Genomic DNA, 70387 nt, shown 5'->3' on the forward strand with positions numbered 1-70387 from the left:
ACCCTGGCTGTCTACCAAATCCTCTTATGCCTCTGATTGGCTCATGTTAGTCAGAGGATCCAGACATTCTCACTGAGCCCTCCACTGAAATCGTTCAAGATCTGATTATCCAGATTAGTTTAATAATGCATTCAAATCAATGCATGCATAAAGCTGCCAGAATGACAACAGCTTATGCAGAGATGTGTTTTCTTTTGGCAGACAGTGCTGTCTGACAGTCCTTTAAATCTGCTACGCAATGCACACACCACATGCGGTCATGATGTCACGTCCACACAGGTATGGTGTCTGACCAAAGTAACACGCATGCAGCCCCACGATGACGGGCATTAACACACGACCAGATGTGCTGTGGAGCTGAATGAACCAAACAGATCCTTTAATCTCAATGTTTTCCTGCAAGCAGCAGATTGAAAGAGAGAGAGAGAGAGAGAGAGAGAGAGAGAGAGAGAGAGAGACGAGCGGGGAAGCGTCGTTTTACCTGCTCACCACCCCGTGTCATTAGCACGTCCTCCGCTACAAGGTGATCTGAGAGGCAGGAAACGCTGCACACCACTGACCTGAATCGTGCAGGTGTACTCCGAGTCGTCCAGCAGTCTCACAGTGCAGTTGCATTCCCTGTCCAGACTCCTGATGCTGCTGCTCATCAGTCGGCTCAGCATCTTCTCGATCGTCTGCGAACGGGACCAGAGAGAAGTGCAAACACAGCACACAGGCTGTGCATACAAGTTTGGCTTTTTAAACAAATTTCTCTGTCACGTTAACGACGTCCTTGCTCTTTGCTCCAACACCTGGTCAGCGGCGGCGACTGTGCGGAGACGCGGCGGTGGCGCATCGTTTGATCAGCTGTGGTGTGTGAAGCGCTGACTGGAGCCTCCCGCGTCTCTCCAGTCAGCGAGGAGTGAACCAGTGCTGCTGCCTCTGCTGCCTCTGCTGCTGCTGCTGCTGCTGCTCTCTGGTCCGGTTAAACTGTCACCCCTCACCACACCTTCTCCCCCCGTCTCCCCGCCGTTGCCATGCCGCTCTCGGTGCTGCTGGGCGGGCTGCTGCTTGAATGGCGAGTCAGTCAGCCAACGGAGCTCAGACTGAGGTGCTGCCTTCACTGATTTACCGACAGGAGCAGAAATTCCGATAGGCTGCTGAAGGTCGTGACTATCGCCACATGTTGGGAATGATAACAGAGCGAGGCCTGCACTTTTACAAGTCAGACGAGCATGCAGACGCGCTGTGCTGCTGCACACGTTGGAGAATGAATCGATCAATCAATAACTGTTATGAATTACCCAAATGTTCTTGAAATAAGCTCATAGGCTGCCCTCGACTCACGTCACATCTAAGAAGCCAATCACAAGTCAGACTTTCCAATTTACCACTTTCTCGATTTGTGCTCTGTAGTTAAGATCGATTTTTCCGACTGCACTTGAAGGCAGCAAGAGCTTTTAAAATTCCTGTATTTTAACCTTCATGTCTTATAATAATAACAAACTTTATTTATAGAGCACTTTTCAAAACAAAGTGCTTTCCAATAAAGAAAAGATTAAAAATGAAATAAAATAAAGCACACAGAATAAGATAAAAACAAAACAACAATAATAAAACACACAAATAGTAATTTAATTTTTGTTTTATGAACCAGCTTTGTGGATAAAACCAGTCAGAAGAACAAGAGGCTATAAAACATAAATAAAAATCAGGAAAAGTTCTCCGATAAAAATGTGTTTTAAGAAGTGACTTAAAAGAGAACACAGACTCTGCTGACCTGATTTCCTCAGGCAGGTCATTCATGTCCCATACATGTAATCTACTTAACTATGGTTTATATGAAGCCACATAAAACAAAGAGAAACATCTCATCACACTATTACCTTTCTTCGCTCCAAATCATTTGAATGTGACTTATCTTCACTTTGGTTGATGAATTACCTTTAAGTCATCCTATGACAGTAAAACTTGCTGAGACAAATTAACTTAAGAAAACATTTTTTAATAAACTTGATCAATTAAGCTGAATCAATTAGTCACATAGTTACAGGCAGACATACTTGTCCATCACGTTTTCTGAAATGTACCATGTTCGTTTTCCACATAGCCCTGACAGCTTACAGCCTCAGCAGAAGAAAGAAAAGAAACAAACCATTTTGACCAGATTCAGTACAAAGACCATCTGTGTAAGTGCTCCTGGACACGGTGAGCACAATAGTCAAACTGTGGACGTAGACACTAAATACAGTAATAACCTTTTTCATGCTTAGAATTTACTTATTTATTTTTAAATATTGTGAAAAGAAACAACCAGAATTTAATTTAACAAAGACATTGTTAGGATGACCGTTTTGTGGCTGGATAAAGCAGGAGGCTTGAGGCAAGAGAAGGAGCAGACCAATCTCACATTACAAAACAAAAACAACAACAACAACAACAACAAACAATTTAAAAACAAACACAGCAAGGCAGATACCTGGTGGCATGTTGAGGAACCCCCTGGCCTTGGTCTTGCGCAACTGCCAGCTTTTTATAGGCAGCCTCTAATCAGTCCCTCAGGCCTACCAACATAAGGGTTAACCTAAAATAATCAAACACAAGAAATACACAAAAATACAACACATATTTACCTTTGACTATAATAACAAACATTAAAACCGAATATTTATTTCCTAAAAATTACTACCAACATCCTCATCGAGCAATGCATTTATTTTATCACCTGAAGAAATTATTTTTCACCCTCTCCTCACCCACACTTGGTTTGTCCCAGAACCTTTTAAAAATGTGTTTCAGCCCATTGGGACTTTTGTGTTTGTACTGGAACACCTGAGGAGACAAACAAGATGTGAGTCAACTCAAACTTTTCAATTTATACATTCTTAAAATAATGCCACATACCCACTTCTATGGTCATTCAGTTTTAATTAAGTCCAGTCACTTAATCATGTTACTAAAACTGTTTTTTTGTCTTGTAGGCCTCACCAGGGTTTTCACCCAGTGCTGTAAGGAGAGGCCATCAAACAGCACATGGCAGCAATTGTTAGCCCCAAAGCTAAGCTCATTAAAGCTATCTAACAGTCATTGTCTTGTGTCTTATTATGTCTTTATCCCAGAATGTGAACTACCATATAGGTAATGAAACTGCCCTTCATTACAGACATATACCAAGTGTCCACCATGTTTTGTTTCCTCAAACTACAAAAAAAAGCACAAGCGAGTCCCTGGAGAGTTTTAACACTCTAACAAGGCACCCTGGGAAGTCTGCTTATATACTTGTTGTAGTGGCACTCTGTTCCGTCGTCTTCTGTATCGCTGTTTGAAGTCAGTCTAGCAACAAGTATTTGAAATGCGAGTGGGACGAATTCTTCATTTCAAGGGTTTAATAGGAAATAAAAATATACAAAATCAGATGGTCAAAAAAAACCTGTCGCTTCCAAGGTCTGTGGCTTCAATCTGATGAATTAAGCTTCATCAGCAGCATTACAATGACACTCTTGACTGGAAGCTCAAACTCAAATCTATTTTAAACTTAACATTACTAAATTATGCATTTTATTCAATACATTTTTCCAGAATCATGATAAAGTTATCGATCTTTAACATTACCACTTTACTTTCAACTGTAATATTATCAAATATAAAATAATGAATTTGGCTCTAACATGTGTTTTTGTTTTTATTTTTATTTTATTTATTTATTTTTTGTACAAGCTTCATAAGATAACTTGTGTAAACTCTTCGCTGTTTCATCATTTAACTCATGATTTAAAGTTAACAATGCAAAATGTTTTCACTTTTGTTTTTTCATTCCAAAGTGGTCTGAAAATGTAAAAAATAAAATAAAATAAATAAATAAATAAATAAATAAATAAGAAGAAGAATTGGAAAGCTGGAATCGTTTCCTACATCAGAGTAACAATCCATAGACACATCCTTTGCTTTAAAACAATAGAATAGAAATACTTTGGTATCCCCCAAGGGGAAATATGGTTGTTACAGCACAAAGATAAAGTTACTAGATAAATAAGCAAAAATAAACAATAAGAAATGTATAATGCAAAATGTACAATCAGTGTAATATGTCAAGTAGAAAAGTCCCGTGGGAAGTGTAGAGCAAATAATAATGTGCAACAAAACAAGAGTACAACACAAGTATGCAAAAGGCAGAGAGGGGTAATGTGTTGAACAGGATACATTTATTAAAGGACTTGTGTTTATTCTAGTTCCAGTATCTGTCATGTTCTTGAATTTAATCAGCTGGAGTTAAGTGCTTTGCTTATTTTTCTTAGTGCAGAGAAAGAGTTCTGCTGGATGAATTTGGTCCAAGTCTACAGTTTCTCCTACTATGTCGCCCTCTGGTGGTGCTTATCGGTAACGACGGGGAAGTGATAAAAAAAATAAATACATTAATAAATAACTTCATAGCCATCGTCTTCTTTGTATTTTGGCTTGAATTAAAAACTGAGTTGCTTTCAATGGTAGGCTGAACGATGTAGACCACCATAAAAAAGAGTGAGCTGGTGTTTTTCATGCAGCAGCAAAACGAGCTGTTGCTTAGTATAGTATAAAGGAAACGTTTAAACAACTAATTGCTAACTGCATGTGTCCACGATAAATATGAAGTACAGAAAATCAAAAGACAGCTCATCTGCCGTGACATTGTCCCACAATGCCGTGACCCGGATTCGAACCGGGGTTGCTGCGGCCACAACGCAGAGTACTAACCACTATACGATCACGGCGAGCTACGATGAGCTGGTGACTATTGAGAAGCAAAAACGTGGTGTCTTTAGCAAACTCCGCACATCGCCTCAAAACATTTTTTCGTATTTCACTCTGGTGACTTGCAGCTGAGTGATTTAGACTTTCCCACATGTCCTGGCTCCACAGACGTAGCAGAATGCAGCTTTTAACAGCTTTAAGCGACTCATTTTGTGACAATGTTTGACGTCCGTTACGTTCAGCGCAACATTGACATCTGGTGGACGGACCGTAAACTGCTGCCTCTGATTGGCTGACGCTGCTGCCCACGTGACGCTGTTTCCCGTTTTGTAACAGAGTCAGCGTGCACGTTACCAAACACCGAGTTTCTCAGTAAACACAGCAGAGAGGCAACAGAGAACAACTGTACGTTTTAAGTCGCGATTAAGGTAATATTTTTGCTTCTCCACTGTGCACCATTTTGTTTTTTTTTCAGTGTTTCACTGACGGTGTAGCACTTTTGTTATCACGATGTGTGTTTACTGTATTGGGCTTGTGGTGACAGCTCTACACAGTCTCCTGCAAATTGGTGTTTAATTCAGACACGAATTTGAAAACTTTCTAATGTGTCGTTTTCCCTGCAGTTCTGTTAACTACAGTAGAGTTGTTTTTTTTTTTTAATGACATTTATTTGAAATATAACTTCACGAGATAACCATTTGCAGAGCAACGTCTTTCTGATTTTATTGGCTTTTGTAGCTTCAAAATCACTTCTCTGAAAAAAAAAAGATAACTAAAAGACAACCAGTTCGTTTATATAGCACTTTATTATACACAGAGGCTATTTAAAGTGCTTTACAGGCAAAAGTGAAACATACTGAAGAATTAAATTACATTAATTACATTAAATAAATCAGAAACACCACAGAAAAGTTAAATAAATTGCACTTCCATTATGGAATCTGAATCTGAGTCAGAATCCTTTTTATTGTCATTATGCAGACACTTTCACACACATTTAATGTAATTGCAGTTGAAAGTCTTCCAGCAACAAGAAGAAAAATGGCACAAATAGACTTTGGAAGTCTGAACACAAATAAGAAAGTAAAGAATAATGAAAACTGGTTAACTAAAACATAAGGAGAAAAAAAGTTCAAATATCAGGAAAATGTAATCATGTAAGAAATGAATCACACCGTTAAACACAAAAAGGACTTAGAATTAAATAGGGAAGAATGTACAGACCAGTGTAGTAGAAGTACAGGCAGTTTAGGCCAGAGGTGAGCTGATTTAGCTTCCTGTGCAGGTTTCACAGGTTGTGTCTCTGTTAGAGAGACATTGCTTCAGACCACAGAGAGAGGCAGCTACATCAGACCTAAAGGAGTTAATTTATTCATATTTGGTTAGTAAAAATAACAGTACAGATATTCAGAAAATACTAAATATTAGCCCCAGTAATCAGCCAGGTTGATAATCAGTTTATTCTGAAATATAACTGATGAATTAAAAGCAGTAGGAAAAGGAGCTGTCTTGAGCTTACTTCTAAAAATCTCCACAGTTAGGAGAAAACTCCAGTGTTTAAAATGCACATTAGTTTATGTGAGACTCAAACTCTTTGAACTCTATTAGCTTTCACTCATCCTTTTATTTTTAGCATATCTGACACAAGAATTTACGTCAGGATTAATAAAGTTCTATCTCCTCATATTATCCCAACTTAACATCTGTGATGTATGCGTTCACAGGTTCGTAGGCATGGCTCAAACATGTATTCACTGGTTCCGCAAGGGACTTCGGTTGCATGATAACCCAGCACTGATGGCTGCTCTGAGGGACTGTAAGGAACTGTACCCCGTGTTCATCCTGGACCCTCACCTCCATAACAACACCTGCGTGGGCATCAACCGCTGGAGGTTCCTCATTGGAGCCCTCAAAGACCTGGACTGCAGCCTCAGGAAACTCAACTCTAGGTAGAAACACAGGCGACATTCAGAAATATTGAACATTGATATTTTACATATTGAATATTGATGTTGTTGCTTTTGTAATGTTGAATGGCTATTACCATACGGATCAACCAATACATATTTGCTGTAAAAATCTCAGTTTCAGCATTTTGAATGACTTAAATCCCAACACAAAACCTGGTTGAAATGCTTGGTTCATTTATGTTTTACAAATGTTTAATTAAAAGAGAACTTTGCAACATTCATCCTTCAGTGCTGATCGGAGTGGTGACTACAGATGTATGGAGGTAGCTGCATCACAGCCAAAGTAGCACATTTTAAAATAACTGTTTTTTAATCAAAAATCAGTCCAAAAAGAAAACTGAATAGCACTACTAGATCTTAATAAATATCTTGTCTGCATAAGATGTAAGCCAGACTGGTGTTACCAAACATGTATTGTGTTGTGTTTGATTCCTCAGGCTGTTCGTGATGAGGGGGAGGCCAGAGGATGTGCTCCCCAAGTTGTTTCAGAAGTGGAACGTGACAAAGCTGACCTATGAGTACGACACAGAGCCCTACAGTCTGAGCCGCGACAAAAAAGTGACCGAGCTCGCCAAAGAGCATGGAGTTGAAGTCATCTACAAAATCTCACACACTCTTTATGACATAGAGAGGTATTACTCATGCTGAGCGTGCAGACACAGTTGGAGTTTGACTCACAGTTTTCTCTCTGTTGCCTGTATTTTATTACAGTGTTTGTTGTATCCTAACAGAATAATTGAGGAAAACAATGGAAAGACTCCCCTTACATACAACCGTTTGCAGGCAATAGTGAAGGGTCTCGGTTCCCCTAAAAGGCCGATTCCTGCTCCAGCCATGGAAAACATGAAAGGTATGTCACTGCCAGAAACACGAGATAATGTCGCTGAATTAACTTTTGGAATAAAAGTTATATCTTGCATTGATATAAACACATTCCTCGAAACATACAGATGTGAAATTTTTGCAGCACTAGATTAAACATATCTCCTCTGTCAAAGATGTGAAGACGCCCTGTTCAGAAAAACACGAGGAGAAATATGGGATTCCTGCACTGGAGGAGCTCGGCCACGACACCACATCTCTTGGAGAGGATTTGTTCCCAGGAGGAGAACAGGAGGCCCTCAGGAGACTAGATGAACATATGAAAAGAACGGTATATGAGCTTCACACCCACAGCTCCTCTTTATCTGCAACACTGAAGGCTGTGAACTATCGACAAAACGAGATAATTTTAGACAGAAACCAAGAAAGTCACCTTGAATGAGAAAGAGACGAGAATATCAACCTCCAAGCCAGACATGTACAACGTTTGATTGAGTCATCTTGTTCTGACAGATAACATATATATTCTCTGTCTGATTCACTAGTTTCACCTCTTGTCTCCTTTATCCAGGGATGGGTGTGCAACTTTGAGAAGCCGCAGACTTCTCCAAACTCTTTGAGCCCCAGCACCACCGTTCTCAGTCCATATGTCACGTTTGGCTGCTTGTCAGTGAGAACCTTCTGGTGGAGGCTCACGGACGTCTATCAGGGGGTGAGTGGGGCGTCACAGTGTAGTTTCTGCCGGTAGAACAAGCCTGCACAGTTGATGGTCTCAAATGGAAGTTCTCTCTTGTGTGGCTGTAACTTGTGTGATTTGTTTCATCAGAAAAAGCACTCAGCTCCTCCAGTTTCTCTGCATGGCCAGTTACTGTGGAGAGAGTTCTTCTACACTGCCAGTGTGGGAATCCCGAACTTTAACAAGATGAAGGGCAACCATGTGTGCACGCAGGTGGACTGGGACACGAATCCTGAACATCTAGCTGCATGGAGAGAGGTACTAAGATTGACTCCATAAATGAAAGTGTCGCTGAGAGCACTGGAAGAAGAGTTGTAATAATGTGTATCTCATGTATCTAATTCAATCTATCTAATGTAATCTAACTTTTGGTATAAGTTATAATTCATGTTCTTTAAGGCTCGGACTGGGTTCCCCTTCATCGACGCCATCATGACCCAGCTGAGACAGGAGGGCTGGATCCACCACCTGGCCAGACACGCCGTCGCTTGTTTCCTCACCAGGGGAGACCTGTGGATCAACTGGGAAGAAGGACAGAAGGTGTCTAAATTATATCGCATGTATAATTTACATATGGTTAATTTCACCAAAGAACAAACACAAAACCCGGGAAGGCCCACAGCACATGGATGAATGTGTCTATATGACAGACAACTGAAAAATAACAAGTAATGATGGTGACGTATTGATGAAATGGTTCTGCAAATGGCGCTTTCAAATCTGAACAGCATCTCAGACTAACAGGACCGTCTTTTAATTAAAATCTTGAAGATTTTGATCTTTAGCTGTTTGGAACTACAAAATACTGCAAAGTACTGTTACAGACGACTAATATTCAAATTCATCAAATAAACTGAAGATAAGGTCTATTAGCTGCTACTTGCTTAATAGAGCAGAATCTCAACCTGAGCTTTAGTAATCTAGATGCATTGTGGGTCATGTGTAGGTTTTGAGAGAAAAGAAAAATGCATTGAATTAAAATTAAATTAAAAATTCCTGGTTTTATCCTTGTTTTAGTTTTTAACTGTCTAAGAGAAGTCCAGCAATGTTATAGAAATGAATGCAATGCTAAATCAGTGGAGATCTAGTTTATCTCATTCTCTTCTCTGCTCCTGAAGGTGTTTGAGGAGCTTTTATTGGATGGCGACTGGGCTCTGAATGCTGGAAACTGGCAGTGGCTGTCAGCCAGCACTTTCTTCCACCAGTTTTTCAGAGTTTACTCTCCTGTCGCCTTTGGCAAGAAGACAGACAAAAATGGAGACTACATCAAGTAAGATTGTAAACCTGTTAAGCTCAAATTCTGAGCACGTATTGTATCCAGTTATTTCAACTGTATTCTGTTTGCAGAAAGTACCTTCCTCTCCTAAAGAAGTTCCCAGCACAGTACATCTATGAACCTTGGAAAGCTCCACGCAGTATCCAGCAGGCAGCAGGATGCATTGTGGGTAAAGACTACCCGCGTCCCATTGTCGAGCATGAAGTGATCAGCAAGAAAAACATTCAGAGAATGAAGATGGCTTATGCAAAGAGATCCCCAGACACCACTGAGTCACCCAGCAAAAAGCAAGGTATTGCAAGAAACAGACACTCTCTCAAGAGCTTTGTCTCCTTTGACGTTAGTCGTGTTTGCAGTAAGTCCTCTTTTTAAAATATTTCTCCTTGTGTTTTTCTCTAAGGTGTAAAGCGCAAAGCTCCATCTGTTGTTGACATGCTGAAGAAGAAGAGCAAGACAAACTAATGGTACACAAATTACTACAAAGTAATGAAGTTACTGTGAAATCAGTGATTGTTCATTACAAAGTCAGCAGATATCCTCTTTTTTTTTTATTATGCCCTTTACTGGTTACCATTTTATATTTTAAATACTGTTATTTTATTTGTACTTTTTCTATTCTGTGTTTATAAGTTGGTAAAATGGTTTGGGTCAGAAGGGTATTTCTTGCATTGAGATTACGTTACATTTTCTAAAGACCTCAACTTGTCTAAAGACTACAATTTGTTACCATGTCAAATCCACACTACTATAAATACTGCAGCAGGTTGGAGTATCTGGTGTTCACACTGGACGAGAGACAAAGTGAAGTATAGTCTGTCCAGACTGTCTGCACCATTAACATGCATATTATTCACTTACAGTAGAGTGCACAATTGGGGAAAAAGTAATTCATTTAAATTTAATTGAAGAAACTGTTTCAAAAAATCTTGGGAAAAAGTATTTTTTTCAGAATTTTTATTTTTTTTTTTTACTTACCGGTGCATCACAGATATTTATCTCCTGTTAGTATAAAATGGTAAAATATGGTGACATGTTATTAAAGTAGCTGTAGAAAACAGAGTTAGTGCATCATCAGTACATGGGTCATACTGTGTAGGATTTTCATAGTAGTGTGGACTTGGGAGGCCGCTTCAGTCTGCGTAACAAGTAGGTCTGTGCTTGTTTGTTTGATTACAATAGTAAATATGTTGCATATGACTACTCAGGAGTTTGTGTCCAATTTAAATAAAAAATATGCTAAATATGAACCAGATTTACATGTGAAATCGTGTTTACAATACTCCTCTATCAGCTTAAATCACAAAATAAAATGGCATCATGTCCACTTTCAAATCATTTAAATTTTCTTCAGGATTTTCTGCTTTTGCGTGAAATATCCAAACATCTTGTAGAGCTCCAGCTGTTACCACTAGAGGACACTGCAATTCTAGCTGCTGAATTCATTCAGTAAGACGCTCAAGTGAACCAAGGAAATACTAGAAATATGTCTGGAGGATTTGATCTGCTGCTTGTAGTCAGTTTTAGATATTTATGAATAAATGTGTACATTTGCTATTAGGAACAAAAAGGAGAAAAATAAGTTCTCACAGCAGCTGTGCTCAGCGCTGAGTTGTTGATATTTTATACTTGAAATATGTGCTGCAAGACAAAAAATACTGAAAGTGATACTGTGTTGGGATTTAAATATTTAGTATTTAATTCTAATAGCCCTCACTTGAAGTTCATGTTTCACTTCATCTCCAAGTTTGCAGTAATTCTACTCGTAATGTCATTCATCTGCTTCTGGTAAGAAAATCAGTTTTCAGCTTCCTCAATCCTAAAACTTTGATTTATTATTCCATAATTATATATAATAGTGGCATTTAGATTCTGTCCAACAGGATTATGCTTCCCGTGCAGTATAACCTTAGACTCATTAGTCAGTATAGAAACCGCAAGCAGTGCATGTTTACTGTCTGTGCATGTGATTGGCAGCAGTCAGTGCGAGCAGTGCAGTGCTACATAAAGGCGAGATGTGTGTAAGAGTGTGTGCGACACACAGCTGTTCTTGGAGGTCAAGTCTTCTCCTGTTTCTGCTTCCTTGGAGCTGACACTGGTGTGAATATCCAGGGGATGATGTCACAACCTCAGCAGCAGGCCAGACGGCCGTACAAAGCCAAGCTCAGTTTCCACAGAGACCTGTCAAACATCAAAACAATCTGCTGTCCAACTGTGCGTGCATGCAGGATGGTGTTTTGGGGTGCACTTGGCACCAGGCCAGTCAACTGCCAGTAAACTCTCATGGCAGTGCTCAGCAGGTCTTTATGAAATTACATCGCTTAGGCCGATTACAGGTTTATTTGATGTTTTTCTTTCTTTTTATTATATGCTACGGGAATCAGGTATACCTGGATATATTCCACCAACTTCTGATCCTATAAATGCACGAATTTGGCCCAGGTCCCAGAGAGATTCATTATTCTATGATCAGAATCCCAATTATAACTGCCTCCTCCCCTGTTTGTCCACTGGTGTATCCCCTCTCCCCGTGCGTCTGTGTCGACACCTCACTACTCAAACCATCTTGGATCTGGGAACCGTAATATCCCGGTTGAATTAGAACAGCGTGTTCCCATGCAGCTGGTGTTTCATGTAGCTTTAAAAGTAGCGATTTGTCTCAGGAGTTTATCTGCTCCACAGCAACATCAAATAGTTAATTACAATTTTCTATATAACTTACATGAAGAATAAGAAAAAGCCAACCAGCATGTTGTAAGACAATACATGTAAATAAATCTCTGGCCATAATAACAGGGCAAATCTTCTGTACAGTTTATTCGGAGCACCATTTGTCAGAAATAGTTTTAATCAGCAGGCTTTCAAAATCACGTAAACTGTATGTCAGTACTGACCAGCACACATTCGCTCAAACCATGGTCTGACCACTTGGCCTCAAATGGGTCAGATGAAGTTTACATCACCATATTCTGAGGATTACTGCAACGCCTGTGAACATGTCCATTTTACCCATTCAAATTCTATGCTTCAGAGATGACAAATAACAGACTCTGTCATGCAACACAAAGGCACCAGTTGTGAGGCTACTTCACCTGGAGAGAAGCTACAAGCAGCATCCATCCTGTAACCCTGACAAAATGTTGTGACTGCACAGAAAAATGGAACGACACTGGCATTTATTTTGCCTGACTTCGTGCATGAAAGGGCATAATGGATGCTGAAGGCAGGTGTTCTCTGATGGCCAGCTACTCAGATAGCTGAAGCTTATTTTCGTGGAAAAAGGTACTTTCTCCTCTTGTCTTTTGAGTCTGTGTTAATGACATTATCGCAGGAAAAACAGTGAGCGACAAGAGGAAGTCGAGAGAAAAAAGGTTCATGACCACACGTTGAAAGGTCACTATTTATTGGATGTCCATGGAGCTGGTAAATAAATGCCACAGTGAAACTGAAGAGCTGACAGTTGTCCAACCTGCTTTGAACCTATCTGAGTCTATCCCTGTCTTCACCTGGCGCGCACACACACACACCTCTGCACACATCCTGGACAACAACAGTCCTGTAGACGTGGGTTTGTCCATTACCACTCAGGTTATAATGACTGATTATAACAATTTACATTTGCCCTGCATGACGAACCCTGTATTTCTGTTAGTGCACAATTATGTTTGCAAAGGACAGATAATGGTGTAAACAAGGGCAGAGGTAGTGATCTGAGAGAGCATCATCAGAAGCCCTGCTATAAATCTGTCACACCAAACCACAACAGGATTTTGTAAAGTGCTATACATAGCAAAACATGAGGCAATGGACGTGCAACGCTGAAATCAGGGAGAGGGGCTGTTGAAATGTGATTTCTTTTATACAAAGAGGGAATGATATGACACGAGCAGCAAGGAAATATATACATACATACTACTTGTCCTACTGTTACCTGTTATATACTATCACCTTTAACTATTACCTGTATATCAGCCCGAATGACATATACATATAGAAAATAGAAAATTCCTCCTCAACCAACAGCAGGTTACCCACACACTTAAGGGGGATACACAGTCAAGTGCAGTGACGTGACGGAGTCGCCCAGCTTATGCAGCGCTTCCACACCCTGTTGTGCTTTGATCTCCCTGTACACACCCCATCCAGAATATCCAGATCATGCTGAGGCAACTGTGTTTTCCAGCCCGTCCACAGGGGCTGCATGGCAGACAGTCCAGTACAAGGCCCTGCAGCCCATAAATGTCTATCAGCCCAGTGTGTGCGTGTGTGTAGGGTGTGTAGGGTGTGTAGGGTGTGTAGGGCGTGCTGTAACTTAAGGAATTCTGAATTCTGATATGCAATGCCAATGCTATGTATGAGTCTGTTTTGAGGGTTAAAGGACCCTCATAGTTTGTAAAATTGTTTACATATTGCATTTACTGAAATGTTCCCTTTATTTTGAAATTAAATTCTTTGTTTATTTCTGGTCGTTAAGTTAAGTCAGTATATCAACTATCTGGCAAGAAAAATGGAAAATGTGGTAGTTAAAAAGGGCCGTGATGGATGGATGGACCAAAAAAAAAAAAAAGAAATAGCTGGCAGGAAGGCTCAAAGGCATGTGCAATATGAGGAGCATATGAGGTAACATGAGAGATAATTCTGATTGATATCTCTGAACTCGATTTAGGGATAACACACTCAGGAAGCTGTAACTCATAGTAGTGCCAGTGCCAGTCAGTTCAAAGACAAGTTGGAGGGTTTGAAGTTTGTTTACCATGGAAGAAGGACATGGTGGGGGAAAATAAAGCATTCTTTGAGGCCATTTTAACACCTCGTTCTCAGAACTATGGGTTCATTGAATTTTTACTTAATAATTTGTTGAAAGAAAAAGAAAACGGCAACCAGGTGTCTTCGCAGACTGAGTTTGTATGAATCATATTGAACAGAAAGCAGGACATCTTGTAAAATATCCTCCAGGTTCACCATAAATACATAAAACTACTGACCACTGGTGTGTGAGCAACAGCGTGTGTGTACATGTGTGCGTGCATGCTTGTGTAAAGATAAGAGGCCGTAGCCCTTTAGCAGTCGGTGGGATCTGCCTATATAAGGCTGTTCTATTCCTACTGTGTTTTCTCGGGGGACCCAATGCAATTGTCAGCCACTGGACAATGCATGCCAGAGAACTTGGTAGGCTTCACCATGTAGTATTTTATATTATCAAAACGTACTTTTAACTTTTTAAAAAAAGAGATAATTTGCATTAATGATGGAATGAATGTAACACAGTTTTTTGTTGTTTTTAAGTTTTTAAGTTTTCCTAATCTTGTGTCAACAAGGCCTTAACGCCACTCTTTTATGATAGGAAAGTAATCCTGTATGACTGGAAGAATGCGTTGCGCATATTAATGGAGCTAAAACTAAAGGCGTCATCCTCCTGACTGACAGGCTCATATGATTCTTTACAACAGTCTGTGCACGGAGCTAAAAAGTTTGAGAAGGGCAGCCTGCCACTGACCACACAAGTGCTTCCTCTCTGAGCACATGCAACCCACTGGTCGTGGTTTAGAAAAAAAACCTTTGCCCTGTTTTTTAAATCCTCTTCTCCTATTTGAGGAACTACCAACTTTGTGCGACCTTGTGTTTGACATGGGATAACTGTGGAATCTCCTTTTTTCTTTTCTTTTTTTTTTGAAAGGATTGCTCTTGTTTTCTTACAGAACTTTTATTGCAGGGTTTTCCTTTTTTTGTGAGGTGGTATATTGTTTTTTTTTTGTTTATAAAATGGTCCAAAGGAGGGTTTTGGAAAGAGTGATGTGCTCTTGTGCCTATTTGCAGGCCAACTATAAATAGTCCCGGAGCCTACGCATGCTCATGTTTGATTGGAAATTGCAGTGCCTGAAGTCAGTGCTGTGGGGTATCTGTTAAAGGAGGGAATGAAGCTTCTGAATGGTGAGTTAACTGTATAAAATAGACCGCTAAATGCCGTTTGTGTAAATACTGCATAGGACAGCATGTACAAGAAGAACCGTATACGTTAACAGAGCATCTCTTGTTGTGATGTTTGTGTTTTTAAGCTATAGATGAACTCAAATTAGGAGTTTTTGATGTTAAATATCAAATCTATTCTGCTTTCTTCTCATTTTTTCCACTCTTTGTTTTTTTCTTTTAGCTTGTATTCATCTCTCATCTCAAAAGTCCAAAAGTAACTGACAACAAAACTTCATAACTTTTTCTCCTGGACAACTTTTTTATTTTTCTTGCGTATATCTTTATTTGGAGCAAAATGGGTTCCCGGAGGATGACAACTCGCTCCTCTTTTGGGAATGGAAGGTCCAGCAATGGCAATGATGTCAGTGGGAGTAGCCGGCCTGGTGGCTACAGCTACCTCTCCAACATCAGGCCAGAAAACAGGTACAGATCCCAGACTAACTCAGAGTGCTGTCCACTTCTATAGAGACCACGCTGACCAGCATTTGCTCTATAATACAGCAACAATTAAGGACTTTCCGAACAACGGATAAACTTGTGTCGCATGTTATTTCTTTGTTTGTTGCCATGGTCACTGCAGTTTAAATAAACTGCTGATTAAGAACAGAATCCCAGTTATGCACCATGGGCCCCATTTCACATCAAGTATACAAAACAGCTTCTGCATGGAAAGATCAGTTCGTGGCACAAGTGGTCTTGTCCTTCAAATCTGCTTCTTTAGTGATACTGTAGATTAAGAATAGAAGGATCTGCTGAGATAACAGCAGTTTCTCTTTTCAAGCCACAGCCGCAGGTCAACCTGACCTCCATTCAACAGTGCCGCTTTAGAGAAATTAAAAGAAGTTTTTTAATTTTGTCAGCCTTCGTTGGATGTTAACAGGACAACTGCTCATGTCACTTGCTTTCAAAGTGTTGAGTGTATCATCAAAATGCAAAATGAGGATCAGGATTCAGTGGATTATTTTGCAGCAAGATGTAGACATTATAATTTGTAGCTTGATTAAAAGTATTTTCAGCAAACACTATTAAACAAAAAAAACATCCTGCAAAACAACTAACAAGAGGTTACAGGTTCAGCTACTTATAGGTACATTTCTAGTGTTTTTCAAGCTTCAGACTATCGTTAAATTCCACGAACTTAAGCAGCAGTGCCATGTGCACATATCATAAGCCATACATAATGTGAATATAAATGAAAAGCCAGGCTGTCCTTAGCATAGTGTCTTGTTTTTTGTTTACTTAATCACAAGTAATACTCGCTGAAGCGTGGCAGTATCCTTTAACTGTGCACTGACCCAACACTGAAATGAGTGTCAACACCAGACATGGATCAACCGCATGTAATATGTACAAGCACGACGATAATGCCCCTTTAATTGACACGCGAGCCATCTTCGTTATTATTATACTGCATGTGTGTGACGTTTCTTACACATTTCCACATGCTATAACGGTTCATCGTTCTTGAACCACTACATTTTTAATTCCTGTAATTAATGTCATGTGGACGAATGAAGCTGCTTGAAGAAATAGCAGCTATTTACACCGAACTGCTGGAATGAAGGTTCAAAAATAACACTTGATGTAGTTTTTTAAGCTTTAAGAGAAGAATGTCTTCTTTATGTTGCCTCCAGTTATATGCAAATATTTAGTTCACATTGTTTTTGTTAAACTACAGGTGATTTCACAGCTATTCTAAATGTGCTTTCCACAGTCGTTACAAAAAATGTTTTAATTGGACATTGTCTCTGAGCTGCATTAGCTTCCGTCATGATGTAAAGAATGTCATCCAGCGTTAACGTGGGCGAGATCTCAAGATAAATAACACATTTTGTGTTTCTATTTCAGTTTTTATGTCCATCCTGTTTGATAGTATTGAGCTGAAAATGTGCAAATTGGCTTCATAATTAATTTAAATTACCATCTTGTGATTGTGTGCTGTTGCTAACCAGTGAAGTTGCATCCATGTCTGTCCACATTTGTATTCAATATGTACTAAAACTGGGGGAATTTAATGGGTTGGTACAAAAGATCAGTGTCAAAAATGCAGAATCTGACCAAATGTAAGGATACAGTCACAGTCTCCCGTCTGCTCCTGAGCTGTGGTGCTGAATAACAGCCAGAAAAGCATTTTTGCTGTGTATTGTGATGTCACAGTGAAGCTGACCTTTTGGATATAAAATGCCATCACTTCACTGCTTTATTCTGTTGGACATTTGTGTGAAATGTTGCCATAATTAGCATATGAATTCTTAGTTCATCCTTGATTCTAAGTAAATGTTTGTGCCTTATTTGAACAAAATTCCATGAAGCGTTCCCGACATGCTGCGTTCACAGGAAGGGCAGAGATATAATATCACACTGACCTTGACCTTTGACCAGCAAAATCTTATCAGTTCAACATTGAGTCCAAGAGAATGTCTGTGCCAAAATTAAAGAAATTTCCCCCAAGGCATTTAAAAGATCTCTTGTTCACAAGAATGGACGGATAACTTGACAACCTGAAAACGTAATGCCTCCGACCACAGCTGCTGCTGACACGTAGGCCGGAAAAACACAACATATAATCCTGTCAGCTCTTGTTCTTGAGTCAATAAACTGCCAAATAATCCAGTTTGTATGGAATATTATAAATTAATATAGAAACATCATGATTTACCTTTCTCATCGACAGGAGTACACTTTGCAGCGTGATGGCTCAGCTAACTGAAGAAACACAGCCCTTCTTTGAAACGACCCTGAAGTCAAAAGCTGTGTCCGAAAATTGCAACGTGAAGTTCTCCTGTGTGGTCACAGGTAAACACTGCATCACAGGTTACATCCTGTAAAAAAAACACTTTGCAAGAGGTTTGTGACCGAACTGAAATACACTGCAGGAGCATACAATGATATGCTGTATTGTCTAAGCCGGTGGTTCTCAAACTTTTTGAGCCACGACTGTGTTCGTGTGTTCGTGACCCCCCAATTTACATTTTTAATATGGCATGAGTAATAACTTTGTTGTTCATGCATTAATGCGTTAAAAATTAACGTGTTATATCCACAGATTAATCTCTTTATATTAACACATTCATTTTCTTTTGAATGAATTGAATTGAATTCGAACAAATGAAAGGGAAAAAAATATAAAAACAAGAAAATGTGGGAAGTGTACACTTTTAATTTGACAGCCCGAATACACATTTATTTGAAAAATGTAGGCTTTATTTAATTTTTTATTTTTAACAATGATCTGGAGACCCACTGAAATTATCTTGGGCCCCCTGGTTTGAGAACCACCAGTCAATGCATGTGTAATGCTCTGGCTGTGATATTTCAGGGGAAGTGAAAACCACAAACAACTCATATCAAATACTCTGTACTGACACGATTAAAACAGTAAACCTTTCTTAATACTGAATTGTTTTAATAATACCCTGATGTTCTGTTTTTCATTTGGGTTTTTTTTTCCAGGACACCCTGCTCCTCAAGTTACATGGTATAAGGATGACATGCAGTTGGACAGATTCTGTGGACTGCCTAAATATGAAATATTCCGCAATGGACAAAATCATTCCCTGCACATTTACAAGTATGTATATTTTGAACCACTGTTATTACATCAAACTGAATTGTGTTTTTGATGCTAATCGCTAATTGCTTGATATCATTTTATTCAATTTGCAGTTGCAGTGTGGAGGATGCAGCTATTTACCAGGCCTCAGCCATCAACACTAAAGGCATTGTGTCCTGCTCTGGGGTTCTGGAGGTGGGTGAAATGAACGAGTTCAAAATCCACCAGCGATACTTTGGCAAGCTCAAACAGAAGGCCGAGAACAGACGCAGGGAAGCAGAAGGGAAAGAAAACCAGGAGCCGCTGCGAACCATCAGTCCAGACCGCACGCAGAGAAAACGCCGTTCGACAATGGAGGCGTTTCTCAGCACACCGAGCTCCACGGAGGACGAGAGCAACGAGGAGAACCATCAGGCTGTGGCTCTAGAGACTGAGTCCAGGTTACAGGAGGCCACTGTGGAGGAAGCTGAAGAAAAACCAGTCTCAGTCACTAATGGAGCAGTGTCTGCTTTAACTAATGGACAAGCCATCAGTGACAGTGGCAGTAAAGGAGGAACATACGTTTATGATTCTGCCCAGAAGATTTTCACCGCACACCAACCGAAAACTCCTTTCATCAAGAAGAAGATTAAAATTTCCAACAGTGCAAAAGTTGCAAAAGCAGAAACTCTGGGAGAGAGGCTGTCTGGGGAGAGAAGGACAAAGGATGAGACTTCACCCTCTGTAGCTCCAGCCTGCACAGAGGCAGTACAGTCTCAGGGCAATTCAGAAGAGGTGATGGAAGTAGAGAACACTGCTCATTCATCCATCGTGGAATCAGAGGTTAGAAATGTTGTAGAGCATCAGAAATCAGCAACAGAGGAATTAAGACTTTCTGAAAGGCCTTCTAAAGATGTCAACATATGCACTGAGGTAACTGTGTCTTCACAGAAAAAAACTCTTACTTCTTCTGCATCTACAAGTTCTACTGTGTCAGCGGCCGAAGACAAAAAAGCTGCAAAACATGAGAAAGGAACTGGAAGCAAAGGCACAGAGGAAACTTTAGAGATGCAGAAACAAAATCCTCAAGTTTCCTCAACACAACCACCGTCAAGTGTTGCATCAATACTCCGAAGAATGTTAAAGGAGGACGTTCATACAACAGAACACGTTGTAGCTATGGATGTTGATGTGAAGTCAAAACCTTCCTCTGAGGGATCTTTAGCACTCAAACACAGTGAGTCAGTTGATTCACCGTGTCACAGTCGGACTGCTTTGCCTCAACGTCCATGTGAACCAGCCAGAGATCAGCTGTCTGTGAAGGAAACAAGGCCCAGCCAAAAAAATGTGTCTGTGTCTCAGCCAACCCTGCCAAGTGAGGTGAGCGAACCTTTTCGTATGAGCTCATGAGTGCTTTGTGCTGCCAACACAGTCCCATCAGTAACACAAGCATCCTGGGGATATTTATAGCTTTTACAAGCATGCCCCACTGGGTGACAAGAATTAAATGACGCACATGTTGACAGTCGCAACAGGTATATTGATATAGTGCATTTAAAAGTGGAAGTTCCAAGGTCTGAAAGTAGGCCTTTGCGGCATTTTTTAAGATATGCATTAGATATTGTACTGTATGTAATACTGCATGAATGAAGCAGACTACCTTTAAGTTAAAGTAATGATTTGAGATTACGTTTATGAGATATACCATGTGATTTAGTAAGGGAGAGGTCCTGGTAGGCTGATTTTGTGAACTCTGGGGAAAGACAAGCTTCCTGTCAGCTACCTGACTGCTGACATATCAATCTTCTTTCTGGCCTCTTCTCCAGAGAGCATAAAAAGCCTGTTCCCAAAAATGTCTAACTATTCTGTTGGAATTACAATTCAGTGAATGGGGTTATGATAAAGACCAGATTAAAAAAAAAGAAAAGAAAGAAAGAATTTCGTAAATTGCTTTGTAGGAGGGCAAAGGTCTTACAGATGGACATTTGACAACATCCTCAATTAGCGTTCATACATTCTGCTACTCTATGTTGTCGGTCAGTCTTTCTACACTGCTTATGCAATCACTCTGTCGTCAGCTGCATGGCTGAACACTGACAGCACTGAGTGCTGAGACAAAACACTGCATGGCTGGAGCACCACTTAAAATTATTTGCATTCCTTTCTGGTCAGCCTTACATGTAAAATAGCAACCTTCCTTTCCAATAGGTTGCCCCATGTCAGATAGAGGAAAACAGGAATAGAAGCAAAATGCAATTTGATATGCAGAGACTGTGTAAGATTTTTTTTTTAATTAAATTTTTAAAATGAGCTCTAGTGTTGCTTCATGAAGCACAATAGAGGCCAAGATAATGGCCCTTGGACTGTATTATGGCTCATCTCATCCATGATGCAATGGCATGTGACACAGGGAGACTCTTGTGCTAATTTAGGGATTCAGCTCAACAACAAACTTTATGGGATTGCTTGTGCTTCTATTTTTTTATATGATAAACTTAATACCACGTTACTGTGGAGTTCTGCATCATGGCAATGAGGTGACATTGAGCTATACTACTCACACAATACTTGCTGACGGATGTGTTATTTGGAGTCTTAACCATGTTGTAGTACATTTGCACCATTTGGATTCGAAATGAATGAACTGATATATGTGAGAAGTAGATTTCCCTTTAATCTAGAAGAGAATTATCAGGAATAGAGCAGGTTCACATACTAACTATACCTTTTCTCTGATTCATACATATGTTTTGCTCCAAGGTCTTTACATTCCTTTATCTGTTTGTTGCTGGTTACGCTGTTGCTGTTTTTAAAATTGCATGTGTTTATCCATGTCCAGCATAGCCAGGGATAAGGGAATAAGTATTTACAGCATGGAAACCTCTGCTTGTATTATGTCCCAAGGTTACACAGGCCCATACAAAGATGAACAGGAATGATGCACCTGTCAGCCTTGAGCTACCACCCGACCGGTGTGTGATCGGCTCGCAGCCACCACAAAAGACTTCAATAAAAAGCCAGACCACGACGGATGACATCCAGACCTCTTCTTTGCACGGTGGTCGTCGAGCAGCAATTGGCAAAATGACGCAGGACACATATGATCATTCCAGGGAATCAAATGAAAGTCATACGGCCCTTTTTACACACCTACAGAAGTCACCCCTCGAAAGCCCCGGTGGTGGTGGCGACGACACCCAAAGGTGTAACGTTTCATCCACCTCCCTGCAAAGCCAAGTTGATACAGCTATAAAAACTGTTGAAGGGACAGAAACACAATATGATGAGAAGGTGGAGGGTAATGGGGTAGGTAAGTTATTGATACAGGCTCAAAATGTGGCCTCAAAAGAGAAGGTAGTTGAGATGGAGACTGAAGCCGTTGCTCTACATATGACCGAGCAAACAAAAATAGAAAAGACCAAAGATGCAGAGAGGAAAGACACTGGTGTAACCATTGTAAATGGATCTTTTAAAGAAACTGAGAAGAAAGAACTCATATCAAAAGTAGAGGAGAAAACCCATTCAGAATTACAGGGTCAGAGGTCAGACAAATTCACTACTCCCCCACTTCATACAAAAAGTTCAGAAAAGACTAATTCTTTGGAACACACGTTAAGCTTCCAAGAAATTCCACAACCTGTTACAAAAGTTATATCTATTGCTGAACTTTTGAGGTCACAAATAAAGGCTCTCGGGTCCACACTAGCAAATTCAGTGTCCATCATACCGACCCATGCTAATTTAGTACAAGATCTTACTACAACAGCTAAAGAGATGTGTCAGGAATTAAGAGATGATAACAGAAAACATAAACTGGAAACAAAGAAGTCAATGCCTGACAGGGAAACTGAGAAGAGCACTGACATTACTCCTCCTACAAACACAAAGGCAACACTTGTGGAGGTTTATCATCAAGTAAACAAAACTGATCAGGAACAAATTCAGTGCCAGGATGAAGCTTCACCACCTGCTAAGGCTTTGCAAGAACCTGTTGTGATCCCCCCTAGCTCTGTCATAGACACTGGCACCACTGTGGGCATAACGGGACTTCATGGAAGTGGCACCAAATACAATGAAGGTGCCATGGACATTGGTCAGGACACTGAAGCATCAACTCCAGGTCCTCCAAATGATTCCTCTGTTGCTGTTTCCCTTTTTGGGAGTAAACATGTAAAAGACAGTTTTCCTCCTTTGAAGTCTGAGGACAAACTGACAAATAGACCCCCAGCGGTTTCCAATCTGTCTGGAACTGTCACTCAGGAATCTGGGTCTGCACTTACAATGACACACATGGAGGAGCCAAATGTTACAGTTTTGGAATACGCCAAAGACGCACCTATTCAAGGCAAAGACAGTGGATTCATACAAAAGTTAACTCCTGAAATTAAACTCAACAGCAAAACAGAGAAGGGAATTACAGACATAAATTTGACACTTTCTGGTCAGGACAAAATAGAAGAGCACAATTCAAAAACTTCTTTGCAGGACATACCAAAGTTCCCTACTAACAGTGTATTCAGCACTGGGCCACAACAGAACAATCTGCAGCCTATTCAGCAGGAGAGCTCTATGGTTCAGGAGTGTTTGCGGTCTGACTCCTTTACCAATCCAACCCCTGAACCTAGTCCATCGTTAAAGAAAAGAAACTGTGTTTCTCCCATCCCTTCTGCTACTCCACAAGAGCTAGCTTCTGGGGCGCGTCGCAAAATCCTAACATCCAAGGCCAAACCTGAGGACGGCACAGAGGCCACATCGCCAGTAGATAACCACACTTTGAAAGGTGAAGTACCTACACAGAGCAGCAAGCTTCCCACAAGTCCTGTGACCCTTTCTGTGTCTCCAAGCTTGTCTCGACGGTCACCTCTACTTCAGCCTGCTGGCGAACAACTCTCTCCTGTAGAAAGGCGGTCTCCTCTCGTAAGCAGAAGGAAGATGGCCTCAGAAACTCAAACCCAAAGTCAGCTGCCCACTGAGGAGATCCACCCTGAGGGGAAACCTGCAGAGAAGGACAAGTATAACCCATTCAAAGGTAAAAGAAAAACAAAAAACAAAACCTTAAAGTCTTTAAATATTGCTTTAAGAATAGCTGCTTTATTAGAAAAGATGACTATGTGACGCCCCCTGGTGGTGGTGTAAAAAAAAAAACTGTGTGGCAGAAAAATGTAGGCTGGAACATTCATCTGAGGGACATAATTCAAAACCTCTTTAAAATAAAAGTAAAACCAGCTTCTCAGAGTAGAAATGGATCTGTAGAGAAAGACAGATGAGTTTTTTGATATTTGTAAAAGCAGTGGCGTATTTTTTGCATGACAACATCTTAAGGCTAAGATGTAGCCAGTACAGTTGGTAACAGTGTACAGATGGGTGGTACTGAAGGCGTGCAGAGATGTCATATGTTTGACTGTTCACCCTGCACCAGCTGCAGCAGTGAAACAGGTTGCAGTTTTGGTCACAAACCCATCTTAATAGCAGTGTTTAGATTCTCACTAACTCATTCAATCTACTGTAAATTCAAATGAAATTGATGTTGGCATCTGTTCACAAGCATGTCATGTGCTGTGTCTCAGTCAAACAGTAAGCAGTGGGAAATACACATCTAAGTGCATTTAAAATGCCCACAATCATGTAAAAATCACTGTGGTGTTAACTGGCACTCTTATCCCAATCTACTAGTGCAGTATGTAAAGTATTCACATACAAAATTAGCGTTTAAGTTTTACTTTAAAGTTAACATTTTTATGCTCTTTTAAAGTACTTTCCTATCAGTAAAAATGTCACGTGTTGTCATCATTTGAGTTCATGTATACTTAAAGTAAATTTATATATACTTAATATTTACAGTCATGCACAAATGTATTCATACCCTCCCATTCAAGAAGGAAAAAAGCAGCTGTCGCTGAAACAAGCTGAAATTGACAAAAGTAATAAGAAATAAAAAAGGTCATGAAAATTATGATGTTGCTTTTGAACTGTGGTTCAACAGAAATATTTATTTATTTTAAAAAAACAAGCAAACAAGCATGATGGGACCCATGAACTAATATTTTGTTGAACAATCCTTTGAGCCAATCACTGCTATCAAGTGTTTTCTGTAACTCTCAGTCAGACTTCTGCTCCTGTTGACAGCTATTTGGATTTTGACCCACTGCTCATCAGCAAAGTGCTCTAATTTGTCTGGGACAGTTTGATTTTTTATTTTTTAAAAATTATTCTTCAAATTCATAAGCAATGTCTTATTTCACTAAAATATAATTTAGCAAATTTTTATTTATTATTGCTTTTTTCAGTTTCTAGTTATTTTAATGACTATTGTGAATTTTGCCTTTTTTTTAAATGGAAGGATATGAATTGAAATGAAATTTGAGGATGACTGTAAATGATAGTATTAAACTGATTTGGCTTGCAGCTATATTTGCTATGTACAGGCTCCATCATATAGCAAAGCAGCCTTTGCTATGTACTTTATATATAGCTAACATATAAAACTGGATCCGTCAAGGTTACGTTGTGTTGTCTGTGTTGGTTGTGTTTCTCTCCAGCTCCTCAAGTTATCCGTAAGATCAGGGGTGAGACTTTTGCGGACGCCTTAGGACACTTGAAACTGTGGTGTCAGTTCTTCAACGTTCTCAGTGACTCTACCATCAAATGGTACAAAGATGAGGCGGAGATTATCCAGGTTAAACGAAAGTAAGTTCTCAAAGTAAAAGTACATCCACAATAAGACACTTTTAAAGATGTATAAAGTTCTTATAAAACGATGTGTGTGTTCTTAAAGTTGCTGCATCATTTCTTATTTGTGTGTCCTCCAGTTCAGGGGATGAAACTCAGGTCAATCTTGCCATTGTTCAGGCTTCAAGCAAAGACTCTGGTGTTTACAAATGTTCCATTACAAATGAATATGGGACAGACTACACAGACATTCTACTTAGTGCGGAGAGTATGTACCATTTTAAAGAAAATTTAACATGAAAGAAACATAATAGTGACTTTTCTCGTGTTATTTGGCTGATTGATTTTGTCTTCTGTGTTGCAGTTATGGCTGGAATGTCTCTACGTGAAGACCTTGGCGGTAAGATGAGGTGTTACATGTTTAGATCACTGCTGTTTTCCCTGTGCTTCTCTCAATGCACTGTTTATGTTGTCGTGTATGCAGTTGGAGAGGAAATTGAAATGACACCGCTGATATTCAGCAAGGGTGTCGCTGATTCTGGTGTCTGGGGCAACAAGTTCTTTGGCCGTATAATGATGAAGGAATCTCAGATCGGAGATGGTTGTGCTCATAAAGTCTGGAGGGCGAAAGTCATCTACGGTCTGGAGCCTGTGTTCGAGTCTGGTAACACATGTATCATTAAAGTATGCAACCCCATCGCCTACGGAGGCAAAGAAGAAAGCTGTCTCGTAGACAGGAACCTGGAAGTCATGAAGCAGGTGTGTAGGAAATGTTTAGTTTTGTGCGTTATCCATGCCCTCTTACATTTAAATATGTTGCTCAGTAAACCAGCAGTTTCAGCATTTAAGTGGATTGGTTTGTGGATTGTTGATGCTGACACCCCCGCAGGATTAGTGCTGTGCTAATCAAATTAAGATTGCTTAAATAAACAGGTGTAGGTTGAGCTGATCTTTACTGGCTGCTCTCCAACATTCTGCATACAGGAGTGTAAAATTCAGAACTTGGCTCGCGAATACTGCAAAATCTTCTCAGCAGAGGCGAGAGGTATAGAAAACTTTGGGTCGTCTCTTGAGTGAGTACAATCAAATTACTCAGAATAAAAAGCCGATATCATTTTGACTGTTATCTACAGGACATGGACTATCAAGCATCTCTGACAGTCATTCACGTTACGACCATCTTTGTGATGCAGGGTGATTCCAGTCTACCTGATGTACCGACCAGCAAACACTGTCCCCTACGCCACAGTGGAGACTGATCTGACAGGAGTGTTTCAGAAATACTCCGTCCTGGATGATACAGGAAGAATTGAGATGAGAACTGGCTCTGAGGTGGAGCAGAAATGCTGTACTCTGCAGCACTGGATCTTTCAGTGGACCAATGGCAATCTGCTACTCACTCGGCTAGAAGGTAGGCTGATGCTAGAATTCAACAGAACAATGTTAGGTTTACACATATAACTAAGAATTTAACAGTGGTTTCAGCACAGGTTGCTTCTACTCAGATAATATTCATCCCACAGAACAGCACAGACATTCATCAAGTTTGTGTTTAAATTGTTTGCATGTTAAAGAAGCGGTGAACATATGAAGCTCAAAATTGGTTGACAGATCACAAACTGTACCATACATACTAAAGCACAACGCTGTTTGCAGTAATTATAAATGTGAGAGCAAGCATTTTGAGCTGAGCTACTTCAAACTTGACCATCATAACATTTCTTTTTAGAGGGATACATACCTACTTTAAAAACTTTCTGGTCCATTATGCTCTATTTTATATGTGCTGATGTAATTTTATGCTGTGTTTTACATGTATGATTTATCTCATTTTTAATGCAGTTTCAGAGTTAATGTGTTGGTAATTTACAGTGCATGTCTTTCAAATTTGAATATATTACCAGAACAACAGAAAGATAAAGTAATTGCAATGGTGTTGTTTTGCAGGTGTTGAAACTAAGATCACCAATGTTGGAATTTCAGTCAAATCAACAGGGTTAGTATATTTGCATTGTGTTGTTTCTGTAAATTACACAGCGAAAATCTCATTTTACAGGTAATTTGCATTTATACTGATTACCCCTCTGACATTTAGTTTTTTGCTATGTGCTGCTGCAGGCATCAAGGTTTATCTGTCGAAGGGAATCCCAAAGTTTTTGAGCAGTTTGTCTCGCAGCACAAATGTAACTACTTCTGTGGTCTGCTCGGCCTGAAGTCGCTGAAGGTGATGGATTCTTTAATGACGCCAACGAAGCCCAAAGGTTCCAAGAGCCCTTTGCTTCAACGCAAGATGACTGCTGGCTCCTCCAGCCCTCAGACTGGCAGGAAAGCCGCCAGTAGCCCCAGGATGCCCAGGAAAGCTGAGCAAGACGGCAGGAAGACTCCCACTAAACAAAAAGCTGCTGATGCTCCCAAAGTGGGTAAAACGGCATAAAAGGAATATCGCTTACTGAGACTGGAGAGGTCACAAATATTCACAGAAATCTCAGGAGGAGACAGAGGAAAGATGGAAGACTATTGGCACCTCAGAAGCATAAAACCCTACAGGGGCAAGAGCTTTATTATTAATAATAATATGACTTAACAGTATCATTTTAACAGCCACCATTCCTTGCTATGATGCCACTCATTGTGGACTGATGGCCTTACATGCTGAGGTCTCATGCTCTATTGTTTCCTGCATTTAAATCATAGGACTAAAGCTGTTGTGCAATAAGAAGTGGTGTTTTTCCTGGATTTGTGTTCTATCAATCTAGTCCCATGGTTCACAGATTGTGGACGCTACATCAGGTCAGTGTATCTGTACTGAATGAATATAAGATGTTTTGAACTGAAGTAGCATCATGTGTTGTCGACTGTAGGCAGCATTTTTAACACTACTCTTTTGTAGCTGCCCATGCCAATGCAAGGAAAAACATAACCTGGATATCGTGTAAGTCCTACGGTCATAGAGCACGTGTTTAAGGCTGGGAGTAATTAGCCAGTTTTTTTCTTTCAGGAATGACTCAAGCCAAATGTAGCTTCACGTGACACTGTTGTACGGTGGCTAATGGTGCTGTGCTTTTGTATTGCAACCTGACATGTTTACTTGCTGTTCTACATTGCACTGCATTTTTAGAGACTGCACTTTTGAATGCAACTGGCTGTACAATAAAAGATAAGACAACACCTCATATGCGTGGAGACGCTGTCAAAGTGCATGACATGTGCTTTAAATAGAAATTTGCACATTATGAAGTGGGCTGAGTAATGAAAGTCATCCCACTCAGTCTCTTTGACATCAGCGTATACTCATTATCATATATATCATCTGGAAAGATAAGTAGGATGGTATTTATCTCAGTGACCCCTCTTATCTGAGGGGAAATGTCGCATTTCAGCATTTATGCAACATGACAGCACTTACCTGCGATTTGGGCAGAACTTTGAGACAATTGAAAACATTTTCAACCAGTTTATCTTTATTTTTTCTCACTACGTAAAATATATAAAGCTGACCGACCTTACAATAGTGTTCTCTATCCGTCTGGTCACATATGAGTGGGGCACTAATGTAGAACACATCTTGAAAAAGACAAAAATACACTCAATAGCAAAAAAAATGCACAAATAAAGGAAGAGTCGCTACTGAGATGGCAGCTGTGTTGTAATGGCAATGGATGGATTTTTTTTAGTATTATTGACTGCTGTAAAAGAAGAGACTGTTCAGTTTGGCCATTGCGTGATTAATAACACCACCACTGAGGGGCAAATCAGTTTCCTTCACAGATATGAGAGAATGACGTGTTGCACACAACCAGTGTGTGTTTACAGGGTGAAAGGCTAACTACATCACCATAATCATATGTGATTCCCAGTCATTAATGACTCATCGCTTATGTAAGCAGTGGCTGCACACAAACACACACACACACACACACAAGTGTGAACAGTGCTGGAAAGCTAAATCTACACACACACAAAAAAAGTTCACCTATATTAGCGTCACATCTGATGCTGTGCAGGAGCAAGAGAGGAACAACCGAGGACAGAGGCTGCACACTTTGGTGTGAAATAGCTGAAGCTTTTGTTTTATAACCCATATTTGCATGCTACCACATATCTACTGTAAACATTTATTGAACAGTGAACAGACCAAAAGTGAGTGACATCTGGCCCATGAGTCTTATGAGTTAATGTACAGCATTTGTCCACATGACACTGAAGCTAGTCTTGCCCATTCACTACTTTACTCATTAGACATGACTGAAATGTGACTGAGGTGGGGTGGCAACATGGAGAAGATCATGAAGCACAACACTCCTGCCACCTACTGTTAGTTCAATCACTGTGCCATTGATGACAAGTAAAAAGTATGCTCACTTGTATGATGACATGATGTCTCTTTTTAAACATTAAAGTAAATGTTTAGGTTATACGAGAAAGAGTCTGTGATGACAGAAATAATCCATCCATCCATTATCTACACACCGCTTACTCCTCACTAGGGTCGCAGGGGGGCTGGAGTCTATCCCAGCTAACTCAGGGTGAGTGAAGGCAGGGGACACCCTGGACAGGTCGCCAGACAGACAACAGATATAATGCAGACTGACAAAAATATCTCAAATTAATATTGTTTTTTGGAAATGAACTAAATTATCTCAAATCTTGCTTCATAAGATTTCTTACTCTTTTGCATTTTTCTCTTTGCATCTGTTTAAGAGGAGCAACGTCAGAAGATGAGGCGTACCTTAATCCAACTGTTTCTTACAAGACATTGAAGAAAAAATTATGAGTGAAGTGGGGAAAATTACAGGGAAAAGATGCAATGGCACAGCTCTTCATGCTGCACTGAGTAGCTCTGACAAAATGCATTGCAAAGCACTGGATCACTCAGAGTGATCCCAGCATTAATACTTGTAATAAGGCACAGCAAATGAGAGAATTGTTAGTCCCCAACTGTAGAAATTTTGCGTGTACGCTTAAGCCAAAGTAATTCCCATTTCATTTAATAAGACATAATGTTGAGTTAATGTGAAGACTTTGCACTCAGCTGCTAGGTCTACAGCACATTAAACGGATTTGCAGTATTAAGTCTCACATTCTGGCTCAAGATGTGGCAACATGTAAAAATATTCTCTACACAAAAGACGATATTTGCATTTTGTTTTGATAGTTTTGACAGATAAGAAAAAGGAGAAAAATGGGTCTAAACAAGCTGTCCAAAGTTAAATCGGGATGCACGTTATTATATTTAAGCACAATGAGAATGCACAGTCAATAGGATAGCATTACCTCAAATTTTAAAGAGGAAAAACAGAAACAGAGGATGGAAGGTGTTTTATCTAACAATCATTTTCTCACAATGCAAGCTGTCATTCTGACCTCACATTGTTGTGCCTGACTGACCTCAATTACCATTGGCGAGCCAGGATGGTTGTGACCATTTAGGCAGATTATATGAAAAGGATCACACGTCGCTAAATGCCACAGACTTGTTGGCATTTGAAAAAAAGTTTTATCTCCAGTCCTCCAAAAGTCGCAGACTGCCACTGGTCTCTGTGTCATCGCTAAGTTGACAATCAGAACTGAGTTAATCCACCATATCACAGCAAGCTTTTGCTTACTACAAAATAATGATGTGTAGATGCATATCTTGCATCATTTTATCTAAAAAGACTAAAGAGAAAGAAAATCAATGTTGTGTACATACTGTATATGGCAGAAGACAGAAAAATGACTCCTTAGATATAAACAATGTGCTGCTAAATGGGATTGTTTTTTCTCCAAAAAGACACGTTTTGCATAATACTCATCAAAGGCAATTCTTGTGATCACTGGGTGTCAATATCTTTACAAGACACTGACGCTATCACCTGGAATCACACTTAGCAGAGAAATTTAGATTCAAAACGTACAGGCTGTAAACAGCTTCAGTGGATGACCTAATTAAGGGGTTTTCACAATATCACTCAGTGCCCTTGCTGGGATAAGTCTTTAATATCCTAAGGAGAGCACATGGTGTCACCTCACAACTAGTGCCCTTTAATCACATGGGGAAGGAGGCAGCAGCAGCAGCAGCACTGATAAAGGACATGCAGAAGGTATAACATCCTCCGCTTCACAAATGCACCTCTGAATTGTTAAGAGACCACTGTAGAACAATACAACAATACAGCAACAACACAACACTTACACTCTGCTTTTGCATTTGAGGAGAATACATACAAAATAGAGGCCAGAAGCTGCCGAACACACATTAATGAATAACAGAACTCTGCAGTGTGTGAACTTGACAGCTGCTGCTCCTTCATACACTTAGATGCTTATGCACTGATTACACACATACTGTCACTGAAAAGTTTTGTTCAAAAGCAAATGTTCTCCATTTAAAAAAAAAACAAAAAACTGATAACACAAAAACTGTAAAGGATCTGAGAAAGACCAGTTGGCCAGTTGGTTTAACAGACATCAGTATTCCAGGGACAAAAACTAACAAACACAAAACGCTTTTAAACTTGGTACTGCTGCTGACTAATCTTGTATTCAACACCCACAGTTATTATCATAGAAATATGTGTTACCATAGGAAAAAAGCCTGCAAAAAAATGTAATCATGCTCTAAAATTAAATTTCTGCTGATAAATTAAACACCATATTATGTATGTCATCACTAAAGTACACACGTCCCTGTTGACACTGTATCACAGGAAAAGCAAACAGTGTTCATGCATCAAGGGGAGAACAAAACCCAACTCACAGGTCGGTTGTGAAATCAAAATGAAATATAAAACAGTCGGGGGAAAAAACACAATTAAATGAGTCACAGAAATGCCAACATAAAACCTGACTTTTTAATGATGGCTCAAACACGCGTGACATATGTGCTAATAACGATCCCGGCAGGCTGAATCAACAACCAGAGAGGGTTGGTAGGTTGCAGGAGTGTGTTCACTACATACGTTATCACCTACTCCGTCAGAAGCACTTCCTTAAGGAAATTAGATGTACTCTATGACAAAGAGACCTAATTAATAATTACTGGTCACTTGTCAACTGAGCTGTTTTTTTTTTATGTTAGATTATTATAATTTTGATTGAGAAGGGTGTTCAGTCAAGGTCGTAGGGGAAAGTAAACTCACCTTCAAACTGATTGCAGGATAAAGATTAGCCACCTTTAAGGGTAGCCATTAATATGTCATAAGTTATTCATTCAGTGATTTTTTACAAGTGGTTGTTTGGCTTATGTCACACAGTGGATAACAATAACTGCATCACAGATTCTAAACTTGACTTCATCTGGCTCACATATGGAAACAACAAAGCTGCAGTGTTTGTGTTTCAAGTCTTTAAAGCTGCGCTCAATAAGATGCTCAGTGACTGCATGTAATCTGAAAAGCACCGGTCAGCTAATTGTTTTGGTTTTACGCCACGACTACCATTTTGAACCAGTCTCTCTTCCCTCATCAACCTCATTTCTATCAGCAGCATCCAACCTCTACAACAAAAGAGACCTGATAAACTCAATGAAGGCTACCTGCTTCTGAAACCATATGTCAGGTAAATAACTGATAAAGAAAGCACAGCAGGAGACTTCAAATTAATGCAAAAATCTAAAGACACAAAATAAAATATGGAATACAGTACATTGTAGAAATTATTCCTCCAAAATGAAAACAAAACTGTCTTGCTTCCACTTAAAGATGCTGAATGTTGCTGACGCCCAAAAGTTCTGTGTTCACTAAATCAACAGAACATTTGACTAAAACAGTAAATAGCTTGATTTACGTAGGCAGACATAGAGGTGATTGAGGACTAAACGTACCTGGGAGATGTTGACCAGGGTTTTGCTCTAGAGCTGTGCTGATGCAGCAGGCTGAGAACAGCTGACTCTAACATAATCGACAAACTCCTCATAGAGGTCAGCGTGCTGGGTTTGAATCTCGATTCTCTGAAGTAACATCATGGACAAATCTTTCCTCCCAGGACCCTTCAGCCTGCAAAATTCTTCTCTAACTCCTGGACAAACACATTATTATTCATTATTAACCCTTGCACTTTTAACTGAGTATTTATTTCATATTTTATTGCTATCTTATTATTTATATCACCTTTTAACTTTTTTTTTTTCTTAGACTGTGACCACATTAGCTGCTGCAAAGATCATGCCAAACGAAATTTTGTTGTATCTCTCAAACAATGACAATAAAGCTTCTGCTTCATCCAGGGCTGCCCCTCCACACTCCTCACTCCTTCCCCCGCTAATAATTTTCATACAGTTCCTAATATAAATCAATTTTCTCTGCTGGTACATGCTTAGAAATCCATATATGATTATAGCTTTATATTGCATCATGTAAAATGACTTGAACTCCTAAAGGTGAATTGACAGACAACTCTCTCAAATCTCCATCATCATGCGGGCTTCTTAGTGCACATATTCAGTTCATTCCCTTTTGGTTGGACATTCATAGCTGGCTCTCTTTGAAAATTAACAATGTTCCTTTGCTTACCTATAAGGACATCATTTATTATATGGATAACCTGGACACAAGCATCTCAGATGTTGCCAACCTGATTATCATGCTATTTAAACACCACATTCACACCTGTAAGTAGCAAGGTTGTATTCTATCATTCACTGGGTATATAAATAGCTTCACCAGCTACTTTAAATCCTAGCTTTTTTAATGTGCCTTGATTTGCTGCTGATTTGCTGGTTCTACATCCATTGTTTTAGATTTGCCTCTTGGAGGTTGTTGCTTTGTTTTCTTCCTTTTTTTGTCTTGATGTCATACTTGGCATTCTACCTACAGTAATACACTGCACTAATGTTGATTGATTGCACCCTGACTTTAATGTACAAACTGTATTAAGTTGAATCAATAATAAATAAGAAAAACACTCAGCTCATGTGTGTCATTTAAACTATCCCCTCCACGAACAACAACCTCTGCAGCGCTCCTGAGCCCGCACAGCACAGCACTGATCGTCAGCAGAGACCAGCAGCGCGGTGTGTTTTGGGTGAGGTGCTGCTGGAAACCCCCCTCGCGCCCCGCCCCGCCTCGTATCCTGAACTGACACCTCAACACAGCGCTCGCGGGTGGGCGGGACTTCCGGTTGAGCGCACCCGGAAGATTCGGATGCAAGTTTCAGTGGTCGACCGTGCATCCATATGCTCATTACTTTAGACGCTTTCATGTGATTTAGGTGCTTTTTCTACACTGTAGTAGTTGCCACAATGTTATCTTTAGACTTTCTTGACGATGTTCGTCGCATGAATAAGCGGCAGGTGGGTACCGGAGCTCTAGTTCCCTCTCATGTTCGGCGCCTCTTTGTATGTGAACAGAGCGCGGAGCTAACGACTACTAGCCGCCGACCGCTTTTTAACGTTACAGCCGGACTGTCACTTGTTAGCGACCTTAGAAGTGAACCGTTTTATGCATGCGTGTCTTTCAAATTGTCTTTTATATGCTGCAGTGCAAAATACACTCGTAAACCTGTTGTAAACATTAATCCTGACTTCAGTGCAGCTAGCTATTTCCCTCATTTTACCACTATTGTCATGGCACCGCTAGCTAGAGTCATCGCCAGATGTACTTACAAATGTACCAGCAGTCAGTTTGGTGCTATCTCAAGCACACAGTGGGATTTTGCTCTTGCAGAGTTGGTCTTGGGTCATTTTTATGCAAAAACATCTAACTAGTAATTATGCATCTAGTTTTAGGTTTTGAAGGATTATAATGTAAGTAAAATGTCCCTATTTTGTGTGCAGCTCTATTACCAGGTGCTGAACTTTGGTATGATTGTTTCCTCTGCGCTGATGATCTGGAAGGGACTGATGGTGGTCACCGGCAGCGAGAGCCCGATTGTTGTTGTTCTCAGGTAAGTTTCCTGTAATCTGTTGGGATTTTGATTCTGTTTAAATTTAGCATCTCCAGCCTCTGCTGCTGAGAGGTAGTGTTGTGAGAGCTGCAGTAAGTTCCCCTGGGTAGTAAAGAACTATCAAGAGTTCAGCATGGAAATAGACACAGCTTTTCAAAGAATAAAAATAGCTGCATTTACCAAGGACATGAGGTTGTTTGCAATCTAGTGTTTATACAATGGGCAAACCACTGTTTGCTTCATGCTGAAGATTTGTACCTCAGCATAAAGTACGGTTGCAGGTTTTGGGGTTCACACTTTGTAAATTATCATCAGTAGACACCAAAAAGTTAAGACGAAGTGCTGGTTGCTCAGTTACGTTGTTTCACTACACATATTATGCAGAAGTTGCATAATGGATAGTTCATTTTCCTTTTGTGTTTTCACATCTTCAGTCTCATGATCCAGTCAGCAGTTTGTCTTTATACTTATGATAGCATCTCTCTAAAAGTTTGAAGTAGTCATGGGGGTTGAACTTCACATTCTCAGTCAGAACCATCCATCTATCCATCTATCTGTCTATCCATCCATCCATCCATCCATTCATTATCTATACACCGCTTTATCCTCACTTGGGTCGCGGGGGGGCTGGAGCCTATCCCAGTTTGAAGTAAATTAATTAAACTAACTTGTGACCTCAATGAATCTGTCTACTTTTTTCTTCTAGCTGTAACATGATTCTTTGAATGTATTAAACACAGTATTTATGCAAGATGCAGCATTGTTTGGGTATGAGTATGATTAGACTTGACTGTTTTGATTATGTGTAACTCTCTGTAAGTTTGGTTAATTTTGGCAGATGATAGGTAGGGATGTCCTGATGCACTTTATTGGTTCTAATGTAAGCCAGGAAGTGTTGCTGTAGTAGTTGTTAATACATTCTTGTGGCTTTGCAGACGTTAGAGTTTAATAATAGATGCAGCACTTCCTGATTTCTAACTTGACACAATTACGAGTGCGGCAAACATTTAGTTGTCTTTCAGTTCTTAAATGACGTGTCTCTCTTCCACTAATGTGGATATATGTAAAGTGAATGTTGACATTTGCAACACATATTCTTCATTAAGGGGGGAAATGTTTAAATGACCTAAATAGAATGAGCTAATGTTGCTAATATGTATCTGCTCTCTTTCAGTGGGAGCATGGAGCCAGCTTTCCACAGAGGAGACCTCTTGTTTTTGACCAACCGGGTAGAGGACCCCATCAGAGTCGGAGAGATCGTTGTCTTCAGGATAGAAGGCAGAGAGATCCCCATAGTACACAGAGTACTAAAGATCCACGAAAAGTATGAATGTGTATTTTATTAGTGTCATTGTCCACAGTGAACTTTTAGTATCACTGAATTTCATTCCAGTCAAAAAACCTGAGAATGTCAAACATAGTATTGAATTCTATTGAAAAGCTATCTGAAATGTTTTTTTGAGAGGCTTCTGTGACATTTCACACTCATCATGAATCCTCACCCAGACTTAGAAAGTTGAAGAAGGGGAAACGATGTGCAGCGTGGTCTAAAAATCACACTGATACTTTGTTCGCAGGGAAAATGGAGACATTAAGTTCTTGACCAAAGGGGACAACAATGCAGTGGATGACAGAGGGCTGTACAAGCAGGGCCAGCACTGGCTGGAGAAAAAAGATGTGGTGGGACGAGCTAGGGGGTAAGTATTTTGGTTGGAGAAAATACATAATAGTATTGCTGAACTGTTAGTAGAATTAGCATTTTCAAAACAGAAAACTTGCTCTGCTCAAGATGTTTCTAAACCAGTGTGGCAGAACTGCAACATGTGAACGTTTGAAAATATTGGCAGAGAATATTTATTAAATGCAAAACGTCTTCATAAGATTAAACAGGATGTCTTGCCAACACATTAATGCTGGGAGATGACACAGTAAACGCAACACTTGCACAGGCTAATAGAATGAAATATAATAGCCCTGTTTGTCTTTGAGATGAACGAGGTCATATGCAAAAATCCACAACTTCACATCTTTGCTCTTTAAGATTTGGGGATTATGGTTGGTCTGTTATCTTTGCTAGTTAATTTCTACTGTATTAACAAGGTAGGGCTTACATCAGCTCATCCTCCCTGTCAGCGCTTGTCCTTGTGCATGAGAGGGAAGCGAAGGACACGGAATCGAATGCTTAGGTTCATGGGAGAACAGCTGTTTTTCAAGGAGATGTGTCTTTTAATTGTATTTCATCATAAGTGTGACCTCTGTTTTTCTCTAAACTTATGTTATTTTGATTTACCTTCATTTTTAAACCTGGATTTATAGTCAATATAGAAGGATAACAGGCATCCCACTGATGGTACCTATGCTGTAGATTTTAATTTATAGTTAAGTGTTCGAGTTCACCTTTGCAGTGCTTGTGTTCGTGATCAGGCCACGTGGTACTTTATTTTCCCCACAGTGACTGTATTTACATTGTTTAATTTACTTTGTGATACAGAGCAATGGTGAGCTACACATAAAGAGAAAAGTACTAGCGTGTGTCAAGATAATCTCTAATGTCAGAGATTATCATGTGACGTATACACCTTCATTTACTTTGCAGGTTTGCAGTGTAATCACCTTGTTAGCTTTTCTTTATTGTCTCTAATGCCGTCTTCATTCCCAACAAATTCTGCTGGCTTTAGTATAATGTAGAGGTAAACACAAGCAGCAAATCAGTCCCTGCAAACGATTGCTAACCACGATCATAATTTGGCATCACACAATTTAATGAACAATATCTGCTGTGTTATTGGGGTTTAAAATGAGTGCTCATCTTGCAGATAACTCCACACATAGCAAGTGGTTCATGTGGATAAAAACCCGAATATGAAACATCTTATTTCACTCGTCTAACTTTTTGTCACACACCTGTCTATTGTAGTAACTGAATGGGGAGACTAAAGGCTTCTCTGTGCACAACCACCTAGCCAGTGTCTACAGTAGCCTGTATATGAGGTATTTAGAACAGTGTGCACCTCTCAATGAGCAGATGTTCAACAAGTGAGGTGTTTTGGATACTATTGTAATTCTATTTTGTCCTAAGGAGATATGCAGTGTACACATTGAGGGATTTAGGTCTCTTCAAAAAGAAATGCCTGCACTTTTGTTATCTGTAAAGACCGTCAGTGGTGTTTGACCAACCCAGCTTGTTGACTTGTATCCCTAAGACCTTACAGGTGTTCACCTCCTCACTCCTATGATGACAGGCGTTGAGGGGCCTCTTGTTGTGCCAGAAGCCACCACAAGTGCTTTGGTTTCCTAATGTTGAGCTGAATTGGCTGCTTTATTACCATTTTATGAAGCTTTCAACTAGGTCTTTGTACGCCTCTTCCTTATTATCTATGATCCAGCTGACAGGAGAGTCACCCAAGAACTCCTGTAACTGTCAGATATGTAAAGGATGGAAAAAAAAGGGAATGTAATTACAGTTCCTTGGGGTGCACCAGTGTTGCTCGTCACCATGTTTAACAATCGGCTTTGAAGCTCAACATACTGCAAACTGTTGGCGAGGCAGTCTGTAATCCAGGCCACGAGGTCCTGGTCTACCTGCATCAGAGAGAGCTTCTCAACCAGTCGGCCGGTGTTGAAAACACTGGAGAAGTCTGTGATCTTCACAGTGTTGTATAGCTTCTCCAGGTTATGTAAGCCCTGTGAAGCAGAAGGATAATGACACCCTACACATCATGCCTAGTATGCAAACTACAGGGGCTCCATGCAGTCACCTAACAGAGGCCTGAGGCGTTTAGGTTATTTCATTCACTGGAGTTACAGACATTTTGTGTACTTTTAAGTTACAAGCTCACATGTATTATGCATCAATAGCATCCCTTGACAGTAAGAATCTATTTATCGTCTGCAGGTTTGTGCCATACATTGGAATTGTCACCATCCTCATGAATGATTACCCCAAGTTCAAAGTAAGTTGGTCGCTCCCATCAATTAGTCACACTTGAAAAGATTCCTGTAGTTTTAAATCTTTAAAAAACACCTCGTCTCTCTCAGCATTAAATTTCTTCATTCTGTGTTTTCGTCCGACAGTATGCTGTTCTCTTCATGCTGGGTCTCTTCGTGTTGGTCCATCGGGAGTGAGGAACCCAAGCTTCAGCGCTCAAAAAGGATAAACTACGTCCAGGAAACCTCAGTCATGCCTTTCAAAAACAGAATTAAGTTAGACTTTGTCAAACCCAACTGGCTTTTTTGTACCATTTGTTTGAACATTTTGTAGACATGTGGATAGGGTGTTTACATTTGAAAAATCCAAGCTTTAGAAATATTTTTGTGAGGGAACTAGGCTGGATTTGGTTCGAAGTCGATCTTTATTTGTAATCTTCAGAATGTGACGCGGCATTCTTAAAGATAAATTCAGTCTTGTTTCTCTCCTGTTGAATCATTGTCTTTGAGAAAGATATGTGAAGTATTTTATGACAACTGATTATAAATGATATTAAATATGAAATCTGGTTACCATCCACTATGGATTATTTTAACTCGTCTCATTTTGTTTTGGCCCGTATTCAACAGTATCCATTTTCTGAATGTACAGAACATAATTCATTGTCATAAAATAGAAGCTGTGTCCTCTGTTCAGTATTTATTTTGGTTAGAGATGAGCAATAACTTTTTTTTTGCAAATCTTTTTGAAAAGTTTCTGTATTTTCATTGCATTAAATTAACCTTTGAAAGCATTGTTAGTGACCCAATATGATGTTGAGCAATGTATTGTTTAACACAAAAGTTAGTAAAAAAAAAAAAAAAAGTGCATCAAATAAGTAAAATGTGATGAAGGTTTCTATATATATTTTGAAAATTATTTTTAATTTTAGATCCAGATATTCTGTGAAGCCAGCACCAAACACAGCTACAGTCAGTCAGGTGAGCTTTTGCACAGATAATTTGTTGCCCACACACTTTGTTGTAAATTAAATGGTAAATTTCTACATAAAGGTCACTGGTGTGGGAACTTTTTTATTTATTTATTTTTTATTTAAAGTGGGCTGAACTCTATAAATGCAGACTACCTTTGTGCATTAACCTTGTTGGTGTTCTCTTTCTGACATGAGCACACTTTAGTGTTCTTGCAATCAAGAGAAACTGTCCTGGCTGTCCAAAACCAACATGCAATCATACAGTGGTATGGATCAACATATAATCTTAATGTAGATCCACTTGAAATTCTGTTGAGGCACTTTGAATTTGATTGCATTTGGCAGCAGTCTGTTAGACCTGAACGACCTTGACCTTGATGCCAGTTAGGTGGTGCTTTTTTTTTTTACTGCTTTGATTTTCATCTGTAGCTCACGAAAACATAATTATACATCAGTGGTTAAACTATATCCTGTAATCAGTTAGGCATAAAATGTCACAATCGATTAGAAAATTGAACCGTCAAAAAAGGACGCCTCGCTTAAACCATGACTGGTGTTTAGATGAACTTTGGTAAATGATGTAGTGTCCTTTTGCTCAAAGTTTTACTTTTTGTGGCCCTTGAAAGAAAGCAATGCCAAGTAACCCGTGGCTAAAGTCTCATGGGTGCAGCTGAAAAACACACTGTAGCTCTTAATCAATAAATCAACTGTTTGGAGCAAGAGATGCAAAAATACCCACATATTTTAAAGAAACAGTGTTGCGGCTGTCTAAGTTAATTTAATCTGTGAAAACCGGGAGAGTGATGCAGTGATGGTCAAGACAGTCTTCTAATGAGACTGACATTCTGCTGTGCACAATTTTCTGAAATCACAAGTATGTGTGTTAATGTCAAAGGTTGCAAAAGAGCAAACTGAGAGCTGCAGCTCTTCCACTATATTTGAAATTTTTAGCACCCTGAAGTGACAAGAGGGGCCATCTGTCTTATCAGCTCTAAATTAGCAGTGAGCATCAGCAGGTTCTCCTGTCCTCAGAGGACTGATGGTGATCACAGTAGCATGCTGCAACTGGCCAAATGTCATGTTGCTCATTGTGAGGGGCCAGGCCTGGACCCTGGGAGCCGGAGGGGGGATGCAGGAAATTACTGTGTATTCTCTAGAGGGAAGCATTAGTAACCCTTGTGCCATCTAACCACACAATTTACAAATTTTACAGTGTTGACCACTTTATGAGGCTTTTAATAATTGTTATTGGATTAATATGAACTGTGAAATCACAATGAATGTATTTATAGAGAACCTTCATCCATTTCTAACCTTCTCCAAAAAACTTCAGCTCAATTAATTTCCGCACTGCTGTATTTCCTCTTGGCTGCCTAAGAAGACCGATTGTTGCAGCAAAACATTTATACCTTCCCCGAGTTAAAGATCAATCCTTAAATAAATTACGCACAGCCGGAGACGCGAAACCTTAACAATGAGTCGGCTGACTGCACTTCAATTTACGCACCAGGATAAATGAAAAGTCCACGCAACATAAGCAGAGCCCACCCCGGCGAGGAGAGCCTATAAAAGCAGGGTGCGTCTGAGCAACCTACGACCAACAGGACGCACTTGGAAATTTGCGCCCCGAAGGACAGTTCTTCAGTCCGCGTTGAGATGAGAGGTTTTACGCTGAACAGTGTCTGCCAGTGGGGCTTATTCACGTACCTGGTCTTATTTTCTGTCATGACTTTCACTTCTGCTGTTAGTTTCGACCTAACTGAGCTTAGGAATAAAGTCGCAAAAATCAAAGTGAATCCAAGAGGAAATCTTTGGGCTACGGGTAAGAATATTCTTTTCTTTTATCATCCTATGTTTTTAAAATTATGTTTTCCGTGGAATCAGTTTGTTTTTGTACTATAAGATGTTAACTGTGAGGGAGGAGAAGGGGTGTCGCCTCGTTAAATAAAGCGTTAATGAGCATTTTCTTTGGTTTGCCAGGACATTTCATGGGTAAGAAGAGTGTGATGGACACCCCCCTGCTGCCTTCAGCTGAGGACCAGGGTGTCGGCGCGCTGGAAGTCACTGTTCCGGCGGAGCAGAACGCGCTCGGGGAGCTTTTCCAAGAGTTTCTGCGGGTGGCGTTGCAAGCGCAGGTGGATACGCAAGAGAGTCGCTCGAAAAATCAGGTAAGAACCAAACTGTTTCGGCGTTTTCTTGACGTAAAAATGCAGAGGGGGGATGTTTTTTTTAAATTGATTTTAATTCTATGTTATGTCACTCTCTCTGTTTCAGGAGTCCGACTTGTTGATGAAGATTTTAGAAAACTACATCCAAAGCAGAAAGTGATGCAGGGGATGAAACTCTGGCACCTGTGATCCCAGGTCACCTGGCCTCATGGATTAAAATAAATAAATGAGAAAACAGTCTTCTGCTCATCTCGACTGTAATTTACTGTACCTGTCATACTTAGCCTATACAACTCATGTTCCATTTGCAATAGCTTACTGCTTTTTCCAGTTTCTTTTGATGACTATATTTCACATCATGGTGTCCTGTATTTAGTTATATTTATATTGAATAAAATAATTATTTGCACTGCTTTGACTTTGATGTGCTGCACATAAATTATACACAATGTCCTGGATTACTGGCATTCTAAATAATGGAACAGGAGAGCTATAAAGAAACACTGACTTCACTATGGCTACACCACCGGGTTCTTCTGATTTTGTCTAAAATGTCTTGTATGAAAACTGGAGAATGTAGAAAAGACTTTACTGAAAATGTTCAGTTCAGTGAGATCCGTTTGGGTCATCTGACTGGCGTAAAAGATTGCAGCTACAGCCAGAACAGCACTCGAAGGTCTAAAATAAACACAAAACAGCTCGTGTAGTAATCATATATGTCGATCTTGGCTTTACAGTAACTTTTTGGTGCACTTGACCTTCACAGATCTTATTTATAGGCCCGTCACTAACCTTTCATTGCTTAGCATGAGCAAGATTTCTCGTTTCGCTTATGTGTCATGTTGTCAAAGCATGTCCAAAATAACACTTACATAAAGACATATGTAGGCAGCTTACGTAAATCACATTTCTTACTTTCCTGAATATTTCGACACGGAATCAATAGTGTCTTTTGTACTTTTTCTGTCCTATGCATAAAGGGATGATCCATTCTCTCGATCAATAGTGGTGAAGTGAAGTGAAGTGAGATGGCCCATGCAGCTTCTTTGCCTTGGGCTAATCCGTTATACTATTAGAAACGGGCAGGCTATTTCAATATCTCTCCCACAATGTCCTGTCATTTGCTTTATGTAATTTTTAGGTGTGAAATGTGCACCGTGTTCAAAGCAGTAAGTGGTGTGAGCTGGGGAAGTGAATATGCTATTCAGGTGAGAGAGCTGAGAATTGTGTAGTCTGGATGTCTAGTTAACCCCACAACTTTGGCTCTGGAGGTGACACAGAAAAAATAATTACCAGAACGCTGTAAGTTACGATTTTACACCTTCTAAAAACAGCCCTGCAAAGTACCCTGCTTTTAGGAAGGGCTGTTGAAAACTGTTTTTAGAGACGTGGCCAATCAACTTTGGATGCTGTGGTTTGTTGTGCTGTTGAACTGATTGAGGTGTTTGTAATGATTTGTTTACTTTCATTTTTAGAAATGAGTTAACCAACATTCACCCTTCAGTTCGTAACTTTGCACTTTTGTAACAGGCTTTAGAATTCGCCGCACACAAATGTTCAGATCTTTTTAAAATAGACCCCCGTCTCAGTCAATTATTCACCAAAAAAGCACATTTTCACCTACTGTTATTTTGCTGCACAGCAGCCTTGAGATCCCCTGGTTTTCAGGTGCAGAACATTGAACACAAGTAGGTTAGTAGGCTAGAAAATTGGGTACAATTTAAACAAAAAAAAGCCTGCTCAAGAGGTTATAGCGAATTTAAGGCTCTAAGGAAACACTTTCAAGCTCACATTCAGGACTATGAAGAGGAAGGTGGATTAAAAAAAGGCATATATTTGATCATAACTGCTGGTTAAATGTTCTATTTGCTTGAAAGTGCATTTTGAGTCTTTGCAGTGATCGCCCTGACACACAACATGTGAGAGTCTGTATTTGGAGGCTGAAAAATGTAATCTTAAACCACAAATACAGTGTCTGTTTTTATTAATTTGACATGTCAGACAAGTGCGTATAGATTTACTGCAAAGAGCAATTTAATGTGTTGATAAGTTAATTATCAATTTGTGCGCACGTGTGTGGATGTGTGTGAATGAATAAATATAACTATCCTCTCATGGCTAAAAACTGCAGATCCAAACATGTTGCAGAGTGTTAACTGTTGATGAAAGCGATGTTTCCACACAGTCTGAACGGATGCTGCCTGATTCCTCAGGTAATGAGAGTTTCAGTTTCGCATCTCTGTGCTCTCTGTTTACTTTGAATATCCTCCTCTGCTCACTGAAATGCTCCGTTCCTTCATATGCTCAGATTTAATCCTTCTTTCTGTCGACCTACACAGAGTCTAAATCTCTAACAGAGCCCATGTTTGCCAAACAAAAATGTTATTTCTGCACAGATATGATTTTAATGAAAATCTTTTCACTTTATTTGGAGGTAATAAGACCGGAGGGGATGTAAATGTAGACACAGAGACTGATCTTTGAAGCAAATGAGTTGTGCATAAACTCATATCAGAAAGATAAGTTTGAAAATGGCTAGAATTCTTGACCTACTGTATAGATGGTCGTCTAAGAGGACACCAACTCTGTAACTAAAATAACTCACATGGGAAGTCTGTGTGCCCTGAAAGACTTGAAATCCTGCTTAAAAGTATGGACAGTGCAGCTCTGTGTTACATATAGTCACATGACTTATAAAGAGTTCCAGCCAGCACCAAACAATATAACAGAAAATCGTACATATTATGCTGGGTTGAAATTCACTTTGTGGAGTCATTTACAAGAAATGCTGAGGACGCATGAATGCAGACACAAACAATTAGCACCAATAAAAGATTTCTTCATCTTGAACGTTTTTAATCCCAGTATTTTTATTTTTGCATCAGAGCGACTAAAATTAGGTATCTGCCATCATAATGGGTGGAATGTCATTTAAATCGTGGCTTGTTATGCCAAGCTGCTGCTGTGACTTCCCCGCAGGGATGAGTAACTGTTGATTTCTGTTTCAATAAACAGCAATTGATTTACTGTAAGTCTTCTGTTTCTATGAGGGTGTTTATTGGATAGTTTTCTATAAAAAGGACGTTTAATTTGAACAAACAAACATCAGATGGTAGGACATCACTCGGTTCAACACACAAATGATGACATTCCCACTAAGCAACTAATCTGCATGTGAGCATGGGTGTTGGGGTGTTATTTATCTTTACGAATTTTGATCTCAAGTTCTCAGTTTGGAACCAGCCCTGCCTGGAAACTTGCACTCACTCATATAAAATAAATGTAATGTTTTCAATGTAAAAAGGAGCAAAATGTGTAAACTCAACCAAGCCTTTGTTTTGTTCTGTGTACTGAGCTCTAAACCTAACGAAGATACTGAGACACATGCTATCAGTTTTCATGTTGTATGACGCAAAAATCAGTAATTTTCATTTGCTTTGTATAAACTTTAATACATCTCCTGACATTTTCACAAGGAGTCGATGAGCTGCTACCATACGAGCCACTGTTATTGCCACGTGTATGTGCCTTAGGGACTTATAGGATCTTGTTTTTGTAATGCCAAACGTCTGCTTGTCTTTTTTTCTGTTAGTTTGTTTTATCTTGTCCTGTTTTAACAATGAATCAAATGATAGCCAAGAGGTAAAAGTGATGCATAATTCACACTGTGGATGTATGTTATGTCAGCAGAGGTCTCCTCAGCCTATTCTGCAATTTGTAAATTTTCTTCTTGTTCAGTTTGAACACCAAAAGCTGACAAAGACAAATGTGGCAAGCTTTCACTCAATAAAAAACCAAGGCTGTGGGCACCAGTCCAAGTCATTATTGATTGAGTGTCACAACTAATTTTCAATTGAATAATCTATCTCGCTCTTATAGAAAACACACAAGTCTCATAGGTTTAAATGAAGAAAGAGTTGCCATAATGCATGCATTTCTTACATTCATTCATTTAAGCCAAGGGTCTGTGTGGGTGCATTTTGTATATTATTATTTATTCAAGGCATAAACTGAACATCTGAAAAATTAATGCAGTTGAAACACTGATTATTATATGGTTGTGGGGTGACAAATGCTCCTCTCCCTACTTGTGTGATTGTGTAAAACCAGCGGTGGTACACTGCCACCCTCTGGCACTAAAACCCTCACTGTACATCAATGGCATCTCAGTGTTTTTAAGAGCTTCAAAAATAGGATGTTGCAGAAAAATTACAAACCATTTCATGAGCATCAGCTCAAGCTGTACGCTTTTTATAAGTCTACGGTCTAAACTAATGTCCTCCCACTGACAGGTCCAAGACCAAATGTTAAGGTAAATCAATCTTTTCAATCTTTTCACAGAAACATTGTAGTTGACCTCCTGATTTTTCATCTAGCGGCATCATCAGGTCAAAACTTTTCTATATTTTTATGACCAAATACCTAAAAAATATGACATTCCCGCAAGCCTCAGCCTATGTTAGTTGTAATTTGTTTTAGTGGATGTTTGTGTGCCAACCGATTAACCATTTGAGTGATCATGAGGCTGGCAACATGTTACATGCAGCCACATGTTGCATACTTTGCTTTATGCTTTTTAGTTAGTTGCAAAATCAATATATTGTAGTGTCATGTGTCAGACATGCCATATTGTTATTATTGCAGCAGAAAATGGCTTCAGGTCATTTCTAAAATAAGAAATAAGCTTACAGCTGATGAAAATTTGCTGTAAACAATACAAATATTAAACTCTCCACTTTTTCATAAGTGGCTCAAGAGCAAAGTTACGCAGACATGATCATTCGATAACTTAGCCACAGCTTGTTCAGTTAACTTCTTTATTTTTGATCAATGTTTGGCATGATTTATCATGAGAATCTTGCCAGCAGCAGCCTGAGCAGCACAGACAAAGTGAGTCTGGTGAGCTGCAGCCTCTCAAGTGAGCTCTGACAGACAACTACCTAACCATAAATTCAATCTTTTAAATTTTAAATTTAAAAACAATATAAGTTTTGTCATAGTTAAAACAAAGGCCGTGGTATTGTGGCTATGTCATACAACTCTTGGGTTGTGTTGAGTGTATCAACAAACTGAAAGAAGAAAAGTGAAGTTTGAAAGTAGCTTACAGCTGTCCACTTGTTTAATAGTTAATTCCATGTATTCTAAACAACAGACATGTACAATTAGAATGATAAACCTTATTTCTACAGCACCTTTTAAAACTGGGAACAATAATACATTGAAAAAGCCATAAAACATTAAGAACTACAACAACAAAGCATTAGAAAAGTCATTCTAAAAATATAACACAACTTCCTTCCTATACAGGTGGGTATTTAAAAGCTTTTAAAACTGAGGAACTGACTCAGCTGTTCTGATAGTAAGGAGGAACTTGTTTCACAGTGTGGCCCTTCTTTGTTCTGAAGACTTGCTGCTGTAAGCTGCTCATCAAGCAGCATGGGACGTACTACAGAACCAAACACTGCTGATTTGGGTGAAATCCACCCGTAAGAGTGGTGATAATGCATCTTGAAAACATTGATTTACAGGAAGTTTACAGTTTTTTGTTTTTTGTTTGCTAATGCCTCTATGCTTTTATATTTCTCATCACTATTAAAGTTGACTAATGTGGAAATACTCCGGTAAAGTGGCAGCTGCACATAGTGGGATGAGAGAATCGTTGAGCAGTGTTAAGGCAGACACTGATGCATGTCATGGTTGTAGTACACTGGAAACAGCAGTCATTGAGCCAAAATGTGAACTGAATAGTACTCTATAGGTTTACGGTTGGTATGCACGATATATACATAAATTAGCCGATTTGAAAAACCGATGAACACCTTCGTCTCTACATTTAATATTGCTGCTATTTCAGAGATGTTTTTACTTAAATCATCCTGGACTCGAACGTTACATCTGTTAAAATATGTTTAAATATATTTTACTTTTGTTATGTATATAAACAAGACTATGTAGTCTAATTTGGTGTGGGCTTCTTTTGAATGGTTTTCTCGTGGCGCTTATTTATACTCATTTTTCGTTGTGAACAAAAATTGAAAATCGACATCAGTAATATTGGTTATTGGCAATCTCAGAAATCTTGATATCGGATATCGGTATCGGCCAGAAATTTTAATATCGTGCATCACTGGTTTACGGTTAACCTGCAAGATGTTTACAGCAAACCTGATGCAGCTAAAGTTCACCTGTTGATTTAGGATGATATCATTTAATATTTGTTGTGGCAGTGGTCATGGTTTGGTTGTTTTTCTGTAGGTACAGGTTTATTGTAGTTTTTACCAGTAACTGCTAGCACATTCACACTGCATCAGCCTGCTAATTGGTGTACTACCCCCCTGCAGATAAATGCTTGATTTTTTATTTTTTTTTAGTTTTCAAAACTGACATTATTTGCTCTGGTTTTAATTACCTAGCCTGTTATGACATTTTGAGCCACAGTGATTGACGTTGCCTTCAGATCGCACATTTTGCATACAAACACCATTTAGACGCAATATAGCTGTGGGATCAACGTATAAATAACACAGAAGTGGCCTTTAAAGCCCTGGTTGCACTGTATCTAGAATTTAAATCGCTCTAATGACTTACATCGTTGCAGGGACCAAACGTCCTCACACTGTTTGTTTTGAATGGTGATGTCACCGGAACACGTGACCTACATCCTCCGTCAGCTGCATTTTGATTGGTCGAGCCCAGAACACTGAGCACTGTGGGCCCGACCGAAGCCATTTTATTATTTTAACAGCAAAAGGTGCAGGTGCATCAGTAATTTTTTTTTTATACTAACAGTTTTAATTTTCGTGCTCACGACACCATGGGCCAGTGTGGGATCACGTCATCCAAAACCGTCCTGGTTTTCCTCAATCTCATATTCTGGGTAAGAAAAAAAACGGGGCAGAACAATTGTGCAGCATCCCAGTGAGGCCAGCGACGGAGAGCAGCGTTAGCAGCTAGCAAACTGCGCCAGAGATGCGCTGCGGTTCGGCGACGGACGGGGTGGCTTTGCGACGCGAAATATACACGGACACGGGGTGACTTTTGTATTCGCTGTGAGGTGCGCTAATTGGAAAGAAAACAGCAGTGGTTTGAGGGGCACCGAGCTGCAGTGTGTGTGAAGCTGCCGCCCACAAGTTCCAGCCATGACGTGATGCAGCAGCTGAGTTCACCTCCAGCGCATCATTGAATTAACACCAGCAGAGATGGATGGACATGTAGAAAGAAAACCAGCAATTGAGCTCTAAACCAATCAAGAAAAGACATATAGTCCCCCAGAATGCCTGAATATTGTAGAGATGACAGGTGGCCACTTCACATTGCACCTTTCTTTGAGATCTGTCACATTGAAGCTGGGAATAGTTCATTTAAATGTATATTTTTGGACAATTATTCATTTATTTATTTGTTGTTCTCTCCCTCTGTCCTGCAGTGATGTACAGTATTGGCTGTTTCTCTCTGTGTCCTTGTGCCTGACTGTCTTCCTTTGTTTCTGTCTGCAGGCTGCAGCTGGAATCTTATGCTACATTGGAGCCTATGTGTTCATCACATATGACGACTACGACCACTTCTTCGAAGACGTGTACACCCTCATCCCTGCTGTTATAATAATAGCTGTCGGGACTCTCCTTTTCATCATCGGCTTGATTGGCTGCTGTGCAACAATACGCGAGAGCTCCTGTGGCTTGGCAACTGTGAGTGTCGACAGCTTTCGCTTAAAACAAGCACAATGCACATGAAGGACGTGCAAGAAACCTTTCTGTTGCACGAGAAAAAAAATGCAAAGCAGCTTAAAGGAATGGTTTGCAATTTTTCTAGCTTATCTTAAACCATTAGTCTGCACTGTTGTTGTGATCATTGTTTTCATTCTGGCCCTTAAAAGATCCTAATGGCATTCCACTATAAGTGATGGTAGACACAATCAGCAGTCTTTATATGCAAAAAAGGTATTTAAAAATTTAATTGAAGCTTCAGATTCCTAAGAAGTTAGTGTTTTTTGTGTAAATGTCCCTCCTTTTCTTACTGTGATTTCACTACTGCTCAGGAGGAAAGCACCAAGAGGGAATTATATATGTACTAAAATGACTTAATTTGAGTAATTTAGATTGATAACTGATTTTACATTCATATAAACTCAAATACATATTGAATGGAAAGTAGTATGCATTTTGTGCCCCACCACTTGTACATGAAGAAGAATCTTTTTAGGAATATTTGGTATTATTACAATAATCAAATTCAGTGTTTATATGGATATCTCACTGGTATTTAAGGAGAGACTTTTAACCTGTGTTTTAAGGTTTTGCAAATAGTTTTGTATTCGGTAAATATATATATATAGTTTATCATTATAAAAAAAATATACATTTTACAAATTGGTTTACAAATTGGTTTCTGTCTGTTTTTTTGTCATTTCAGTTTGCTGCCATCCTGCTGTTGGTATTTGTAACAGAGTGTGTGGTGGTGGTGCTCGGCTACATATACAGGGCAAAGGTAAGCGATTGCATGTCTTTGGCCTACAGAAGTGTGTTAGTCTGCGAAAGTGGGTCAGAGACTCCATTTCCACCGGTTGCAAAATAGAAAAGACAAACCTCTGTGTGTCTTATACAATATAGCGTAGGTCTTATTAGAATAAGATTTTCCAAAATGTAATTGTTTGTTTCAGGTTGAGCGCAGGATTGTCATGGTGTGACAAACTGCTCAGAGTTAATAAATAGTTTTCAGTGAACAGAAAAGTAACTGCTGCTGTGTATTTGTTTTAGGTCGAGGACGAGGTCAATCACTCCATCCAGAAGGTTTACAATGAATACAACGGCACCAACACTGATGCTCCTAGTCGCGCCATTGACTATGTGCAGAGGCAGGTGAGGAAAAAAAAAAGTCCCTCCTTGTGCCCAATCTTTTTCTCTGTCAGCTAAAACTCACATGTGAACAGACAGTTGAGTTTAAATGAATATATTTCACTCCCCATTCTCACCACTAGCTTCACTGCTGCGGCATTCACAACTACTCTGACTGGAGGAACACCCGCTGGTTTAAAGAATCCAAGAACAACAGCGTCCCAGTCAGCTGCTGCCAGCCAAACATCAGCAACTGTACAGGCACTCTGACTCGACCAGCAGATCTCTACCAAGAGGTACGCACAGCAAGTGTAGCTGAAGCGCTGTAGTTTTTCTGTGGGTAAACCACTGACACAGATTCAAACTGCAAAAGGTTCTCTGATAGTTTTCCCTATTCGTATTTGCGTGTGAAAAATGGGCATGAAGCGGTAAAATAAAGCCATTTATTTTCTGTCTTAGGGTTGTGAAGCTCTTGTTGTGAAGAAGTTAAAGGAGATCATGATGTACGTCATATGGGCTGCACTCACTTTTGCATCCATACAGGTAAGACTTACAGGGCTGAAGGGCAGGGGAAGTTCAGATAGATCTTAAACTAATCTGCAGTTAAGCCACTTATTTGGAAGTTAACACAAAGTCCCTTAACAAAAAAAAAAACACCAATTATCTGTTGTGGATGCCTATCAGAGTTTGATCTCACATACATAGATCCTGTATACAGGTAAAGAAAGATGATAGTTGTTGTGCTGTGCAATTCCTTGTTGCGAAAAGAAACATTCCAGGAGATCAGGATGCTTGTTGTCAACTGCTGAATACAAAATTTCATTACAGCATATGTTCTGTTCCGATTATTCCTTTTAGATTTTAAAAACAACTTATCGTTCTTGCTACTTAGTCAGATTCACACGTACGTTTGTTTGTTAAGTTTGCCGAAGCTGACTTTGGCTCCTGTGCTGTCTTCCTGCAGATGCTGGGCATGCTCTGTGCCTGCGTGGTGCTGTGCAGGAGGAGTCACGACCCGGCGTACGAGCTGCTGGTCACCACCAACAGCTACGCATGAAGCCAGCCAACAGAGCACTCAGAAAATCAACAGGAGCGTCACCGGACATGTCCACAGTAGATATCAGCTGTAGTTATATAAGCTCAAGCACACCTTGCACAATTCATGATAAAGTAGCGAACACTGACGATGCGGTTGGGGTGGGAGGGGGCTTCAAGGGGAAACCAGTTATTTATTGACATGCTTTTAAAGTTACTTTAAATGTTTCTTTTTTCTTTCTTTCTTACACATGCTGAAATACTTATAAAAGCCAAAGTTGTATATGGCTTATTGACATTATTGATGTTGGTGCAGATTTTTATTTCTTTTAGTTATGGCTTCATCACACTTGTGTTCATTCCCAGTGAGGATGAGGAGGAGTATTCTGGAGTTTGTTACATGAAAATATGATTAGGAGTATTGTATGGAATGTATTTCCTTGTGTGCTACTTTGCACTACGGCTGGAGCCCTGGAGATATTTCATGGTTGTTTTAATGCATAATGTATGCTAAAAAGAACATGTAGACATGAACACTATTCCCTGGTTTGACCAGACTTTGTGAAAATGGAAAATCTTTTTTACCTTAGTATAGATCCAAGGTTTTGATCTCGGCTGTTACAACAATACAGGTCAGTGTTTAAGCTAGACTTCATTGGCGCTGACAGAATAAGAACAGTTCTTTTTTTTTGGATTATTTTCAGCAGCTCTGCGTTTTTGTTTTAAAGCCATGTTTGTTAGAAAGAGTTCTTCAAGTTCACAAGTATTCAGGTTGTGAATAATGTACATTCTGTTTTGGTGTGGCTGTTCTCTGAATCCGGCTTCTCCAGTGAGGCATTGCCAATATATAAATTGTGAATCAACCTTTTGGTCTCCAGCGCCATTAGTAGGAGTATCATCAGTGTTACCTGAAGACGTGTATATGTAGATTCAGTTTGTTACGGTCACAGGATCCCTTTTGTTTAGTTTGATTGTTAGTTATAAACCTGATGCAAAGAACTCCCAACACATTATTTTATACATTTTTGTGAAATTGTGCATCGTTTTAATATTTTTGAGCTTTTAAGTTGACCCCGTAGATACTTAGCTAGTGCCGCAGAAAAAAAAAATCTGAGAAACAAATTGTGTATAGATTGGAGAACAAGCAGGAGACAAATAAACTCATACATTTCAACCGGATTGTTTTATTTCTGACTTCGTCCACATTGTGTTTGATTGTACTGATATCTGTCATATGAGAAATGTATTGTACATGTTTATGTGCTAATAGTTTCCTCGGTTTAGTTAACCTTATTTTTACATTTTGATCCTTATGAGCTGTTTTCATAGGAACTTATGATCCATCCAGCAGTCATAGATAATGACATCTACAAAAGTATATATAACAGCCACTCTGGTTCCCTAGTTCACACACACACACACACGTGCTACATTCCCAAAGTCAACAGTTTTACACAGTTTGTTAATAATTTAGTCAGAATTTCTAAATGGAAAAACAAAAAGTAGGAAGAGAAAGAAAAACAGTAATGATCCAAGGCAACAGTGAGCACAAGCAGACAATGGCTGCTTTATTATTATCTTAAGCACCTAACTTGATCTATCACATCAAGTGCAGTGCTTTTTCTGACAACATTCTGCAGTCCTGTGAGAAGAAGTACCAGGCAGCAAACACTAAGAATCCGTACCATACATGAGGTAGCACGGTCTCACTAGAATATCTTTTCATGGCTGAGTTACATTAAATAAATAATAATACCAGTAATCAAAGAGGTGCACATAGCAACAACAACAACAACAAAAAAAAAAAGGCAGATAAAGATGAATGAAGACGTATCTTAAATTTTGTAAATTGATCAAATGACCTACTGCCGAGTAAACTGAGCTAGATTTTCAATTTATGGTCTGAAAATCTACAAGTTTGAATATCAGCAATGATTGTACAGAGCACTGAGCTAGGAAGCCTGACAAAGATGTGTGTATCAGTGTGGTGTGTTTTTATACATGTTTATTTGCCCTTGACGCAGTACTTCTGTGTGTTTAAACGTATCCAGTGTGTGATGGCATTTTTCTGGGAGTACGTGCCTGTATTGTCTTATTTATGTATGTGTGTGTTTGTCCTCGTATTACTCAAGTTGTGTCGACACAAATCTGTTTGTCCCTACAACGTAAATCATTACATTTCATGATGAAACTGGTTTAGAATCAGGGTTGAGCAAATTGTGGTCAGGCTTACAGTAAGTCTTTAATGAATGAATGTATAAATGTAGATTCATGTCCCGCTAAGTGATAGAAACATGACTGTGTGTCCTTTTGCATATTTATATTTTGCCCAGATAGTTTCCTGGCACCAGTCCAGTCATCCCACGCCTTTCCACTTTCCACCAGCCGTCCTCTCCTTGTTCCAACATTTGGACCACGTCCCCTCTGCTCACAGATAGTTCATCATCTTCCTTTCCGGTCAAAGTAAAGAAGGCTAATGTTAGTTACAGACAGACTAAACCAAATACCTGAATAACTACAAAATCTCCAATCATAGCTACTGTCTTTGGCAAATGTGGCTAATGTCCACCTTCTTATTATCAATGTGTTAAAATAATGGTGATACCTGTGCATTGTATTCATAAAGCACGACATAGCAGTCATCATTTACTGGGGCTGTGAGCAGAGGTGCTTCTGGCTGGAGGCCTGGCAGAGGTGCATACCCACCATCTGAAATCTGAACTGAAACCAGAGTCGAAGCAGACAGTTGTGTTAGCTTTCCTTTAGAAATCAATACAAGACATCCATACGGGACCTTTGAATTTCGTCTATTGCAAATATATATTCATGATGTCTCCTAACTTGTTTTTTTATTGGTTCGAAAGTAACGAAGCTACTATGTACACTTCCTCAGTATGTATTTTATCTTCACATCTGATGTATGTAGTCTATTTCAACTGTAGAGAAAAGATTTACTGCTGTGTGCTCATTTGATTTTTGATTTCAGAGCTACTGCTGTGTTTGTAAAACTTTAAAAGTCAAATTTTTCAGGCACAATTTCACATATGTGAATCCACATTCAGTTAAAAAGATCCACTGGAAGCACGCAAGACTACAAAAAGCTCACTATTGTATGTACTGATGATGATTTTTGTTATTCATCCTTAGAAATACATCAGCGAGGGATTGCAATACTTACACTCTCCAATAGATGCCAGTGCTGGTCGTGAGTTCTGAGGGCTGTCATTGTTGAAGCTCACAGAGCCTCCAAGTAGAGGGTCGGAGCACCTGTGTGATCCAGATCAAGACAGACATGTAAGATACACGAGATGGTGTCCAGAGATTCAAACCCACAGGGTCAAATAACAGCTGCATGTGATTCTTTTGTAATGGTAAAAAAGGACAGATAGAAAGTTTTATTAAAGCTGATGATGAACCAGGAGGTCATCTTGTACTGTTACTGCTGCAACAGTTTTGCTCTGCTCAGGGCTTTCCCCTCCTGTTACTCTTCCTGTATGACTTGTGCCGCACCTCCTTGTTATGTTTTCTCTTTCTGCAAAATGAACTCGACCATTTCTGTCCCTGCCTGTCCCCGTCTGGTAGTAGCTCTCAAACATTACTGGATCTGTGAAAAGAGAAGAGAAGCTGCTCATGAGAGAAGTGAAGTGTTGCTTTCTGCTTGTGTGTCAACTGAAAGAGAAACAATAGCTGCTGAGCAGCACTATAAAGCCCGTTCCTTGGTCGTGGTATTTTTTCTCACTTCTCTCTTCACTGTCAACAACTAGCTTCCTCTGTGGGAAAATACACTTGTACCAATTCTTATAAATGCCCGACTGGCCCACTGTGAGAGCTCACCTGGTGGCCTCGACCCTGTTTTTTTCATCTCTATGAAGCAGTCGTTGTCTGTGTCAATGTCACACTGCTCCAGAAGCTTCCTCACCTCCTCGTACAACTGATTCAAAAAAAAAAAGCGGAAATCTGAATTGTGCAGAGATCTTGTATCAGTCAATCAGTCAACTATTTCTGTAGTCAGAGCCTTTCATTTTAAGCACAGTTATTGGTGCTAAATATGGACAACAATGAGCACATATGAAAGCTGTTTCATCGGAATCATTCAGCTAATGGGTGAATACATTTACTGGATTGCTCTCAAAAAAACGTATTTTTAGCACACTAATATTTTGAGCTAAATGCTAACATCCGCATGTTCACAGTGACAATGCATGTCGACTCTTTGAACTTTAGAAAGTATAATGTTCACCATCTCATCTCCTGTTTAGTGACAATTAAGAAAATTTTATGGCAGCAGATATTTCAGTTTTGACCAAAGTAGAAGACTGACACCCAATATTAACAGATTAAATCCTGTTTAAAAAGAAAAAATATTTGCTCTAAAATACAGCCAGAACAATACAAATCCCAACATTCTTCTTCTTCTGATGGTGAATCTCTATTTTAAAATTACATTTGCATTTAATTTTAAAGCTGTGCTTAAATTAAAAACCAAGACTAAGACTTTTATACCAAGCAAAAACCAGGTGGTTCTGAAGTGCTGAGGTCTTTCTGAGAGAAATCATTTATACTGAACATAAGTTCCAACATCGTGGTATCATCGTACCAGACTAATATGAAATGAAATGAAATGAAATGAAATGAAAAATACTTTCTTAATCCCAGAAGGGAAATTCAATAATATATATAATATAATGGCATTGTAATCTAGTCACCATGGTGGTTGTCCAAATTAGAATATCTTTTTAATAGGTTTTAACAAGGTACATTGTGGGTTAAAATGCTCGGATAACTAATTCTCTTCATATAAATAAAGAGAAAAAGGACCCGACCTCATCATCTTTAACACACTGCATGGAGAAGTGATTGCAGTGGTCCCAGAGAGCACACCTCAGCAAACTGATGCGATCTCCCTCCATTTGCTGGAACACCTGAAATACACAAAAAACACTTGTTTCTGTACCGCTTCTAAGTTATAATGTTTTATGTCTGCAGAGACACGTTGTTACTTCTTCTTATTAGCGCTCAAGCTGTACTTCACACACTGACAGTGATCACTTTAGATAACGCACGCATGCAAACTGCAGAGTACCACAAAAAAAGCATTAAACAAACGTTTGTATGACTGATTATGTTTCTGCATGACTGTGGTTATGTTGTTCCATTTATAGCACGCTGCGTGCAAGATGAAGTTTACTTCCTCACTGGTCAGCAGTATGGGGGGTTTAGCACAGAGTTAAAAGAGTTGTGGTGTGAGGTTCAGTCTGTCAGTCGAGACTTGATGAAAGAGCCGTTAACAGCAATGCAGTCTGCAGTACCTCGCATGTGCTCCTGTGTGTGTCTTCCCAGTCATGGCGAACAGCTTCTAGTTGAACAATGTTATTAAAGTACAGCTTCTCTGTGAGAGAATAGATGATTATAGCTGGTTACAGTTAACAATGAAACACAGCAATGAACACAAATGTAAGAAGTACAGTCCAGAAGTTCCAGAAAGTATCATCTAAACCAACAAACACTGACTGCATTCAGAAAACACATGAATACAGTAAACTACAAATGCATGTTGGTTAAAAATAGAAACTGTATGCGATGAAGAGTGAGTCTGGCTCATACCTGCTTCACTGGCAGCCTGTCTGCATTGCTTGATCCTGTGACGTACCTGTGAAAACCATGTTACACACACAGTGACATGTGACAATGTGTCAAACACAAACCATAGCAACTGAAGTATAATTAGATATATTTGGGGTATGGCCACCATTATATGTACTTTAAAGGACATGAAAGATGTCACAGCAGCGCATGAGCGTACTTTAGTTCCGCTAGCTGTTGCATAACTGTGAGAAAAAAAACAAAACGTTCTGCTACTGCTGTTGCCCTGTTATCAGTTATCAACTTGAAGAACAGAACAGTCATTTGTTGGGTGTGGGTCATGAATTTGTCAATGAAATAACATAAAAGTTTGCATTAGTCTAAATAGGGTGGCAGCTATTTTACAAAATGAGTCGTTTCTATTTTTGTGAGATAACTTATGTATGTATTGTACCTTTTCAGAGCTTTTGGATGTAGCATTTGCTTTCTCAGACCCCTCTTCTACCTCGTCAGCCTCCTTGCATCTCACCTCGTAGCTCTTCTTAGACTGAGAGAATAAAAGGCAGTACGTACATGCAATGTTCCCATATTAGTGTATGTACTTGTGCACACAGCAAAACATCTGTATTTCATGAATGTTTTACGTTTAGTTTATGCACTGATCACAACATACGCCTTCAAATCAGTCACTTCACATGAAAAATAAACAGAGTTACGCTACATTTTTTTGGTAGCTTGTTCTTACCTCCATGGTCTTCTTAAACAATGAAACCTTTTTCTTTTGAACCTTCTCCATGATGCTTTCAAACTAGAAACAGAAATGTTGAAATTTAAAGATCCCGTCTTGCGTGTATTGTTTCCATGCACACTTGTTTATACCAGCTGTACACTGATGGCACCTCTACACAATTGTACCTCCTGAACTGGTAACTTGCTATTGGAACAATTAAAGAGTTGCCGTGTTAGTTATATAAATGTACACTAATAATCAGAGTAAGCCAAGAAACTTTGCATTACTGCCATCAGTGCACTCAAACCTCACACCTTTGTCAGTTGTTAAGCAACACAAATTACCCAGTACCTTCTTCCTCTGTTCTTTTTGACGTTCTCTGAATGTCTCAATCTTTTTCACCTCCTCTTTCAGGGTATCAGATAGCTGGATGTGAAAGTTCCCAATGTTCTCGATTTCTATAATTAAAAACATCCAAGCGACAAAGGTGAATCATTTGATGCTGAAAACACGAATTGATCAGAATTCTTCCATTGTGCAAATGGACTTACGTGTTTTCAATTGTTCAAAGGATGCTTTCAACGTGCTGGAAAAACAACACACGTTAACGATAAGAGATCATTCAGTGACCCCTCTGCATTTTTGTTTTATTTTTTTTTTTCATTTTACAAAGACGTGGATTAACTTTACAAGCTCAAAACAACATCCAACAGTTTTAGATTCATGCACTTGGCACCCTGCAAGCTCATTTCAACTTGATTGCTCACTACAGCGTTGTTGGTGACTAAGCACGTCCACCAAAGCACTTTAAAATAAAAAAAGGTTATTTTGACACAGCTGTCCGTCACCCCCCGAGACTTTATATATAACCTTGGTTACTGTGTAAATCAAAGAAAAGGAAGAAAAAAAAAACAGCAGCTTTGAATATCCTCTTGGTAGGGCAGGAAACTGACAACAGACTCTGTATACTGAGAGACGGGGAGCTGCAGTAGTTGGCACCCACCCACACTTATATACTGTACTTACAAAAACAGCGCTTTTTTCTTTCTATCTGTCTAACAAATACACTAAGAGGTGACTCAGAGGCGCCTGATTCCTGTTTCATGTTGCAGGTCGGTTTAATTCAGCAATAAAAAAATCTCATCATGCACTATTTTGACAAAATGAGCACATGACCTACCAGAGCAGGTTTTATTATTATCATTTGTGGCCAATATGTCATATTTCTGTGTTAGCTGTACAGTCTATATATACAATATTAAGTCCAGACCTCAAAGCCAAAATGCTTTGAATATTAAGTGTTGTTTTATACCTGATCTCGATGTGTCCTCCAGCTTTGCGAGCGATAGTCACCAGCTCCTTTCCATATTTCTCCTCCGCTAGAGCCCTGTTTAGTACGAGTAGACAGAGAGGACACATTACACTGCATGCCAGAATTTGTGTTTTAGTATTTAATTGTAAAACTGAACTCTGTTATATGTTTCTTTTCTTTCCTAACAAAAAGGATACATACAGTTAAAACCCAAGGTTTACATACACTGTATAAAAAGACATATGACCTTTTTTTTTTTCACTGTCTGACATCAAATCAGATGAAACTTTTCCTGGTTTAGGTCAGTTAGGATTATCAACATTATTTCTATTTGCTAAAAGCCAGAATAATGAGAGAGAATTTTTTAGCCATTTCTTTAAAGTCAGAAGTTTGCATCCACTAAGATTACTATGCCTTCAAACAATTTGGGAAAGCCCAGATGATGATGTCATGACTTTGGAAGCTTTTGATTGGTTAATTGACAACATTTGAGTTAATTGGAGGCACACCTGTGGATGTATTTTAAGGCACACCTCAAACACACTGCTTCCTTTGGTGACAAAATGGGAAAATCTAAAGGAATCAGCCAAGATATCAGGAAGAGAATTGTGGACCTCCACAAGTCTGGTTCATCCTTGGGCACAATTTCCAGATGTCTGAAGGTTTCACGCTGATCTGTTCAGACAATTATATGCAAGTATAAACACTGTGGAAATGTCCAGCCATCATACCACTCAGGAAGGAGACGGGTTCTGTGTCCCAGAGATGAACATGTTTTGGTGCGAAATGTGTGTATCAACCCCAGAACAAAAGCAGAAGACCTTGAGAAGATGCTGCTGAAGCTGGTAAGAGTGTCATTATCCACAGTGAAACGGAATAGATGGCATCATGAGGAAAGAACATAAAATGGAAATATTGAAGCAATTTCTCAAGACATCAGCAGGAAGTTAAAGCTTGGGCACAAACAGGTCTTCCAAATGGACAATGACCGTAAGCATACCGCCAGATTAGTTACAAAGTAGCTTCAGAACAACAAAGTCAATGTTTTGGAGTTGACATCACAAAGCTCTGATCTCAATCCTGTAGAAAATATGTGGGCAGAGCTGAGAAGGCGTGTGGAGCAAGACAGCCAACAAACCTGACTCAGTTACAGCATTTCTGTCAGGAGGAATGGACCAGAATCCCAGCAAACTATTGTGAAAAGCTTGTGGAAGGATAACAAAAATGTTTGACCCAAGTCATACAGTTTAACGGCAATGTCACCAAATACTAAGGGAATGGATGTAAACTTCTGACTTTGAAGAAAGTAATAAATACTTCTCTCTCTCATTATTCTGGTGTTTAGCAAATAGAAATAATTTCGGTAACCCTAACTGAACTTAAACAGGAACAGATTTGTCTGATTTAATCTCAGACAGTGAGAAAAAATAAGGTTGTGTCTCTAAATACAGTGTATGTGAACTTCTGGTTTCAGCTGCATATGCTGCACTTTGTCTTCTATATTATCATTTGTACTTTTCACCTAATTTCCGCTGAACCTNGGTCTTCCAAATAGACAATAACCCTAAGCATACCACCAGATTAGTTACAAAGTGGCTTCAGAACAACAAAGTCAATGTTTTGGAGTGGCCATCACCAAGCCCTGATCTCAATCCTGTAGAAAATATGTGGGCAGAGCTGAGAAGGCGTGTGGAGCAAGACAGCCAACAAACCTGACTCAGTCACACCAGTTCTGTCAGGAGGAATGGGCCAGAGTCCCAGTAAACTATTGTGAAAAGCTTGTGGAAGGATAACGAAAATGTTTGACCCAAGTCATACAGTTTAACGGCAATGTCACCAAATACTAAGGAAATGTATGTAAACCTTTGACTTTGCAGAAAGTAATAAATACTTCTCTCTCTCATTATTCTGGTGTTTAGCAAATAGAAATAACTTTAGTAACCCTAACTGAACTTAAACAGGAACAAATTTGTCTGATTTAATCTCAGACAGTGAGTAAATGAGGTTATGTGTCTTTTTATACAGTGTATGTGAACTTCTGGTTTCAGCTGCATATGCTGCACTTTGTCTTCTATATTATCATTTGTACTTTTCACCTAATTTCCGCTGAACCTTTGGTGTCTTTGCTCTTTCACCTGAAGAAAGGCTGAGTTTGTTTTATAAGCCAACATTAAGTAACAACAAGCACCTAATAGACTCATGTTTTATGTCATTTTAAACCAATTACGTGGGTACAAAGCTAGTTTTGTTGCTGTCTGACTCATCATTTGTCAGTTTCGGTTACATTTGAAGATTCACCTTAAAGTAGGGAATTTATGACAACAAATGACGTATTAAGCCTTAATTTATTAATCTATCAAAAAATCTGCTTAATTGTTAACCTGCTGTGATGCAGATGTGTGGTGGATCTATGCCAGTGGGTGTATGTCTAATTACAGAAGCTGGTTACTCATATAAGTACAAGAGATTCCTTTTTTTCTGGAAGCTGATAAAAATACATCATCATTATGTCCTTAAATGATTGAAAGGTACAGTTTAAATATCTCTTGCAATACCCACAATTTTTTTTTGCAAAGAAATCAAAGAATTCAGTGGTTTTGTGATTCTGCTGTGAACTGTTGGACAAACTATTATATTCATTGTGTCATGGTGGTAATTACACAGTGGGAAAAGAAATTAGGTATGTGTGGCTTTAAGAATTTCACAAAATCTTTACAACTTTTGAACTTTAATAATCCATTTTGGTTTTTGCAACTAAAATACAAACTGATCAAACCTCATCTTGAACAGCTCCTCGACATCTTTGCATATTTGCCTCCCATCTCGTAGCCGTTGGATCACAGCGTCATAGCCGGCGTGGCAGGTGAAATCAGACCCCTGTTTTGAGAAGACATAGAAAATCTTTGTGGAAATGCAGCAACAAACAGCATTGCTCAACAACTATTACAACACGTCCTTGAGTCAACCCTGGGCCCACTTCATGGTCAAAATGCAGAACTAGCATTTGGCAAAAATAGTCGTATGTGACACAGTCAGTGCTTCGTCAAACTGCCCATAGGTTTTTAGGTGAGACTTTAAATGCTCAAAGTGTCACATAAACATATTCTACATGTACAACTGACCAGTACTCTATTTGTTATCTGTTATTTATTATAGAGCAGTAATAGCAAACGACGGTTTTCAACATTTCACAATACATCATACTGACTTCTATACCGTCTTATGTCTATGCTGGTCTGAAATGGCATAATTTAACATCAATTTAATGTAAATATGGACTGATTTTGAATGACAGATGACAGCTAAAAGCTAAAATATGATGTATTTATCAGTAATAGCAGTCTGTGACAGTTTAAATTTAGTGTGTTTTGCAGGTTCTTAAAACTGAACGCACAGTTTAATGAACAGATTAGATCACAGTTGATTCCCCTCACATGTGAGTGCACCAAAACACCTTAAATGCATTATGTACTATTGTTTTTATACATTTTCAGCAGGGACAGCTTCAGTAAAGCACAACGCCAGAAAAACAGACTTACCCAGAAAGCGTCTTTAAACATCAAAGGGGCCATCTCAGCTGTTACTTCCTTGAGCTGAACACAGTTCCTCAGAATGAACTTCACTGACAGGACTTCTCTTTAAAATACAAAACCTCTTAACAAAAAAAAAGTGTGTTGAGGGTTGCAGGATACTTAACCAAGTTAAGACCTCGAGTGGCCCAAAGTCAGTGAGTCATATTGAATGAGGAAGAGCTTCTGTCCTATGATGTCACTGACCACACCGATCAGCTCAGCCCCCCGACCCGAGGCAGCATCTCTTTCACTATCATTTGGAGAAGAATGCACGTCTTATTTAAAAGTTACGCAAGAGATTTTTAGCGCTTCATTTATAGGCGTTTGTTTATAGGTAATGGTGCCTGGGTGTCTCTCTGAGTCTGGTACCTTGTTTGCTTCTTTTAAATACTGCTTTGGTTTGTGCATTAACAATGAGAAACCCACACAGATGCACAGTGTGGTTTTAATCACACCTGAAGTGAGTAATACTGTGGTGGATGACTGATGGTTTACTAGCTGCTATGTAACATCCAGTTTTGCCATGTTGCATACCAAATGATTGTCTCATCTTAATCAGTGTAATAATACTTTATCAGTGGGTTAATACACTCATATCACACAAATCTATTTGAATTAAATCAGCAAGGCATGTGCTTTGCTGTAAATCTAGTCTTTCTCTTTGAAATTTTGTTTGTCTCAGTCCCTCCTTTATTAGTTTCCTTTTTTTATTTTGACATGTTGTCAAAGTGTGAGTTGCAAAAGGAAAATTGCAGCATATCATTTCTAATAATATATGATCATGAATTTCCATATATACACAATTATTGTTTTTTAATGGAATTTTTGAATACAATTTTTCATTTAAACAATTGCACTTTCCTGTGATGTCCACAAGGGGGAGACACAAGTCTTTGTAAATCATCAACCACAACATTATAAGGCTGTGTTTGGTAGCAGTATTATTAGATGGGATCAAACCCACTTATTGCACAGAGTCAACAATTCTTAAATCTCTACAGGGGGTCAGACATGAAACCCCAAATCTCTCTCATCTCCAGTTGGGATGAATACAAATCTGTGCCTCGGGCATCTCTCAGGGAAGACACAGCGACACGTGAATGAGCACAGAAAAGCTTATTATTGATTTTCAAAGTGAGGAGAAGGACAGACTGTGGTGTCTCTCACCAGTCGCTCAATGAGATGTGTGAAAATCTTTGGCTCTCTCACAAAGCTGAGGGATCATTCTGTCACACACCTAACGACATGTTAAAGGGACAGTACAAATCAATACGGCCAACCGAGAATAATGGAGCTTGGTCTTACTTTACCGTTTTCATGTATTTTAGAATTATGTACTTTTCTTAAAATGGTTGAACGCGTTGAGCTGCATGCATCAAATTGGATGGACAAATGATGTTAATTACCAATTTTTATTTTAAATGGTATATTGTCTGTCACTTTCTTGTGAAGGCAATGTATCTCCAAAACATTTATTTTATGTATAATCCAATGAGTTTTTGTCAATTACGTATTGGTGTGTGTGTGTGTGTGTGTGTGTGTGTGTGTGTGTGTGTGTGTGTGTGTGTGTGTGTGTGTGTTTTTAAATGACTGTATCTCGAGATTTGGAGAATTCCATTTTTCATTTGATGTGAATTAAGAGTGTAAAAATGTCAGATCTTTATAAGCAAGCACTTGAGCACTAGTTTTAGAGTTTTATTAAGAAATATTTCCAATAAATAAACATTTCAAAATAACTACTGAGTTTTTTATTTTTTTTAATGTCTCCTCAGAACTGAAAGGATATTTATAGTATACAGCCTACTCTTCATGTTTATGTGCAGTCTGCTCCTGGCTAAGATAAGAAAAGATAAGATAAAACTTCATTCATCCTGAGCAATATTCTTTTGCCATATATTGCTCAGAAAACAACATTTACAATATAAATTTAAACAATATTTAACCGTGTAAAATTCTGAGTCAGGAAATACGGATTTTCATTTTCAATCAGAAGCTATTGATTAAAGCTCATCCATGGTTCTGGAGTGGCCATCTTCGGGTTCAACAGAAGAGTAGCAATTCAGTCGGAAAACCAAACATCTACCAGTTAGAGCGAAAATAATGCTTCCAGGCCAAAGCTTACAAGTTTTCACATCAAGATGTCTGAATCCGTGGTGTTTGGCCTTCGCTGTGACCCCGTTTGAGGCCTCAAATGGAGGGACAAGCCCTGGGAATCAGCTGTGCTGCCAGGGGCTGAACACACACACACACACACACACACACACACACACACACACACACACACTTCCTACGCTTCTCTCACTCGTTTTCTCTCTCTCCCTCACACTCCCCGGAGTGGCAGTTATTGAACTGTGACAAACGAGCCGTGTCAGACCAGCCCCCCTACCTGGGGGATTGGCTAAATGACCTTTCCATTACCCAACCACTGCTGTATTCCCCCTCCACAGATAGAGTTACACACGCAGCCACACAGCCCATTTGCCAAGACCAGTGTCACCGTGGCTAGCATTAGCCACTACATCCTTCCATGCATTCTGACGCAAATGTAAATGCATTTTATGTTACTTCATTTTTTGCAGAAGCTCGCAGATCACTCGAGCTGCAACACATAGAATATTTATATCGATTTTGTGTGCTTATATTGTTGTGGGGGTCCGGACAGTGCGTGTGTGCTGAGGGATGAGCATGCCATGCCAGAAACAGCTTGCGCCTGCTTGCTTGGGTTTGTGCACATGTGTGAGTTATCTGTGCTTCTCTATGTGTGTGTGTGTGTGTGTGTGTGAGAGAGAGAGAGAGAGAGAGCTTCTGGCCTGTAAAGTGTGTGACTTAACTGGTTTTCACACATTCTCCGTCCTCCTTTCTTGCTAATCCCTGTTGACCGTTGGCACCAGCCCTGAATCTCACCAGATACTTCAGGGAACAAGTCTGAGGAGAATGAAGAGGAGGGTGAGAGGAGTGGAGTGGAAAGGTTAAAAGTGGACGAGAGAGAGAGAGAGAGAGGCAAAGAGGATGCAAGAAAAAGGGATGAGGTGAAAGACATCAGAAGGAATGTGAGGAAATAAAGAAGTTGAAGTCAAAGGAAAGAAAGGCTTTGAATCAGACAGAGGATGGTGTTTACTTCTGCTGCCTGCTGGATAGGAATGCAATGAAGTGAGTCCTTGGCCACATTAGTGGGAACCTGTTAGGAAGCTGACAGATGTATAGCTAATGATGTGTAGGCACAAGGGCAGGGCCTGTAGTTGCTAGTGAGGCGATCTGTAGTGGCTGTCATAATACAGCTGAAAACCAACAGCTGAAGGAGGTGGAGGAGAGAAGAGAGCAGAATCACACTAACCCCAGAGAGCGAGCCGGGGGCCTTTCTCACGTTTGATCTACGTCTGGCTCTGAATGAAACATTTATTAGCTGTCTTAATCCTCAGTATTACTGCTAAGAACTCCGGCCTTAATCAATTTGATCCTCATGTGTCCGTTATTCCCCGATGTGCTTCTCTGGACACTGGGATGCACGCAGCATGCATGGGCACACACACATACACACTCATGTCTAGCATGCATGTTTGAGTGGATTTTTTTTTCTTTGTATAAATAATTGATGAGCACGGATGTCACATGATGTGATCATGGCCATGTTTCTGTTTCTTTGATGACTTTAAAATGTGCACGGAGGCCGGCCTGTGTGGATTTATACCGTATTAGTTTATGTTGTTGAAAAAAATGTGTTGGTCTGAGGAAAGTACTGTGTCTGGGTTGAATACATGTGTGTGTCTGTACATTTGAGTTGCTGTGTACTGGTGCTGACCCCTGTAAAAGGGGTGCGTGCCACAGGCAATTCCCCCTCCATCATGTTCCTCTCTCTTTCTCCCACATGGTGCCTTCAACAGACTGGATTTCAGTGTTAGACTAATTTGCCCAGTGGCCATTCCCTCCACAAGGACGCACCCTTACCTCCTCACCTGCCCCCATCTCCTCTCCTCTCCTCTCCTCTCCTCTCCTCTCCTCTCCTCTCCTCATCATCCTCTCTTCTCCTCTCACCTCCTTCATGCTCCTCTCTTCTTTCTCACTCCCCCTTTTCCTCTCACTTTTTTCTCTCTCCAGCCTCTACATGTTTCGAGACCTGCTAGTCTCTCCAGAGCTGGCCTTTTACCGCCCCGTCCCTGCTTGTGTGTGCGTGCAGATGTGTGCACTTGCACACACCTGTACGTGTGCTTTTACAGTCTGTGTTTGCACCGTGTGTCCACGTCCGTCCACGTGTGTGTCGTAAAGCCAGGAAGGGAAGCCTGCTAATTTGCTAAGTGGTTTCATCCATCTGACAGAGGACAGAGATTCTGCTTGGCTTCACTCCTCTGATCCAGGCCACAAGGGGAGTCAAAGTCTGCCCAGATGGAGGCCAACAGACGCGGCCACTCCGTCTGGACCAGCTCCCGTCTTTGCTTTGTTGTTTCTGTTCAAAGAGAACGAATGGATTTTTTTTTTAGAGCGTGGCTATGTGTGTGGGCACGCATGTAGGAGAGTCTCTGCTGAGTAGAAGATAATGGATAATGGATCGAGTGTGCACATGTGTGGGTGTATACTTGTGCAACTATCTTTGAGAGCCAGTTTGAGCTTAAGAATATCAGAGTGAATTTTTTTTTTTTCGGAAACGTGAGGACATTTCAGTTGGTCCTGGCTGGTTTTAGAGTCGAGGTTAGAATTAGGTTTAGGTTTGGCCACACATCTGTGTGTGTGTGTGTGTGTGTGTGTGTGTGTGTGTGAGAGAGAGAGAGATTGCCTGCACTCTTTCCCCTTTGTTTGTGTTTGTTTGCGAGGTTTAAAGGGCTATAAAGTGAAAGGCAGCCTCTTATTTGACTAACCGATAAAAGGTATCAGGTTTGTTTTCTTTGACTTGGACTGTGTATGCTCCGGCTTAAGGTGTCAGCCGGTTATCTCACTTGTTCTTGCACCACAGGATCATTTAGGATAATTAAAATAAACTAGATTATGTCTCAGCTTTACTGTCCACATCATTTTCTGAAAGGAAATATCAGCATACTAGACAAAAGCAGCCTAAACTGAAGCAGTATATCCTCTGTAATAAAAAGAACATTTAAAAATATCATAGCTGTCTGTTTCTACATCAGCCAACTTGTAAACAACAAAAACTAGAACTTTTCAACCCTGCTGGTGCCGGACACATGAAGCTGTTTGAAAGATTTCAGATGTAGCTGGAGAATAAAAAGCATAAATCTAAGGCTTATAATTTACAACAATACTAACTTTGAATAATAGAAAGAAATCAACGTGGGAAATGTGTGTTTGTTGTTAAGTGTGATTTACATTATGCACATTTTGAAATGTTGTCTTGCACACCTGTATTCCTGAAGGCAATGCACACAAAGCACAGCAGGTGGGGCTGTTGAGTTTCTAAATATACTTAAGTGTCATGCCTCATACATCTCTCCATCCGTATTCCTTTTGTTTTCCATTCATTCTCGGCGAATGGCAAAGCCGTCTCTGCTGTTTGTCCACCGCACACAGAGAAGAGCGATAAGCCAGAGTTAACCTGATAACCCAACACTGCTGCTGCTCACAGAAAAGAGTTTTTAAATGAGAGCTGTGAAAAAAAACACACACACAACAGGATACATGCACTTAAAATATTAGATTCTTATTGATGCAATGTCCTTCAGCCTTTTTCTAGATGATCATGATGCGTAAACAGATCTCAGTGAAGAACTGCACTTTGGCTCCTTCAAATCTTTAGTGTACAAGTAGAGAACGTTTCACAATCACTCCTGTTTGAGAGTGTAACTCGTACATTTCACTCTCCACTGCTGTTATCAGCAAAACTGACCAAACACTTGTTTGAAACATCACAAAATCACACACTACACGGTCAATCATTTATATTATTTTTAAGTCTTTTTCACACTTTTTCAAACTTTCAGACATTTTTCTCGACATCTGGAAATGAAACACTCCGTATACTGGATGTGTCTTAAAGTCTGAAGTTGTGTGGTTGTTTCACATTTTTGTTTGTAATTCTGTGTACAACGGTGAGACATAACACAACTGCCATAGCTGCCTATATTTTCTGTTACGTCTGATAAACAGATAAATATAATATCTAATATGCGGATATAAGACTTCTACAAGAGCTGCATCAGCAGCTTTGTGTGACAGTTTGTCTTTGATGTTGTGTGGCAGAGCAAGGTTGGTTGTTGGTGATCCATCAGACATTTTATTGCTGTGGTAAAACTGAGGACAGCACAGGTTGCATTTTACAGTATTACAGCAGCGAAGGATGGGGGCAGACGCTGATTGACTGAGGTTCAGAGTTGTTGAGCTGCACTCTTCTTTACCTCAATCTCAGACTTATTGCTGTCCTTTGTCCAATTTATTACACCAGCAAAATGCACAACTGACCAGCTGATGAATAATTAATGCTATGCATATGACAGAATACAAAGATATGTTTACTAAAGTATGTTTAGTAGTGATTTACAGAATTAGAGGGATTTTGTGTGGAGTCGCAATCAACCAAAAACGACAATGTATGGCTGTTATTGTTGTATTTGATGTCTTTTATAACTTAATTTACACTCTTTCACTTTCAAAAGCAAAAGTCATTTTTGTTGGGATGTGTGTCACAGTCAGTCTTCAGAGTTAAATATGTGATAAACCATTAAACATTTCCGACCAGTGGAATCCCTATAGACTTTACATCAGTTCA

The 70387-nt window shown here is 39.6% G+C and overlaps 7 protein-coding genes and 1 non-coding gene across 8 annotated transcripts in view; 5 read left to right on the forward strand and 3 right to left on the reverse strand.

Annotated features, from left to right (window-relative positions):
- Window positions 1–662, reverse strand: part of LOC103354945 (FERM domain-containing protein 5-like) — an 82622-nt gene extending 81960 nt beyond the window's left edge. The window contains exon 1 of the mRNA XM_008278554.1: window positions 561–662. Within this exon, the coding sequence (XP_008276776.1) occupies window positions 561–662 (102 nt within the window). The remainder of the gene's footprint in view (window positions 1–560) is intronic.
- A 3993-nt stretch (window positions 663–4655) lies between these two features.
- trnah-gug (transfer RNA histidine(anticodon GUG)) lies at window positions 4656–4727 on the reverse strand. Its single transcript has one exon. It is a non-coding gene; the product is annotated as a tRNA-His (tRNA).
- Window positions 4728–5049: 322 nt separating this feature from the next.
- cry5 (cryptochrome circadian regulator 5) lies at window positions 5050–10763 on the forward strand. Its single transcript, XM_008278557.1, has 11 exons — window positions 5050–5135; window positions 6432–6656; window positions 7115–7309; window positions 7409–7527; window positions 7676–7830; window positions 8071–8211; window positions 8326–8493; window positions 8635–8775; window positions 9354–9505; window positions 9583–9803; window positions 9912–10763. The coding sequence occupies exons 2-11, from the start codon at window positions 6442–6444 to the stop codon at window positions 9971–9973; spliced, it is 1569 nt and encodes a 522-aa protein (XP_008276779.1). The 5' UTR covers window positions 5050–5135; window positions 6432–6441; the 3' UTR covers window positions 9974–10763.
- Window positions 10764–15065: 4302 nt separating this feature from the next.
- LOC103354947 (alpha-protein kinase 3-like) lies at window positions 15066–28852 on the forward strand. Its single transcript, XM_008278558.1, has 14 exons — window positions 15066–15439; window positions 15660–15901; window positions 18153–18274; window positions 18932–19049; window positions 19145–20390; window positions 21915–24039; window positions 25550–25697; window positions 25820–25947; window positions 26044–26079; window positions 26164–26438; window positions 26664–26752; window positions 26873–27090; window positions 27627–27675; window positions 27798–28852. Exons 2-14 carry the CDS (start codon window positions 15774–15776, stop codon window positions 28111–28113), a joined length of 4998 nt encoding a protein of 1665 aa, XP_008276780.1. The 5' UTR covers window positions 15066–15439; window positions 15660–15773; the 3' UTR covers window positions 28114–28852.
- Window positions 28853–34777: 5925 nt separating this feature from the next.
- Window positions 34778–39695, forward strand: sec11a (SEC11 homolog A, signal peptidase complex subunit). The gene is made up of 6 exons (XM_008278559.1): window positions 34778–34950; window positions 35434–35543; window positions 36718–36867; window positions 37121–37240; window positions 39439–39496; window positions 39618–39695. Exons 1-6 carry the CDS (start codon window positions 34900–34902, stop codon window positions 39666–39668), a joined length of 540 nt encoding a protein of 179 aa, XP_008276781.1. The 5' UTR covers window positions 34778–34899; the 3' UTR covers window positions 39669–39695.
- A 2358-nt stretch (window positions 39696–42053) lies between these two features.
- nmbb (neuromedin Bb) lies at window positions 42054–42851 on the forward strand. Its single transcript, XM_008278560.1, has 3 exons — window positions 42054–42266; window positions 42425–42612; window positions 42719–42851. The coding sequence occupies exons 1-3, from the start codon at window positions 42101–42103 to the stop codon at window positions 42770–42772; spliced, it is 408 nt and encodes a 135-aa protein (XP_008276782.1). The 5' UTR covers window positions 42054–42100; the 3' UTR covers window positions 42773–42851.
- A 6479-nt stretch (window positions 42852–49330) lies between these two features.
- LOC103354951 (tetraspanin-3) lies at window positions 49331–52657 on the forward strand. The gene is made up of 7 exons (XM_008278562.1): window positions 49331–49489; window positions 50109–50300; window positions 51025–51099; window positions 51369–51470; window positions 51590–51742; window positions 51906–51989; window positions 52411–52657. Exons 1-7 carry the CDS (start codon window positions 49427–49429, stop codon window positions 52501–52503), a joined length of 762 nt encoding a protein of 253 aa, XP_008276784.1. The 5' UTR covers window positions 49331–49426; the 3' UTR covers window positions 52504–52657.
- Window positions 52658–53645: 988 nt separating this feature from the next.
- LOC103354950 (proline-serine-threonine phosphatase-interacting protein 1-like) lies at window positions 53646–63833 on the reverse strand. Its single transcript, XM_008278561.1, has 15 exons — window positions 63646–63833; window positions 62883–62983; window positions 60107–60181; window positions 59346–59380; window positions 59146–59252; window positions 58810–58872; window positions 58519–58611; window positions 58086–58131; window positions 57791–57870; window positions 57305–57403; window positions 56316–56412; window positions 55992–56085; window positions 55660–55748; window positions 55087–55202; window positions 53646–54931 (listed from the first exon to the last, which is right to left on the reverse strand). Exons 1-15 carry the CDS (start codon window positions 63676–63678, stop codon window positions 54800–54802), a joined length of 1260 nt encoding a protein of 419 aa, XP_008276783.1. The 5' UTR covers window positions 63679–63833; the 3' UTR covers window positions 53646–54799.
- Window positions 63834–70387: the final 6554 nt, after the last annotated feature.

Source organism: Stegastes partitus, unplaced genomic scaffold (genome assembly GCF_000690725.1).
Source record: "Stegastes partitus isolate 25-593 unplaced genomic scaffold, Stegastes_partitus-1.0.2 Scaffold127, whole genome shotgun sequence".
NCBI classification, from domain to species: domain Eukaryota; kingdom Metazoa; phylum Chordata; class Actinopteri; family Pomacentridae; genus Stegastes; species Stegastes partitus.

Coding starts and splice junctions, on each gene's coding strand:
- LOC103354950 (XM_008278561.1), bottom strand. CDS start 63,678: ATGGCCCCTTTGATGTTTAAAGACGCTTTCTGG. Junction 58,873..59,145: donor AAAAAGAACAGAGGAAGAAG/GTACTGGGTAAT, acceptor TTCTGTTTCTAG/TTTGAAAGCATCATGGAGAA. Junction 55,749..55,991: donor AGAGAAAACATAACAAGGAG/GTGCGGCACAAG, acceptor TGGATCACACAG/GTGCTCCGACCCTCTACTTG.
- cry5 (XM_008278557.1), top strand. CDS start 6,442: ATGGCTCAAACATGTATTCACTGGTTCCGCAAGGGACTTCGGTTGCAT. Junction 8,494..8,634: donor ATCTAGCTGCATGGAGAGAG/GTACTAAGATTG, acceptor ATGTTCTTTAAG/GCTCGGACTGGGTTCCCCTT. Junction 9,804..9,911: donor GTCACCCAGCAAAAAGCAAG/GTATTGCAAGAA, acceptor TTTTTCTCTAAG/GTGTAAAGCGCAAAGCTCCA.
- LOC103354947 (XM_008278558.1), top strand. CDS start 15,774: ATGGGTTCCCGGAGGATGACAACTCGCTCCTCTTTTGGGAATGGAAGG. Junction 26,439..26,663: donor ACCTGGAAGTCATGAAGCAG/GTGTGTAGGAAA, acceptor TTCTGCATACAG/GAGTGTAAAATTCAGAACTT. Junction 27,091..27,626: donor GCTACTCACTCGGCTAGAAG/GTAGGCTGATGC, acceptor GTTGTTTTGCAG/GTGTTGAAACTAAGATCACC.
- sec11a (XM_008278559.1), top strand. CDS start 34,900: ATGTTATCTTTAGACTTTCTTGACGATGTTCGTCGCATGAATAAGCGG. Junction 34,951..35,433: donor GTCGCATGAATAAGCGGCAG/GTGGGTACCGGA, acceptor TTTTGTGTGCAG/CTCTATTACCAGGTGCTGAA. Junction 37,241..39,438: donor GTGGTGGGACGAGCTAGGGG/GTAAGTATTTTG, acceptor TATCGTCTGCAG/GTTTGTGCCATACATTGGAA.
- LOC103354951 (XM_008278562.1), top strand. CDS start 49,427: ATGGGCCAGTGTGGGATCACGTCATCCAAAACCGTCCTGGTTTTCCTC. Junction 51,471..51,589: donor TTGACTATGTGCAGAGGCAG/GTGAGGAAAAAA, acceptor TCTCACCACTAG/CTTCACTGCTGCGGCATTCA. Junction 51,990..52,410: donor TCACTTTTGCATCCATACAG/GTAAGACTTACA, acceptor GTCTTCCTGCAG/ATGCTGGGCATGCTCTGTGC.
- nmbb (XM_008278560.1), top strand. CDS start 42,101: ATGAGAGGTTTTACGCTGAACAGTGTCTGCCAGTGGGGCTTATTCACG. Junction 42,267..42,424: donor AGGAAATCTTTGGGCTACGG/GTAAGAATATTC, acceptor TTGGTTTGCCAG/GACATTTCATGGGTAAGAAG. Junction 42,613..42,718: donor AGAGTCGCTCGAAAAATCAG/GTAAGAACCAAA, acceptor TCTCTGTTTCAG/GAGTCCGACTTGTTGATGAA.